The sequence below is a fragment of the Heterocephalus glaber genome, unplaced genomic scaffold, assembly GCF_053883595.1.
Source record: "Heterocephalus glaber isolate CG9 unplaced genomic scaffold, H.glaber_assembly_v1.0 deba00001457, whole genome shotgun sequence".
Taxonomy (NCBI): Eukaryota; Metazoa; Chordata; class Mammalia; order Rodentia; family Bathyergidae; genus Heterocephalus; species Heterocephalus glaber.
This window is the reverse complement of record NW_028258305.1, coordinates 11,515,179-11,587,267: the sequence shown is the minus strand read 5'-3', so window position 1 is coordinate 11,587,267 and position 72,089 is coordinate 11,515,179.

Below are 72,089 nucleotides of genomic sequence, written 5' to 3'. Positions count from 1 at the left end.
AAACAATACTCCATGAGACAGAAACCCCCCAAAAAGCAAGAGTAGTTATCCTCTTTACAGATCAAGTAGATTTCAAACCAATACTGATTAAGAGAGACAAAGAATGACACTACATCCTTGTAAAGGGAACAATCCAAGGGGAAGAGATGACAATCATAAATATATATGCACCAAACACTAGTACTCCCAATATATAAAACAAATGCTAACGGACTTGAAAAATCAAAAGGGTGCTATACAGTAATAGTGGGGGACCTCAATACCCCACTGTCACAAATAGACAGATCAACTAAACAAAAAATAAGCAACAAAATACTAGAATTCAATCAAATTCTTGAACAAATGAACTTAACAGATGTTTACAGAATGTTCCACCCCACAAAATCAGAATACACATTTTTTCAGCAGCACACAGGTCATTCTCCAAAATAGGCCACATACTCATAGAACATGTTTAAGTAAGTGCAAAGGAATTGAAGTTATCCCCTGTATATTATCAGACCATAGTGTGATGAAATTGGAGATCAATAGCAAAACAAACAACAAGAATTTCATAATCACATGGAAATTGAACAACACACTTCTGAATAAACAATGGGTCACAGAGGAAATTAAAGAAGAAATCAGACAGGTCCTTCAATTAAATGACAATGACAATACAACATATTAGAATCTATGGGACACAATGAAAGCAGTTTTACAAGGGAAATTCATAGCAGTGAATACTCAGGAAAATAGAGTAAGCCCAATTAAACGAGCTGATGCTGAATCTCAAGCTTCTAGAAAAAGAAGAGCAGGACAAGCCCCAAGCTCATACAAGGAAGGAAACTATAAAGATCAGAGCAGAAATTAAGGCAATGGAGACTAAGAGAATGATATAAAAAATCAACGAAGCCAAGAGTTGGTTCTTTGAAAGAATAAACAAAATTGACAAACCCTTAGCCAACCTTATCAGAAAAAAGAAAGAAAATGCCCAAATCCATGCAATTAGGAATGAAAAGGATGAAGTTACAATGGACCCAGCAGAAATCCAGAGGATCATCAATACCTACTTCGAGAACCTATATGCTAATAAGATGAAAAACACAGAAGAAATTGACAGATTCCTAGATATGTATGAATTACCAAAGTTGAACGAAGAAGACCTAAAAATTTTAAACAACCTAATATCAATCAGTTAAATTGAAAACAAAATTAAAAACTTAGCAACTAAGAAATGCTCAGGTCCTGATGGCTTCACTGCCAAATTCTACAAGACATTTAGAGAGGAACTACTGCCACTACTGTTTAACTCTTCAATTAAATTGAAAGGGAAATAACACTCCTGAATTCATTTCTGGAATCAAGCATCACCTTGATCCCTAAAGCAGAGAAAGACCCAACCAAAAAAGAGAGCTATAGGCCAATCTCACTAATGAATATAGATGCAAAAATCCTTAATAAGATACTGGCAAATAGAGTGCAGAAGATCATCAAGAAGATCATACACCCTGACCAAGTGAGATTCATCCCAGGGATGCGGGGATGGTTCAACCTATGCAAATCAATAAATGTAACACACTATATCAATAGAGCCAAGGACAAAAACCATATAATAATCTCGATAGATGCAGAAAAAGCATTCAACAAAAACCAACACGCATTTATGATAAAAACCCTACAAAAAATTGGAACACACTTTCTCTACCTCAATCTGATAAAAGCCATCTATGAAAAACAAATAGCCAATACCATACTAAATGGTCAAAAACTGAAATCCTTCACACTAAAATCAGGAACAAGACAGGGATATCCACTATTACCACTCCTGTTCAATATAGTTTTGGAAACATTAGCCATAGCAATTAGACAAGGGAAAGAAATAAAAGGAATAAAGATAGGAAATGAAGAAGTCAAATTGTCATTATTTCCAGATGACATGATACTCTAAATAGAAGACCCCAAGAACTCCACCAAAGAACTCCACTTCTAGACTTAATAAGCAAATTCAGTAAAGTAGCTGGTTACAAGGTCAACACACAAAAATCAATAGCTTTCCTCTACATGAACAACAGACTCACCGAGAGAGAAATAGGAGAAACAATTCCTTTTACAATAGCATCCAAAAACTGAAATACCTAGGAATCATTCTAACAAAAGAAATCAAAGACCTCTTCTCTGAAAACTATAGCACTCTGAAAAGAGAGATTGAAGATGATATTAGAAAATGGAAAGGCATCCTGGGTAGGAAGAATCAACATAGTGAAAATAGTCATACTTCCAAAATTGCTATATAGACTCAATGCAATCCCAATTGAAATCCCAGCAGCATACTTCATGGACCTTGAGAAGACAATCTAAAAATTAATTTGGAACAAGAAGAGACTTAGAATAGCAAAAGCAATTCTAGGTAACAGAGACATGGTAGGGCGTATCACATTCCCCAACTTGAAACTATACTACAGAGCTACTGTGATAAAAACAGCATGGTACTGGCAAAGAAGCAGACCTGAGCAACAGTGGGACAGATTAGAAGATGCAGAAACAATTCTAGACACACTCAACCACCTCATCTTCAACAAAGGAGCCAAACACTCTCACTGGAGGAAAGATAGCCTCTTTAATAAATGGTGCTGGAAAGATTGGGTTTCACCTTGCCAAAGATCAAAATTAGACCTATATCTTTTACCATCCACTAAACTAAAATCTAAATGGATTAAAGATCTAAATAATAAAACAGAAACGCTGAACCGGCTGAAACAGAGGTTAGGTAGAACTTTGAAGACACTGGTGTAGGAAAAGATTTTATGAACAAAACCTCAGTTGCCTGTGAACTAGCACAAACAATCAACAAATGGGATCTCTTCCTATTAAAAAGCTTCTGTACAGCAAGAGAAACCACCAACCATGTGAAGAGACAACCCACAATGTGGGAAAAAAATTTCACCTGCTGTTCTTCAGACAAAGGTCTACTATCTAAAATTTATAAAGAACTTAAAAAGATCAGACCTCCCAAATTCAAAGACCCAATCTAAAAATGGGCATCTGAAATAAACAGACATTTCTCAGACAAAGAAGTAGAAATAGCAAATAAACATACGAAAAATAGGTTCAATATCACTGGTCATTCTAGAGATGCAAATGAAAACAGCACTGAGATTCCACCTCACTCCAGAAAGAATGGCTGCTATCATGAAATCAACCAATAACAAATGCTGGGGGCTGTGCGGAAAGAGGAACTCTGCTCCACTGCTCTTGGGAGTGTAGACTGGTGCAACCACTGTGGAAATCAGTATGGAGTTACCTCAAAGAACTAGGACTAGAAGTCCCATTTGACCCAGCTATTCCCCTGCTGAGTATCTTCCCCAAAGAATTAAAAGAATCATACCACAGTGATATATGTGCACCCATGTTCATAGCAGTACAATTTGTCATGGCCAAAACTTGGAAGCAGCCCAATTGCCCATCAATTGGAGAGTGGATAAAGAAAATGTGGTTTTTTCATAGAATGGAGTACTACTCAGACATAAAAAAGAGAAATTAGAGACATTCATTGCTAAATGGATGCACATTGAGGTGATACTCTTAATTGAAATAAATAGGACACATATGTGTAAATACCAGATAGTTTCTCTGGTGTGAGAAACTGAAAGTGTAAATAAGGACTAAAAGGTATAATAGATAATGTGAAATAGGAAGAAAAGGGGCAAAGGGGAAGGGGAAGTGGAAGGGCCAGGGGAAAGGAAAGAAGGGAATGGAATTAATATGAGAAAATGTAAAAATGGAAACAAAGTCTTCACAAATAGGGAGGGATGGAGGAGTTGAAGAGAGGGCAGGGGAATGGGGAAGAAATAAGAACCAAGAGAGATTATGTAAAGGTAAAAATTTCCAATAAAAAAAATTGTATAGGTGACAGAAAGCTTGGTCACTTTTTTTCCTACATATGAAGAAATCAGTAATTTTAGAAATTAAAAATCATATAAAATGAAGGTATACCTACTATAAAAATATGTTTCTGTGATCTTAAAGAAAATGCAAAATTATCTAGGGCATTAAAGCACTAAGTGATTGGACTGGGACGTACATCAAAAAGACAAAAGATTAAGTTCTTACTTAACCACCAACTGACTCTGTGACCTTTGACAAATTACATAACCTCTCAAAGACTTGCTTTCCTCATTTGTCTAATGAGAATAGTAAAAGTGTCTCAAAAATTCACTGAAAGTAGTCATGGAAGTAATGTATGGTCAGTAGAAAGTGGGGTAAATATTCAGTAAACATCATCATAATTTCCAGATACATCCTAAGTAGAATTTTCCTTTCTAATGTCTCGAAGTCTTCTCATACACCTCTTAAATCAATAAGGCTACAGTTTACTCAACGATATTCCCAAATAAGTTTTCTATAAGCAATTTATCTGTTTTCTAATTTTTAAAAAGAAACAGACTCAAAATTTGTATGATTGATCAAATATTAAATTTCACATACTTGGAAGAGTTTATTGTGCCTTTTAAAATATGCATTTATATACACACATACTCAAGTAGATGTGTAGATATGTACAGAGGCACATATTCATACATGCTGCTTATTTCATTCACTGGATGAACTAAAAAATAAATCAGGATCACAGAATCTCTTCAAAAATTGAATGCAAATTTCAAAAAATGTTGGCAAAAAATAGATGAAAGCTTCAGCTAGAATAAACATATATTGCAATTTTACAAAAAACTTGGCAAGCATCTGTAAAATGTGTGAGAAGGTAAATTCAACCATCTTTTTAGAAAAACAGAGGGGAACAAATGCATATACAGATACAAAGTCTTGGAATCCAGAACTCAGTTTGAAGAGGAGGAAGGGATCACAAATCCCAGAGAAACTTTTACACATATTTTGATGTTTTCCTTTTGTGTACAGTATTGATGAGTGTGTCATGTGCTCATTGAGAAACCAGCCCTCAGTAATTGTCAGGGATCTTCATTCTGAGTGCAGACTCTACTGGAAATTAATTGCTTCGGTGCAATCTGAACCACATCATAAATGTCATGTAGAAGTTGCAGGGAGTGAGGAGGCAGTGACAGCTCAATCCGCACTGTTTCATTTAAAGGTGGGTAAAACACACTGCGACAGAAGTGCTCTTCATCAATAATTTAGTCCGCAGTGTAAAGCCAAGCCATGCCAAAGATGCCAGGGGAGCCGCTGCCTCCCTGGTTTTAATGACACCAGCAGGGAGGGGTTGAGGGGCCAGCTCAAATCAACATTCACTGCACATCTGGGCATGTCGGCAGATGAAGATATCAAGGACTGAGCTGACAGGACAAAGGGTTGAAAAAAAAAGTGTAACCTAGAAAACCTTTACTTTGAATTCTTTGTATAAATTCAAGGGAAATGACAGTTCCTAAGGTCATCTTATATAATAAAACTTCAGTGATCTACAGAATTTTAACCCTTTCCAACATGTAATCAGAGGATGGAAGTTTAGTTTCTAACATTTACTTTGCAACTCTAAAATATTTCCATTTGTCCCCCACCACCACCACAATAAGACTCCTGCAATGAACTAAACTTTAACAGAAGCTGCTTGATTTCATCTCATGAACCTTAATTATGGCTTCTCAGAAGATCCACTGCAGACGGAGGTCAGTTCAAGTTCCTCTTCACCTTGAGGAGTTTAATATCTTGGCTATTTCACAATGTGTTTGCTTAAAATTCAAAATTTAGTTTGGGAGCTCCCATTGTAATATAAAAGAAATAATGTAAAATGGCACAGCCATCTCTTCCTTATTGTACTTTGTCTTAAAAGTACTAAAAATAAAGGTAGAAGATATACATGTTTTCAATACCTAAAAAGTGTTATTTCTAGGATTCTAATACAAAAGTTTAGATAAAATTTGAGAAACTAGAATTATATGAATTATGGGAGTGGCAATTTTGTCCTAATCTTCAGAAGACACCATGCATTCCCAAGTTGTACTATTCTTGGGACCCTAAAGACCAAATTCAATTATCTCATCCTATGTTTTGTATATTTGGAGGACAATCATAGCCTCACCAAGGGCTGATTAGATTCTTACGCTAAGGAGATTCAGTCCTCATTGAAGAAAATATATGGAGCTTCCATTTTTCCCCAATGATTTTAACACTAAAAACTGAAGTTAGTAACATTATTAATGCTAGCCAGAGTGAAAAGTTTAAAATAACTTGGCTACAGTAATGAAGAATAAAAGACAATCAGTGCATGTGATTTATATGGACAAAACACTGAATGAGTATGAAATGAATTTCAAATTTCGTTATGATAATATGTACCCCTTTTTAAGTGACTAGCATACAGATGAGTGGTATCCAAAATCCAGAATGGATGAGAAGGGAGTAGCCATAGCGGTTTCAGAGTGTAAAGGGAAGTTGTGTGGTAAGAAGCTAATAAATTCAAATCCCCAAGAATTTCTAGGCATAACCAGTTCATCTTAAAGCCCAGGTATGTAATACAATTTAAAGTACATTTTAAATGCCTTATATGAATCAATGCATCTAATGACAGTTATAAGATTCAGGAACTGACACAAGAAACTTAAATCATTACTATAGATCACATCTTCTTAGCAGATTCCTCTTGTCTAAATAGCTTGTACCTAGGAAAGGTTATAGATTTCATCATTAATTCTGCCAGGTGTTTTTTTTTTCAATAAATTCAAATAGAGGGCTGTGAAAATATCTCTAGGCTGGACAGGTAAAAGTCCTATAGGATTTAGGGGCCAGAGATTTAGCTCAGTAGTGCCACTGCCTGGCTCACAAGTGCAAGGTCCCACGGTACAAAAAAAAAAAAAAAAAAAAAAAAATCCTATAAGATTTAGATTTGATAGGTTCAGCCAGCACAACTCAACCTAACTCTTGAGATGGGTTTTCCTGAGCAAGAGACAATCCATGTCCCTGTGAAAAGTCTTACCAAAAGAAAAGGTGACTTTGGTATCAAATTCTTATCCAAATTATTTACTAAAGAGTCTAATTATTTGTTAGGTCAATAGTTGTCAAAGTGGAAACTTTATGAAACTACCTATAAAATGTCCTACTTAAAGGCTAATAAAATGGACAGAATTAATCAATAAAAGTCCTTTATTTTGTTAGACTTACTTCACCAGTTTTGACTTCTTCATTGTATTGATATGGTTAAGATATAAAAATGATTTAAATCTATTTCTATTTTTTAAAAAAAAACAAATCTCATTTACCAAGAAGATATGTGAGGGAGACTATTGTATTATTGTATTAGTTGAACCATATGAGGCATGGAAGTGTAGCTCAGTGGTAGAGTTCTTGGCTGACACTTCTGAGGTCCAGAGTTCAATCACCACTACTGCAAAGAAATTTTCTAAAAAGTACAATCCCATGAAATCAGTAATATCAACTGATTGTCTTTTACCTAAAAAAATGCAGTTTCATACAGGCCAATCAAATAATTTTTCACTTTTTAACAGTTGGCTTAAATAAAAACTCTGATGAGTATTTAAATATTTATTAAAACCATCCATTTAACACATTTAAATTTTTGAAGTCCTACTATTATCAATCAATGCTTTTGTCCTAGACAATGCAACTAGTAATAAGAATGTTTGCTTCTTAGGAACAAATTGAAAGAGATTAGCAAATGAGTTTAACGCTAGAATATTTGGAGTTCTATTAGATCAATAAAAAATGGGACAGTACTATCTTTGAAGTCATTACAGTCTACAGAAAAAAAAATTGGGGTGGTAATTTTTCTAATTGTATCTCCTTAGTGTCTATAAAAACAATATTATAAACCCAACTCATGTAGAAAACTGTCACCACTTGCTAGTGGAAAGAGAGATCCCAGGGAGAAGGTATTTCATATGGGTTATATAAACCAAAAATAAAAATGGGAGTTATCATAAATTTCAAATTAATGTCTGCTTTACAAACCAAAGGCTCTCAACTTACTCTCCATAGTCACATGTCTAAGTCCCCTGAACTCCAGATGGAAATGAACGAACATTATAACTATCACAGGATTGTTGTAGCCTTAAATGGGACTGAAAGATAATCATGCTGAAGTGTCAGATCCAAAGCATGGCTGCTTTTAAAAAGCCCATTAAGCAATATTATTTGATTTAAATGGTAGTGCTATCAGAAGGTCTCTGATAATGTAGCTGCCAGTTGTGTTCTCTTGATTGGTAACTTTCTTTGAGGGCTTGGGGAACATGAAATGTTTAAAGTACCTTTTAAGAAAGCTACCAATATCTTTCTGACTTTTGAATATTCTCTTTTTCACTACAGAACTGAGTGAAACCTGTAACAGATTAGAATGAAGTAGATTATACAGATGGCATGCTGTCCAATTATACAGGTGCCACGATTAAAACTAAGGGACACTTGTAGTCAACAGCATAGGGGCTAGTGACAGATAACAGAGAATTCATTTGAAATTTTGCAAATAAAGTAGACTATGAAGCTTTTTTCAGAGGTAGACAAAGTCTCAGAGGTATAGATTTCTAAAAGAGAATTCACACTTACAATAAGAAAGGCACAATCATGGTAACAGCTGGTTATTTTAACAGACCTTGGGTAGGTCCCCCATCTAAATGTTGCCCAAGATACAGGACTGTACCTTACTGATGATGGCAGCAGATATCTGTTTAATTAAATCTTTTATTTACAATATGGTAAAGCCTATCAAAATCCAACAATGCATGGAATTTTGAAGGAAAAATTTTCCAGGCATTTTTAGCCAATGAATTGAAAGCTCCAAAATAATGGTTATTGAAGCAAAAAAGGATGAAGTGAACAACTTCATTCTAAGAAGTCAATTTCCTTCTTCATTTAAGTTCAACTTCCATGTAGAATTATGAAACTCACCTAACAGAAACTTGCCTACCAGGCCTTTTAATGATAAGTAACTGCTTTGGTCCCACCAGGCATCTGCCCTACAAGCAAGCAGGTTCACTTGTCATGAAGTTAAATGTTTCCAACACAAATGTTTCCAACACATCTTGACATTATTCATTGCCATCCTCTTCTATGTCCATAATGTGAAACAGCAATAAATATTCATAGTTACAAGAGAATGGGGGGGGGCGGGATATTTGGAAAGTAAAAGAAAGGTGCAATTCAAAATTAGTAAACATCTAAAGTCTCAGTTACCTTGACTAGTTTGTGAGACTTGGACTTTGAGAGAAAAGAAGAAACCGTGGAGATCTGCAGAAAGGTCAGAGAAGGGCATGATATGGGTAAGGGGTGGAGGGTCTTTGACAGAAGCCAGGGAATCAGTATTTCAAAAAGGCCTTTGGAAAATTCACTTGGGCTTGCACAATATGTTTCTTGAAGGAGTTTGAAGCCTGATATATAAAAAGCTGACTATTTATATATTTGATTCCTTAAAAGCAATTAGGAATACAAAGCAGATGGTCCAGCATTGTAGATTTCCCTTTTCATATTGCTTAAACACTAGAGATCAATAAGTCTAATATAAACAGATGATTTCCATAGCAGGGTTTATAATTAGCTGGCACTGAATGTGTCCAAACTCTAAAATAATTAGCAGAAGCATGTGGCACACCATTAAAACCTTGTGGCTTGTCTGCATTTACATTTATAATTATTAAAGTTAATTATGATGCTTGTGGTGTGGTTCCAAGCTCCTTTAAAACTTAGATTAAATATTTTTTTAAATCCCATAACTTCCTTTCTAACCTTCCTTGAGCCTCTGGAAAACAGTGAAATCAGATCAAATTAGGAATGTACAGCTACAATTTTTTAAAATTTGACCTTATCATAAAACATAGATTCTTAAAGAGTTGGCAGCTTTCTGAACTGATAACATTATAAAATTATTGTATTTTAATTTATTTTCAATGATGTGAATAAGCAGGAATAACAATGTATACAAGTTTTTGGAGTGAAAGCTATCATTCTGAGAACGAGACGAGTGGTAACATACTGCCAAAGTAGTTTTCTCAATTTATTATGTAGTTATAGAGAATTTAAAATAACATACTTATGTAAGGTTCTTCATTCAAGGTCTAAAGATATTCTACATTGTTTTAGGCTGCAGTTAGCATTTCACAAGATGGGTAGCTTTATTTTTAAAGCTAATATCCTGACAGGAGTGTTTCGTAAAGCCCTCCTCTGTTTTAGGAGCCATGGAGAGAATAAGAAATGTAACACAGACCCTGCCTTCCCAGCCAGAACAATGAGAGCCTCTGTCCCACCAACAGTCACACTAACCACAAGAGCACATTTCTGTAAAATCTGCATCAAGAAGTGTGACGACATGTGTTTGTCCTTCTTGTCATTGGATGTCGTCTATCATCACTGCAACAACTGGCCAGCATTGGTAATGTAAATCTCACTAGATCGGGTGGATTTTTGTAACCTGTACCTTATCTAATGTACCAGGCCAAGTTTAAAGGCATAATCCATAACATATTTAGAAGTCATTAAGTAGGAAAAGAAACATTAAGCACCTTATTTTCCACATCTGTTTTCAAATATTTGTTGCTATATTTAAATTATCTATGCTCAATAAAGGTAACAAATGTGTTTTCTTTATAAAATAATCCATTGACTTAACATAGTTTAAAGTGATTTACTAATTTTTTATTTTCTGCTGATTTCTCTTAGCTAGAATTTTACATACAAAAACCTGTCTTCAGTTATTCTTTTTATAGATAATTTCAATCATATTTTACATAAGTTTAAATATAGTAATCTTGCCCTTCTAAAAATTGCAAGACACTTCTATAAAATATCAAACTTCTAGCTTCATATTTTTCCCACAGCAGAGATTATTTTTTACATGGAAATGACCACATTTTCCATCAGAAGAAAAATCTTTTGCTCCATCACTTCTCCTGATGCATCATTTAGAGGTAAAAAATTAAAATATATTTTATTGAAGCTATTAATATTAGAATGAAATGCATTTATGTTAATTTTATTACTAATGAAATATGTAGAAACATAAAGATATTGTCATTTTAATGTACCAGATTAAAAAGGAGATGATGTAATATCAGCAGAGTGATTTTTAAATTACTTATTATTTTAATAAAACTGTTAAATAATTATGTCTAATAAAACCTGATGGTCATTACTGGCTAACAGAGGAATAGAAGATGAAGAAAGAAGATGAAATAAGATGGAAAAAAGTCTCAATACTGGAAAAGAATAAAAAGCAAAAAAAGGTGTACACAGGGTCAAGAAGGTTAAGACCATAGGGAGGGCTGGGGTGCACTTTATAATCCCAGCACTCTGGGAGGCTGAGACAAGAGTAGCACAAATTCAAGCCCAGCCTGGACAATTTACAAAATTAGTGAGACCCTATCTCAAGGTGAAAAATAAAAAGGAGTGAGGAGGGCCGGGGATTTAGCTCAGTGGTTCTGCCACCTGCCTCGCACGCGTAAGGACCTGAGTTTGATCCCCGGTACCAAAAAGATAAAAAGGAGTGAAGAGGTAGTTCAGTGTAAAGGCCCAGAGTTCAACCTCTAGTACCTCCCTCCCCCTCCAAACGACTGCACAATCTACATTTTTTAAACTTCTGCTTCTGAAAAGGGTAATGCATGTGCTCCTTATCCATGTTCACACCTGAATAGTCCTCCAAGGCTCAGGGAAGTAATTTTCTCCAAGAGCAGGTCTTATTTACACAATGGCCCTAATGTCATTATAATAGAATTAATGGATTTATGTACTACTGTTTTTGTTATTGTAGTCTATGCATAGCTATGTATGTATGTGTTTGGTTTATGTGTGTGACATATCTATTTACTTACGCCATGCTTCTTTTACAGTTCTCTCTGAGAGAGAATCAAAGAGAGTATCAACTGTTTGTCATGTATTATTTTCTCACCCCCTCAAAAATCCACAGACCAAACCTTCTTAACTGAGGTAACCCAAAGAGAAAAACAAAATCAATATTATTTAAACATTTATTATTAAAATGAGGGGAACTATTTATAAGATACCATATGATATTAAACATTTCTATTCCCTACAAATATCCTTGTCATCACAACCTCCATTCAATTTAATTATAGAAACATGAATTGTGTCATTCTTCATCAGTATTACCCATACCTCACATTTTCTGGGTATCATGTGTGTTGAAGGCAGTTTATTAGATGCTGAAGTCACTAAGATTAACCTCAAGTGACTCTAATCCCAGTTGGAGAGATGCAAAATGTCACAAGGAAAATACAAGGCAGGGCTTGCTCTGTGAGGAGCATATAGCCCTGTCACCTCACTAAAATAGCAGAACTTGAAATATGTTTTTATAGAAGGATAGGGCATCCAAAAATCCAGTGTTTGGGGATATTGGGACAAAGTTTTCCAGGCCCAAAGCAAAGACACATATTAAGGCATAGAATATTTTCAGAGAACAAAAAAACATAACAAGCCAGAGAAATAGGTAGATATCACCTTGACTGAGATCTCTCTCTGGAGTCTGTATTTCAATCATCAGGCAAGATAAAACTTTGAAACAAATTTTTGGACAGGGCTTGCTTGGGTTCTTTTTCCTCCCAGTCTATATTACCCCTCCTCAAATCAGCACAACTTCAACTTCATTTGGCCCAGGTCACTCTATTCTCAGCCTATAGAAAATTAAATCGAGGTCACATCCTTCCTCCCAACCCAACTGTTTCCATTTCTCAACTCTCCAATTTAAAAAACCCATATTTCTCTCTCAGAAAACCCACATTCTTCTTCCAGACTATTTAAGTCTGCCCCATGTCCATCACACACTTTCTGGACTGCACTTCAGTTTCCTCTAGCTCAGGCCAGACCAGGAGATGTCTGGAATGTGACAAGGTAGGAAGAGCCTGCCAGCTCTATTCTGTTAGCAAATTTATTTTCTTCTCTTAGACGGATGATAAAAATGTCACGGTGTGATGCTGTAGAAGGCCCAGGAGCTCCCACCTACAGCTGTGGGGTTTGTGTGGAGCCTGAAGCCAAGAACACCATAAGGACCACAGACCGCCTCTCTACCATCACTGCCTCTCCGGCATTGCTCATTCTCCTGCTCAATGATGCAATAGGACCCCTCAGGGATTCTGAGTCTGATCATGTTTTCCTTGCTATTTTTTTACTTCCATCTTCCCTTCACTAAAGCAGCCCAAACTGCTGAATTTTTCATGAAGCAGATAATATCACTGTACACAGATAATGGCATTCAAATACATCCATCTGCTTGTTAGCTCTGACTACATTGATTGCAATTCTACTGAAAGAATATTTACCCTCAAAATGATTTTTCTCTGCTTTTGTAGTATTAAAAGTGCACATTTTCAGAAGGGAACTATAGAGGGACCCATATACATCCATAAGCCAAGAAGGAAAAATGAACTGAGAAATTAAGCAGCAGTCCCTGGGGCTCATCCAAAAACAACAGTTTACTTTTCCTCAAAGATGGATTTGAAATCCAGATGAGTATTAGGACTCAGTGATTTTGTTCTTTATCAACTGAAGAATGGAGGGTAGAAAACTGAGTTTCACTGGTGTGAGAGACAGGGCCAGGTAGTTCCCTGGGAGGGTGGAAAACACATAGCATCTTTCCACTCACCGTATCTAGGGTGCCAGGGACAGGGTGGAGCTGGATGAGTGTACAAGACACCTTCCTCCAAACTGTTTTCTGTCTCCATGGGTGTTGGCGTAATAGGAAAGATAGAGAGAAAAATCAGCTGAAGAGAGAAAAGGAGAAGGCAAAGGAAATATGTCCTCCAGATCTAGGCTTTCACAGCCTAGAATTTGGTCTCTGAGTTTAGGATGCACAATGATCAATTTAACTCAAACAAGGAGAATTCACCATTTTCTTTTCACAGCCCATCTCAAAGGCAGTTTATTTCTGTCTACAAGGTATAACATTAAATGTTACTCAAGAGTGTCTAAACACTATCTACCTCAGTTTTCTTAATCATAAAGGATACACTTAATATTTACTTTGCTATTCTAGTTCCTATTCTTATATTCAGAAGTCAAATGGAAAATTAATTCAGCATGTTGGTATATGTGTAACCATTATGTCATAAGATGTTGTTTTCTCCGTACTTTGTCTTTGTCCTATTCAACCACAGTCGTGTCATATTAACTGGTTTGGATTCTTATTTGAATAATTATTGAGACATATTCTAACTGGCATGAGATTTTTAATTGAATGTTCAATTAATTCAATTACCCCTAGCTTCCCTAAATTCTAAACAATTACCCCTAGTATCTTTAATTTCTAGACAAATATTTTTTCATCCAGCATATAAATGAAAAAAAGTTTATTTGAACCAAGATACATCATGTGCAGGTACAAATTCCCAATGATGAATGTCATCATATTGTATACCTAAAATGTACCAATAAAATTAATGAATAAAAAGAAGTTTATTTCACTCCATATCATTTTAAGTTCTCTAAACTAAAACATTATACTTCATCTAAGAATTTTCTAACCAAATGTTCTACCATTCTTTAGTACTTATAAGAATTAGAGATTGAAACTTTGGACATTCAGGAGATGTTTCAAAGACTCGAATTCTTCCATTATAAAAAGGTAGTTTTAGTGAAAAACTTAAAAAGTATTGCTACAATTAACACACCCCCAGACTCATCTTTTGAGAGATACACAGATTAGATATGAGTGAGTATGTATGGTGGTCTTGTGCATATATTCTATGTAGTATTATTTTCAGGGCTCAGGGGATAAATCTGGATAATTTGTTCTTTGTGCTCAGGATCACATGAAGAACATCGTGTGAACCTAACGAAAGAGTTAAGAATAAAATTAAAATGTATAGCTATTACTCTTTATTGATAGGTATTGTTGAATCAGAAGAGATAACTTCTGCTTTGATATTGAATTTCTTTTCTTCTTAAAACATGTTTTATAATTGTACAACAGGTAGGTACAGAAGGGTTGAAGGAAGGGGAGGGGAATGGGGAAGAAAAGAAGATCAAGATGTATTATGCACGGGTACAAATTCCTTACCATGAGTGTGATCACTGTGTATATCAAAAGTGTACCAATAAAATTAATTTTAAAAAACAGGGAGGTACACAAATCACTGCTAATGTTTAATATTATTAATATAAGCAAAAGGTATTGTGTAGCCTTCTACATTTAAAAACACAGGTTGAAACTCCATTTAGAAATCATTCATTGGCCTGAAGTGTCTGTCCCTTTTATTTTTAACCAAACAAAAACTACATAGCACGTAGATATACAGCTCCCATGTGTAGTGTGGACAGTTCCTATTACATTGATGGGAACACTGCAGGCCAATCAAAGAAGGAAGGCCCTGTAATATTGCTTCAAACCTTCTAATTAAATATATCTCTTGACTTGGATCTAGGTCACATAACTACTATACTATGTTTACATGCCAATGCTTTAGCCAGGCCTCTCCACAACAAGGAACACTTTATTCTAACAACTAAATAAACTGTCAAAGCTATATATCAGAGAACAAACATACCACAATAACAATAAAATGGTATTCTTTATTTTAAATATCGGTGAGAAATAATTAACAATAAATGGATACACCTTATTCAAACATTCCTCCAATGGTTATATCACTAAAGACTAAAGGGCCAGAGGGGAAAACAGAAGGAATAGCTGTGTATGTTAGTCTCATCAAATGAGATGAAAAAGAGGCCTGTCTTTTCTACTTTTTTCTATTAAACTAAAGTACATTGTAAGGAATCAATATTAACAGCTAAGGTATAAAGTCTAGGTTTTTCTTTAACCACTCTAGAGTACAAAGCACTATCTACCATTTTCACTTTACCCATATAATAAATATTACCTATTTCTGTCATGGATTGGGATATAAATGTTTGATCTCTAATGCAGATCTATTATCTCCCACAACTGTTTCTGCATTTCTCCTACTCAGATGAGATAATCAATTCATTACAACCTCTAATTCCTCCTTTTAGCACTAATGTCTAGATCAGTTTATTTCCCATAAAATGGAGGATTTTCTGTCTACACAAATCTATCTCAACTACAGTTTTCCTAATAAAATGTAACAATTTTTACACAAATGCAAGTAACTTTGGGTCCATATCCTTTCAGTACATGTGGAATAATTTTTTATAAATCCTGAAAATTCCATAATACCAAAAATAAACGAGTAAAAAGATAGTAACTTACCGTATGCTTCAAACATAATCATGTTAGGACATTAAGTAGAAGAATGTATAGTTCCTACTTTCAGTAATTTTATAATTTAAAATAATAAACAAGAACACATAAAAGTAAATCATAAATGAAATAGGCAACATAATAAATGATTATGTTCCACCTTTTGGGGCTCAGAGGACTGAGAAGGGAATTAGGGAAGAAGTGGTTAGGGAAAGCTGTATAACAAGGGACAATTCAAATGATATACAAATGAGGAATGGTCGGAATGAAGGACCTTAGAAATCACGTGGACCAACTTTCTTCTGCCACAGATGAGAGCAGGAGCAAAGCAATGGTACCTTTCTCAAGCAGAGGAAGGTGATGGAAATGCAAAGAGAATTTAAATTCTAACTATCAAGATGGTATTTTCTCTTTATCCTGTGAGACTACTGTAATTTCCAAAACCTGCCTCATTCAAGAAAATCAGGGTGGTCATTATATCAATAATGTACAGTCTTTGATACGAGTTGGCCAACTTTTATGCAAAGAGCTAGAAATAAATTCTTCAGTCTTTGCAGCCCAGGTGGTCTCTCACAGCTATTGAATTCTCCCTTCCTAGTGTGAAAGCAGCCATATATAATATGTGCATAAATAAACGTAACTGAATTGCAATAAAACTTTATTGGGAAAAACAGGAGGCAAACTGGACTTGGTCCATGACGTATTTGACAGGCCCCTGTTCTGTGAGTATATAAATTTTAAAATAAGACCTATATTCAAATTAAATCCAATCTTAATTACAGTGTTAGAAAATAATACATTTGAACCCAGTTCTATTAGATTGTGGGCTCTTTACCATTCTTGTTTCTCTTAGAAACTAAGGTAAAATCTTATCTGATCTCATAATATTTTTTTCTACTCAAATTAGTATAAGAATTTAAAAGATAAATTAATCATTTTTCTTCTTGAAGATGGTAAGATATCTTTGCTCAAAGCCCAAATTACTCACTTGGTAATAATTGGGTAAGCATTAAATTGGTACTGTAGGAATTAAGCTAATAGAAACAAGATTTTCAGAAAATTAAATTCTGATTCAAATTTTCATACTTTTATTATTTGCTTGCCTTGCATGATCTCCAGTGAAGATTGGTCTTATGTATTATTTTGGCCCTGCATTTTACTGAAATTTGCAATACACATTTCCATGGAAGCCAGAATCTCGCTCAGAGAAGCCGTTTCCCTAAGGGAAGGTACTGCTCTGCCTTTGACCATCAGGAAGGATGCTAAAAGGACCATATCTAAATGACACCTTGCTAAATTTCAGAAATACTTATGCTGCATAAAACTTGGAGTGTCACAATAAGAAAAGAATAGTAATACAAAATCTATGTGCAGATCTTAAATTTGAACTTCTGCCTCCCAACTCGGGATAAATCAAGAACGTTTTCTACTTAGCCATCACTGGTCCCAGAAAGAGGGGCTAATGGAATCCAACCAATGCCAACATTTCTGCTACATGGTTTGTAGTTCTTACTTTGAAATTTGAAGTAAGAAAGATTTTGGGGGACTAATTTTAGTTTAAGTAAATCTTTGGTCACATTTGTTATACAGTTCAAGTTCAACATTAATCACAGACATAGCTTTTCTCACAAAAAATTACACAAATGAGTTTTATAATGTCACAAAATTTTCTTCTGCAACATACAAATATTTTGATAGAAATAAGAGCCCCTAGATGCATGAAAATGTCCTTTGTGCATAGTTAGTACTGACCCAGCATCATTTTCTCAGACTCTTTTTCCTCCTTAGTGCAAAAAAGTAGAACCAAATACACTCCCTTTAAATAGCAATGTATCAAAAGCATTTTCCAAAGTGTTCCAAAGCGGACCTTGGGTGACTGCAGTCCAAATAGCCAAAAGGCAATTTTCTCTTCAAGTGTATAGATAGTCCTGAGAATTAAAGTGAAAAAAAAAAAAAATCCAAGGAAGTACAAGACTCAGAAGTGGGAGAGGAAAAACCTAGTAGGCAGGAACAAAAGAAAGGTACATTTTCCGTGTACTTTACTACGGCAGCTGGGGTGGCACGGCAGCCTGGTTTGGAGAATGCCCAATACAATCTGGGCATGTTCCACATACTATAAAGTCTTTCTTCCTTTTCAAAAGAAATTAAATAATTTTCTAACGTCCTCTGCAGTCCATGCCTTTGGACAACTAAATGAGGATACAGATTCCCCCCAATGTACTTTTGCATATTTGATGCAGTCAAACTGCAAAAATAGCATTAAACAATATTTTTTATTTATTTATTTATTTATTTATTTATTTATTTATTTATTTCGTACCAGGGATCTAACTTTGGGCCTTGCCCTTGCGAGGCAAGAGGCGGAAGCACTGAGCTAAATCGCTGGCCCTAAATAATATTTTTAAAGACCTCAAATCAAGAGAAAAAAGAATTTTGCCAGTGGACATAATATCTAAAATGTTCTGAAAATTAAATCAGGATAAAGAAATGATTACATGGGTACCAGAATGGTATGAATCATAATCCATTGTCCAATGCAGAATGTACAGACTATTTTATTTTTCTTTCCTTTTTTCCCCTGCCCAAGGCAAAGCTGAGTACCACTATCAATGTTCTGCTCTATAGTAAAAAGAAAAAAAAAAAACTCTACTTCTCAACTGGGCAGTGAAACAGGGTGTGCACTCATCTGGAAAATCCTCAGCCCTAGCAAGAGGAATCCTATTGCTATTCAAGCCCTTATGATAATCTAATCTAGACAGATATTTTCTCTTCATGAATGAAAATGGATTTAAATGACTATAAACCTATGTTAAATTAGCACCCTCTTAACTTAATACAAATAGTATCTTGAGCTAACTGAAATTATATGATCCCTAAGAAAGATTACTTCAAGACTTCCTGGTCTTTTTCTACTTAAAAATTTTTTTTATCTCAAGTGATATATAAATATCATTTAGCTTACCTGATGATCAAACTTCAAGCACTCTGACTTACATAAATCACTACTTAAAATATAGAAATAAGCTTTTGTAAAAAAATTGAATGGTACATTGCCATCAAAAACAAGAAAGTCCTGGGCCGGGATTTAGCTCAGTGGTGCTCCCACCTGCCTCGTTAGTGCAAGATACCGAGTTTGATCCCCGGTACTAAAAAAAAGAAAAAGAAAGTCCTTATAACTGTGATCTATTCAGATAGCAGAAAGCACCCCACCCCCACACACCTGGGAGTAAAAATAAAGCCAGAGAGGGAAACTGAAGAATAGCAAGATACAGTGGCACCGCTAGGAGGAAAAGACAGAAAACTATGCAAAGAAGGCACAACTATAAAAGCTAAATACTTTAAAATTATTTGTATAGACATAAACTGACCTTTAAATTTCAATCGAAAGTATTGGTAAAATTTTAAGTGCTAGCATAAGAATACGCATCATAGGAAAGCCACTAAAGAGAGTGAGTCTTAAACTGAGAGAGCATAAGGATCCCAGGAAGGGCACTAACAGCCCCTTGGGCCAACATCAGCTTTCTGACCCAGAGGGTACAGAGTGAGGGGAAACCAAGAATTTGTCCTTCTAGGAAGTTTTCATGCAATACAGATGCTGATTTCCTAGGAAAAATCTCTTTGAGAACCTCTGATTAGAATATAAAACAGATTATTTAACAAAGAATAAAAAAACTAAGAAATAAACAAAGGACACAAAATGAGACAACCTCAGTCAATATTAATTCTCTAAGTGTATCTTTGGATACACAGGTTCACCCTAAGGAGCCCAGTAGTGAGGTGTTAGTCTGTTATTTCAAACCTGGCTTGTATTTTTAGCCCATATAACTAAATTTCCCTAAATAGAACCTGTCTTTCTATGCAAATAGATTCAAATCAGGAATTTACTTGAGGCCTTAAAATGTGTAGTAGGCATTAGCCACTCAACATAAGATATAAGTTGTGGTAGCAACCTTTAGGTGTACTTTGATGAACTGGTTGACACGATTTCCTTAGAAAGAATTTATAAGTCAGGGGTTGGTTGGTTGGTTTGTAGAGTTGTAGTTTGTTTGTTGTTGTTTTGGTTTGGTTTTGGTTTGAGTTGTTTTTCGGTCTGTGTTTAGGTTAATACATTGAAATACATTTAAAATGTACAAAGGGCCTTTTATTTAAAGATATTTTACAGAAAATTTTTTCTAGTGTGAAGGACTACTGCACACAAATTATCTTTTGGATAAGCTGGATTTTCATGCAGCAAAACAAACTTGTCAACACATTAAAGATTTCAGATTTGGAAAATTGCTTTCACCTTTTTATTTTTCTCTTGAGATATTTTGACATTAAGTTAACTTCATAAGTAAAATCTTCGCCTGTGTTACTTTTAATTCTTTTCATCCTTGAGAAAATGAAAGTACCAAGAGATTCTTGTCTTAGAGTGAAGGACTTGTTTGAAACGCCAATACTCTAAGCAATGCCCTAAGTAGATCAAATTTCCAAGCTGTAATTTTAGCAAGCAAATCTGCCTGATTCCCCAAGACAATAAAAAAGGATACTTAATGCAGGAATTTCAACTGTCCAATCCTGAACTTTAAAGTCCTATAGTCTAATTCAATCCATTCCAACAGCTCATGACAAGCAAATAATAGTTTTTAGCAAGAAGAGTCATTCCAAAATTGCAAACTGTATTCATCTATTTCTCTGTTCTGCATGTCTCTATTTACGATATATCCATCCATCTTCAAGTCCGTTTCCACAAAGTCCTCCCCAAATACTTCACTTCCCAATACTCTCCATTGTCTAAATGCCTCCTGCATGGAATTTCTATATGGCTCACTATGGCATGAGATTGTATACCATCTTGTGAAGGGATTTAACAATTTTGTATATCTGTTTTGTCCTTAGCTGTAGAATCAGTTCTTAGACATTAAACATAATAACTTAGCACAGATTTTGACAGGAGTCACACAACACATATTTCTTGGATATTTTATAAACAATATTTAGTATCTACTTTATGTCTAGTTACTAGACTCCAGTCTAGTTGACCTCCAAATGAGCTCCCTGAGTTGTTTACCTCAGAAATTTCAATCTCCTTAAAATTGTTTCTATGACACAACCTATGAGCCAGAGCAGATGAACAAAGTTCTAACATGTGTTTCTTTACTGTTTTGACTGCCTGCCCTTTTCCATGAGATCAGTTTCATCCATGTTCCCACTGAAAATATTTTGTGCTCCATATAAATGAAAATGTCTGTGGTGATACAATGGGCAACAATATGATAAAGTGAAGGTCATATCTCTCCACACATGGACCAGTGCTTCACTTCGATAAAATACCCCAAAAGAGGAAAATAGTTTCCAACTCACCTTTACCCAGAATGATGGTGAAGAGCCTGGGCTTTGGAATTACAGATCTAGATCTGAAGATATGAATTTTGCTAGTGCTTTGACTTAGGGGTAGTTACAATCCATCCTTGGAGGTCACATTTGTGAAAATGTGATAAGGAAGACCATTGCATAGGCTGCTTTAAAAAATTAATTTGAGGCATATCTGCAAACCACTTAGGAATATTTGCTATGGAACAATTATTTAGTAAGTGACAGTAATCATCATTAATTTTTTTTGAAATACTGGGACTTGAGCTCAGGGCCAGTATACTGAGCTACATCCCTGACCCATTTGTTTGTTTATTTATTTATTTATTTATTTATTTAATTTTTTTTTTTTGAGACAGGATCTTGATAAATTGTTAATTTGCCCAAGTTATGCTCAAACTTGCAATCTTCCTGCCTTAGCCTCTCAGAGTGCTGGGAGTACAGATGTGCTACCATTCCTGGCTAATCAATAAAATTTAACTAGATAGCTATAGCTCACAAATATGGAAAATGGAGGCAAAAATAAATATTTTAAGTAGCTAAAGCCAAAGTGTGGCCCGGACACTCATGGCTGCTGTTAATCATAATCCATTGAGTTAATCCAATTTTAAGGATAACCACACATCCTTTTGTTGGTTTGTGAGAGACAAAATAGCCTATGAGAGAGATGGAAAGGGTGTGTTCTCCTACAGATTAGGCTACTGAGTAAACATGGCATCCAGAAATGGTTTAAAGTATATTTGCTACAGGACTCATAGCAACAGCTTTCCTTTTCTTCTGTTTTTCTTTTTAATTCTTTCCTTGCCTGGTTTGCTCTTTCCCCCTCTATCACTGGCCCTAATCAATGCAGCAGGTCAGGTTGAAAGAATGGACAGCCTCCAAGCCACATGCATTTAAAGCACTTTAATGCAAATATTGATCCTAAGGCAGGCTGAACTTTTTTTAATGGGCCTGCTTTTTTCTAGGGCCATGCTGCCCATGACAAAAAACGGATCACCATAGATCAGTGCTCCGCCATCTTCCTTTCCACAGGAATGTGTAAACAAATAAAAAAGGTGGCCCAGGTTCAATGCCAACCTTGTGAGCCTCAAAGTGGGAACCATATTTCCTCTAACTATTCCTCATACTTCCTAGCTGAGCTAGTTTGGTGCATCCAGGGACAGAGACAGATTATCAGGGTCGATGTGGTACCTTATATCACAAGAACAGTTGTGAAACAATGTGCACTATGCTAAGATATTTAATTCCTATGTACCCAAGATTATCAAAGCATTGTATCAGAAAGCCACTGTCCAGACAGATTTAGCAGCAGAGTCCATGTCTGAGCTGAAAACCAAAAGGAGAGATCAAGGGCAGGAAGGAATTCTAAGGGCCACTTTGAAATTCGACACTAAAAAGATCTGATATTCTATCTGTAGGCATTTTCAGGCTGTACTGGAGGGGGGGAAAGGAAAGGAAAGAAAAAGAAAACCTGTTTGTACAAAGAAAGGTTGTTTGGCCTGTTGCCAAGGAGGGAGGCATCACAAACTGGGAGGAGTTTGAAAGTGACACAAACCAACCTGAGCCCAAAGCACAGAGCAGGGAGACAACCCAACTTAAAAGCCCTGCTCAACACCAGTTGCTTCAAAGCAATGTTGTTGCTTTCAGGTGTTTTTTATTCTCCCCACATCCCAAGGATCTGTGGTGCTTGTTGTCCATTAAAACTGAGCCAAATAAAAAGTAGCCACATCCCACCACACTTACAGAGATGGATGGAAATAGGCCATCACGATATTCACCACTCCCTGAAGGAGCTTTGCTGTTTCTTGTCCAGGGCTTCATGGGCCACCGCATCTTTATGCAAAGGGGTAAATGTCACTATGAAGAGGGACAAGGAAGATTTGTACACCAGGTGGACAGAATGTTCGAAGTGGGCTTATCAGACTAAAAGCTGGAGATAACTGGAGGTGGAGGGGAAACTGAGTGGCGAGCAAAGTGGGAGGGCAGCTGGGTGGAATGAAGCCTTTGACCTTGGAAGAGGCTGAGTGCTAGGGTAGAGGGGGAAGCCTGGCGGAGGGAGACTGGAATGAGGAACTCCTTCCTGTAATGTATTCGGGTAAAAGGGGGGCTGTCATCTTGAGCTACAAGTTAGAAAGTTATTACTTTTAATATGCCACTACCTTGGGCCTATACTGTTATGTAAAAGAAAAATAACCTTGTGTGACAGTTTAACATTGATCGATGTGCCTGCCAAATGCAAAGAGATAAATAAGCAGGTGATGAATAAACAGCACTTCAAGTAAAGACATTACGCTGCATGCATAAAACGGCGCCAGGCACCTAGGAGCTGTGGGTGGCCGAAGGTTGGCCATTTCATGCCCACTCAGTAAAGCAGACTTAATCGCTTCCAATATTTTCTGTTAAAAAGCACGCTTAATGAGCCAATTTCACAAGCCCAGAGAAACTGATTATTATCTCTGAGTTCCAACAGAGTTGGTTGTTTTCCAAGAGCCAGGTTTTTTTTTTCCTTGACGGGATAAAAACCTTTTTTAAAAAAGAGAGAGAGAGAGGTGTAGGAGAGAGCAAGAGAGGAAGAGAGGGAGCGAGGCAACCGAGGGCGCAGCCAGCCAGCTCCAAGGAGGCGGCAGCCGCTAGATGGCAGTGTTACTCCGCAGTCTGCTCGGGACCGGCTGGGACCTGGACGGAGGACTGGGCAGAAAGATGGGATGGTAAATAGCGCCGAAAGCAGCTGCCTGAAGAGTTCATACCCTACCCTCCGCCCTCCTCAGGCCCTTTGTCCACAATTTTTCCATCCTCCAGCCCGTACACGGCGAGGAGACAAAAGGGGCAGGCCCCAAACGGCCTCCCGCCCTCTCACACCCCAGGGCTCCGATTATTCTCTGCAGCCTTTTCCCACCAAGTACAGGGTTCCCTTTCTTCCGGGTTAGACCCAGTTCCTGGAGGTTTTCATTTTTCTATTTTTATTTTTCATTCTAAGAGGTTTGCAATCTCTGTACTCCTCACAGGGCTAAGCGTTTGGCTGCTGGAGAAGCTGAAAATCCCAAGAGAATATAGAAATACAGGTTTTCACCATTTACTTTGGGGCCGATTCCTTTTCCCCTGCTTCTTCTATTGCAGTCTTTTTGCATCTTTAGGAAGAAATCTGGAAGAAGAGAATTTACCCCCAAAAGGAAAAGGCTTGGAGCAGCAAGGAGCAGAGAGTACCCCGTGCCCAGGCAATCATCCCTTGCAGGGTACCCTGACGTGTCTTCCGGGGCTCCACGCAGGGTTATTGTCATCAGTGGTTCTTAGTTTCCTTGAGGGGGGGGAGACCCAGCAAGGAGACCTCAGCAGATAAAAAAAAAAAGTTTTAAATGAAATGAACTGTAGTTAGGTTCTAAATTGAGATGCCAGTTAATTATTTATGAATATTCATAGAAAACTTGAACAATTTCCAAACTTGGCCTTTTGTTTCTCGTCAGTTAACCAAATACTGATGTGTATTCTTTTTGCAAGATTAATTTTTCTGGATGTGCAACAGAACCATTAAAAATCAGAATTTTTAAGATGAATTTTGTCTTCTGATGAATCAAAAGGAAATAGACTTGGTAACAGCAAAAATAATTTTCATCTCTTATCTTTTACTTCTAGTCATCTATAAGAGAAGAATGAAATGACACTCGGCAAAGATTGGTCAATTATGGGAAGGAAATTGGAATATTTGAGGAACATTTCAGAAGCAGATAAAATTCAACTTTCTGTCTGTGTATAGGGAGTAGAACAAGGAGGGAAAGAGAATGGGGAGTGGAAGGTGAGCATAGAAATGAAGCCATTAAAAGTGAAAAGAATCTCAGCACTCTGGAAGGCTCAGGCAAGAGGGTCACAAGTTCAAGCCCCAGGTGAGCAACATATGGACTTAGTGAGATCTTGTCTTTAAAAATTTAATTTAAAAAAAATGTTTTAAGAACTGGGGATATAGCTCAGTACAAAGGCCCTGTGTTCAATCCCTAGTGCTGGGGGTGGGGCGGGGGTTCCCCAACTCCCAAGAACTTATTTCAGGTAATTTTAGTGATGGGATTCGAGACAAGCTACCCTTCAGTAGGAAACCCTTGCATCTGAGAAAACAGCAGGAGCAGGAAGGTCGTGCACACCTTTCTCTCACAGTTCTGCTGAGAACCAGGTGACAAGAAGCTCACTGGAAAGGTGGAAGAAAAAAAGCATTCCTATCTCTGGAGAAACAGCCCAAAGTAGGATCTACACAAACAGGCATGCTAGATTCCCCTAGTTTACCACCAAATCAAGAACCTTTTGTCCAATCTTGTCTCTAGAACTGTACATTCTTTATCAAATCTAGGCATGAAAATGCACAAAGTTGTCTGTTTCTTTGGGTCTACATTTCTTTATGAAAGCTCCCATGTCACACCAAAAAATTAAACAAATACATTTTTCTGTTTTTCTCTTATTAACTACCCTATTGTTATAGGAGCCCCATCCACAAACCCAATGTACAAAAAAACAAAACAAAACAAAAAAACCTTCTTTTGCCTAAAATGGCCACTATTCTCATTCAGCCATTCAGAACACAAAGCCCATAGATGTGCCCAAGTTTTTCTTGAATGTTCTCACTGTCACCATTATCACCCAGCAGCCCAGCCCACTTTCCACACATAAGGCTCTTCCTCCCATCTGCAGAGCCTGCTCTCTAACCTGAAGCATTAACAAGCAGCCACACAGGATTTTCAGTGGATTGCAGCACTTTGTTCCTAAACTACAACCAGCTATTCATTAGGGTCGCTCAAAATAAAAATGACAATCAGGAGCACACTTGGATACCTTGATTGGGTCTGCCGTTAAAGACAAAATGCAGCAAAGCAAACTGCAAAGACTAAAAGGAATGTGTGCTAACTCACATCAGAAATCTGTCATTTAAGTGACATAATTACCACTCCCCAAAAGCCATCCCAGTTCCTGCCAGGCACTGTGCTGAGCACTGCAGAGAGAACACAATGGCTTATGGGTTTCTCTCCAGAAGCTCACTAGGTAGTGGAAGTAGTGGTTCCAACACAGCAATAGAAGAGAGAGGCAGATGGTGCCCAGAAACTGGTTCCTTATCCAGACCTGGGAGGTCTTGAAGGCTATTTCCATTGGAAATGAGTTGGGGAAGGGCAACTTATTTTCCTAGGACTACCATAACAACATTACACCCACTGGCTGGCTTAAAATGACAGAAATTATTTATTTCAGTTCTGGAGGTTAGAAGTCTAAAATCCGTATGCTGGCCAAATTGATTCCTTCTATAGGCTCTGAAGGAGAATCCATCCCACGCCTTCCTCTTCCAGCTTCCAGTGATTGCTAACAATCCTTGGGATTCTTGACTTGTAGACCCATGTATTAGTCATTTTCCTGTTGCTGAGACACAATACCCAACACCTGCAGCCTAAAGAAGGAGTGATCTATTTGGGTTTAGAGTTTCAGAGGTCTCAGTCCATGCATGATCAGCTGGCTCCAAGGCAGAATCAGGAAGGCAGAGTCATGGCAGAGGAAAACTGCTCAATCCAAGGCAGCCAGGAAGCAGAAAGAAGGGAGGAGCTGGGGACAAGAACACACCCTTCTATGCCATGCCCCCAGCGACCACCTCCAAGAAGGCCTCACTGCCTAACAACACATTCAGCTGCTGAACTTGTCAGTGGATGAATCCACTAAGGAGTGTGGTGCCCGCATGTTCCAGTTACTTTCCAAACACTTTGGGGAAAACGTTTAGATTTAAGGCATAGCAGCCTATCATTCCAGTCTCTGCATCTGTCCTCACATGGTCTTCTCCTCTGTCTGGGAGACACACGTGTCCTCACATGGTCTGTCTGGGTCTCTGTATGTCCTTTCCTATTCTTAAAAGGAACCAATCATACTGGACTTAAACCCACCCTAACCTAGTATGATTTCATCTTACCTATACATTTGCAATGTGCCCATCAATAGATGAAGAAATTGTGTATACAACACACACACACACACACACACACACACACAGAAATATTATTCACTGTTGTAAAGGAGATGCTGCCATCTCCAACAATATGGATGAGCCTAGAGGACATTGGGGTATATGATCTAATCCATAAATTAGACAAATCTACAGAAGGAGAAATATTGTGCCATTTCAATTGTATGTGGAATATTTAATATCAAACAATAGAAACAAAGAATTTGCCAAGGATTTAGCTCAGTGGTTCTGCCACCTGCCTCGCAAGCGCAAGGACCCAAGTTTGATCCCTGGTACAAAAAAAAGAAAGAAAGAAAGAAAGAAAGAAAGAAAGAAAGAAAGAAAGAAAGAAAGAAAGAAAGAAAGAAAGAAAGAAAGAAAGAAAGAAAGAAAGAAAGGAAGGAAGGAAGGAAGGAAGGAAGGAAGGAAGGAAGGAAGAAAGAAAGAAAGAAAAAAGAAGAGATGGTTACAAGAGGCAAGGCAAGGAAATGGAAAGAAATAGGTCAAAGGATACAAAGTTGCTTTATGTAAGATAAATCAGTCCAGAGATCTAATGTACAGCATGAAGAGCATAGATAAAAATATTATATAGCATACCAAAAGCTTGCTAAGAGAATAGATTTAAGGTGTTTTTACCACTCACACATGGAAAGATTACCATGTCAAGTGATGGATATGTGAATGCATTTGACTATAATGATCATTTTCCTATTATATCAAAATATTATACCTTTAATTTATACAATTTTAAAAAATCCTTTATTTGCTAAATAAGGAAATTTTCTAAGGTTCCTGGTCAACATGAATTTTAGAAGACACTATTAAGCCCAGCTCAAGGACCTTTCAGAGAAGAATGCCAGAGGAAAGAGTACCTTAAGAACTTCAACCACAAGGTAAGATAACAAGGGGAAATAGGGAAGGAAAGAGTGAGAAAAAAAGGTTAAAACAGATAAAAAGGACCTAATTTATGATATTCAGGACTTAAAATTTTGAACTGACAGAGGGTATAAAAAATTAGGTGGTTTAACCAGGTAAACATAAAAAATACCACTACTGTGACAGGAGTATAGATATTTGGAAGGAAGTAAAATCAGAACCAAAGATACCAAGTGGAGTGTGGCCACAGTGATGCAAGATGAGACTCACTGTGTGAAGCTAGTGAAGATGAGAGGAGAAAATGCTGCTGAATCTTTTTAATAACAAATTATAATTGAGAGAATTTTAAGCTTGCAGGAGTAACAAAACATACGCTGCTGAAGAATGAACATGTCAAAAGCCGACAGGTCCCAGACTTGACCTATAATTCTGGCCTAAACAAGGGGGTTGCTCACTGTATTATTAAGCAAGGTTGGACATAGATTTTTTTAAGAAGAAACAGAGTTGAATGCACTGGAAATTGGTTCCCTTTTTTTTTTTTTTTTTTTGGTACAAGAGAGCGAACTCGGGACCTTGCCCTTGCAAGGCAGGTGCCAGAACCACTGAGCTAAATCCCCGGCCCTCACTTTTGTGTGTGTATATGTGGGAGGTGTGGAAAGAAGGAGAAAGGAAAAGACTAAGAATGGCTATATATGTGATAATATATCTATGTGGCTGGGAGAAAAATATAGTTTTGAAGGAAGAACCCTCCAGTTAGGTTGTTCAGAGCTGAAAAGGTGGGATGAAGCACAGAAGATAGGAGAGAGTGGGCAGAAAGAAAGAATAGGTCTCAGTATCAAATGCTGAAGCAAATTCACCATAGGACTGAAAGGTTCAAGGAGGAAGGAATGGAAGAAAGGCAGCTGAGTGAGGCTCCTCCTGATACTTGGCTATAAAGGTCCAAGAAGAAAAAGCAGGTAGGAATAGTGGAAGTATTAGAATAATAAAGATGTTACTGAAAGGTGAAATAACGTTTTTGTTTCTTTGCTAAAACAACACTGATGTAAACATTTTATATGAAGAGTGGCAAAGCCAACATAGAGGAAGAAGACAAAGAAGGAATAATGAAGAGCGTAAGAGAGGGGAAGTCCAGGGCAAGATCCAGGAGCCCACTGAGAAGACACAGGTTATCTATCTTACAGAGTTGCTGGGAGGACAATGTGAGAAAATAATGTGAAATCACTTTGAAAATCAGTTTGCAATGAGGCAGATGCATATATATTACTAAAGTAGTGGTGTTTTCAGCAATGAGGTTTTAAGAATACAGTAGTTTTTGTGTTAAGCTGGCATAACTTGCAGAGCCTAGGGTGGTACTTAAGGAACCTTAACTGTCCCCTGCACAGGTTGGGCGCAGCCATTCTGGGCTTGGCTGGACAAACCCAATGGCACACAGAGAGGTTTTGCTACAGGGAGGGGAGAGAATCTGTAGCTTTAGTGTGCTGCAAAGTTCTTCATTTCTCCACCTTAGAAATTCAGGGCATGTGATGCTAACATTGTATTTTCTAAGCCTAACACACACACTTATGTGCTCACTTTATTTTTATCAGCTATATCAAGGTTTCACAAGCCCATCAGGAGGTACTGCAAGCAGACATTCCCTACCTTTCCTTTGGAGCACGTGAGTGCATTTCTACTGGATCACATCATGGAAAAAACTAACGTGATACTCAGTTACCAATGAGGGGACTTCTTTGCCCTTTTTCCAACATCTCTAAATGATGAAGATACTGCCAGAGAGTGAAACTAGGCTCACTAAAGAGATTATGAAGAGGAAGAAAAAGAGCAGTATTGCCACTCTAGACAGAACACTTCATTAGAAATAATCCTTAATAAATATTGAAACAAAGGTACTTCTTCCTCATTTATCAGCAACCCACTCACCTTCTACTCTGGTGTGTTCAATGACCAGTGTGTTTGCAGTACTTATATCTACTTATGTTCTTCCTTAAGTGGCCAGAAATATGATCCTAGAAAAAGATCTTCAATTGCAGTAAATGGAACCCTGCACATTTAATACATGGCAGGAAAATGAACTGTAATATGAAATCAAACAAAACCAAACATCAATTCAGAAAAAGACTGAAGCACCAAACTAAGCATCGCTTCTATTTTTCCCCAGTGTATGAGAACTATGTTCATAATTAACAGACATATGAGCTGAGTTTGTACCAAAATACCAAGGGAAGGTTGATACAATGCATGTGATTCTCACCAATGTTAAGAACTCTTGCCTATTTCATTAAGGTTCAAAGTATTTTAAACCTTTTCAAAGTAATTTGAATAGATTCCTTACACTCAGTGAAAAGACAAAAAGAAGATATTTCTTAGACCTAAGGTTTACACTAGGGTAGAAATTAAATCACAAAGGTAATAGAATTGCCAAATTTCTCACATAGTGAAAGAAAATGCTTATAATCCAAATAATTATCTGTTAATCTTAGGTGTTCTATACATAAGCATAGAAAAACTCAGTCTCTTATTGATTTTGAAAACTATGAAAATGGACATAAATTAGAATGAGAAAAGGAATTTAAGAGCAGCCATAGAATATATAACTTTCAGAAAACGCAAACCCATATATTTGCTACTTGAGTTTTTCAGATGGAGACTTCTACTTAGAATTTCTAACTATAAGGCATGTAAATCTCTATAATATTAAGAACAGTACTCATGATTTTGTTAAAATGTAAATAGAGCAGGTGCCATTTTTGCCATACTTTTATAGAATTATTAGATGAGGACAAGTAAGTCAGTTGGTCAAAAGATTACTCTTGGAAGTGTGGTGATGCAGGCATGTAAACCCAGCTCTTGAAAGGCTGAGACAGGCGGATTACAAGCTCAAGTCCAGCCCAAGCTACATAGTGATTTTCAGGCCAGCCTGAACTACATAGTAAGACTCTGTCTCAAAAAAACAAAACAAAACATCGCAAAGAAATTACTCTCATACTGGGCCAAAGATTATAAAGCAAGGGGCCAGGGATTTAGCTCAGTGGTTCCACCGCCTGCCTCGCAAGCACAAGGTCCCAAGTTTGATCCCCGGTACCAAAAAAAAAATAGATTATAAAGCAAAATCTACATTAAGGGTCATGATAATTAAGATATCATCTTTGTTTTAATATATTTTGGAAATAAAACTAACATCCTCTTGGGTATGCTATTATATAAATACTCAGGTTCTTTGTCTCAGAAACATTGGTATCAAATGAAAAGATTTCTATGTTTAATTGATTCTAATATACTCCATATGCAATGTGTTCATATTTAAAAGATTAATGTTATTCATATGTGCATGTATGTGTATTACACTGTGTGTCTCCAGGAGGCAGGGAAGAAGGCAGTGTCCCTCTCCCCTCCCCTGGCACAAACAGCTTACTTCTTTACCTATGTTTTCATTTCTTACCACTTTTCATTTCATAAATGAATAAAGACTAGTCCCTCTTGAATGTGTGAAAGAGCCAAATGCACCAATAACTAATCTAGAGTGAACGTAACATATCTACATCTGTAGAAAATGCTTTGAAGTGTATTTTATTTGAAAAGATTAAAAGGTTTAATTCAAAAATGTTCACCAAGTTGACATCCTGGCACAAAATAGGTGCTCAACAAAGGCTTGCAGAGCAAGGAAATAAATGTGCCCACAGGAAAAAATTCATCTCCCTCATTAAAATGCTTATCTAAGTTTGGTTGCATTTCTCTTTCCTGGATGCTCCCTTTATCAACTAACTGTTCTTGTGTAGTTAGTGGATTCCTCTCTACTTTATTGCTAGTTCTTAATCACTGAGTATTCCTTAAAGTAAAAAGAGAACTAAACCAAACCAAACCGACCACCAGGTTTAATAAAAGTGGTGTTAATGTTGGTATCAAAGGCTCTGTGGCTTTTGGTTGGACTAAGGTTACAGAGATAAGTGACCCTGAGCCATTTCAGGCACTACCTCATGTGCTCTACCTCACCAAAAGATGCAGCTGCCAGGGAGATTCAAGGGGAAGGAGTGAGCTGGGGTGTGATGACACAGACCTGTCATCCTAGCACTCTGGAAAGCTGTGACAGGAGGGTCACAAATTTAAGCCCAATTTAGAAACTTAGTGAGACTGTGTTTCAAAGTAAAAGTAAATAAATAGATCTATAAAATAAATAAATAAACCAATAAAAGAGCATGCACTTTATTTACATTTTTAAAACTTACCTCTATAGAATGCCCAAAGTTTCAGTCTTCACTGTTTGTGGATAAATGCTTTCTAAATTATATTTGTTCTTCCCATCATTTTTACTGATGCTATAAATCTGGTAACTAAATATACACATATGTATTGTAGAAATTTTTAAAATATGCCAAAATTATGAAGAAGAAAATTAAAATAACCAATAATTCTCTAATTTAGAAATAATTGCCACTAATTTGACTAATTTAAGATTCTTTATTTCTTCTTTTATTTCTCCTCTATGTACCTGAATGGGATTGCTTTCTATATCCTGCCTTATAACCTTTTTACATTTATCAATGTTTTATGAACATTTTGAATGTCTTAAAACCTCAAACTTTCTAGAAAATATAATGGCTCTATATTACCTCATCTTATGGATAAATCATAAATTGTTTAATCAAAGTCATACTGGGATTGTTTTTAAGCAAGATTAATATAATAAACTCCCAGGTATTTGTGACCAGTTACCAGCCTGTGGACCCTCTAGTTTTGTCTGTACCCTAATTTATTTTCCATACCATTATCAGATTACTTTGAGGCAAATCCACTCATTTTTTTCATCTGTCCATATTTCACAGTGTTCTTAAAAAATAAGAGCTCTTTAACCTAACCACCTTAACATTACACACCACAAAATATCCATCATTTAAAATTCCATTTCCCTTCCCCCTTCCCATTTCCTCTCTTCCCTCCATTTTCTACCTCCTTTCCGCCCTCCACGCCCCAGATTGTTAAAATCCACATCTAAAAATATCCATATATTCCAAGTGTTTAATAGGTTCCTCTTTACCTCTCTTATTTTTCTTTCCTTTGTAATTTATTTATTGGAGGAAAACAGCTCAATGTATCTAAACACTTCTGTATTTTGGATTTTATATCATCACTATTTAATATGCTCCTCTATCAACTGAATTTCCTAGAATTTAGTTCAGATTTAGCTTCACAGGTGATATGATGTACTCCCTCTCTGTGGTACCTAATACTGGATTAACGAGTCTTTCTGATGTTGACACCCACTGATGGTCAAGGCCTAGGTCCATTAATTTATCAGTACTATACAAAGGCAATGTAGCAGTTTTACTGATGTAAATAACAGAACATTAGCTAAAATCTTACAACTAAATATTTATGCACACTTACATGCCTACATTTATTCTTAGGAAAAATTCCTAAATATTAAATTCATGAACCTAAATAAATTTACATTTGCAAATTTACATTATCATACATATTGCCTCACTGTCCTCTGGGGAAGTTATATGAATTTGCATTCCAATGTTGGATATTATTATTGTTTTAATCATTTCTGTTAATTTGTTAGCTACGAATAAGAAATCCATGTGGTTTACTTGTCAATACTTTGCTTACAAAAAGGAATAGATTTTAAAATTTAAATTTTTATTTTTGTTTTTTGGTGAATTGTCAACTATGGTTTTTAACTATTTTTCTGTTGAATATTTATTCTTATTCTTTTTTATGCCCTAGTTTCTTTTATTCCCTAGATTTCTGAGCATGCGATCTCTGATGAGTGATCCCTGCTGTAATATATAATAACAGCACATACCTGTAATATCCAATGATTCTCTATGCTATCCCTATATAGTCTCACACTTTGTCCAAGGTCCTGGTCAAAAATGGCAATACAGAGGCCGGGGATTTAGCTCAGTAGTTCTACCACCTGCCTCACAAGGGCAAGGTCCTGAATTCGACCCCCAGTACCCCCCCCCAAAAAAAGGCAATACAGACATCTGTAAAACATGCTGAAAATTATTGCCATACTAATTTAGGAATAGTAGTTTCACTCCTTACAATGAGGGACTTTCAGTAACTAGCCTGGTCTACCGTTATGCTCAACAAATGATCATCCTAAGTGCGCTTTGCTCTTATAATTTAGAGATTAAGCACATTAATTTTCTAATAGCATTACGCTTAAGGATCATAGAACATTGTACTAAATATTGTGGTCATAAAAATTCTTCATAATGCCATATAAAGATTATAGATTCATCTCTCTCCTGGGTTTGTAAATATTATTTTCCTCTACAAAGAATAAAAAGCAGTAAGTATTTTTATTATGATGTACTTGAAAAGTAATAATTATCATAGTTGAATCACTATAGATATAACATTGACTAGTGCCATTTAAGTTTCCTGTACCTAAACATAGCATGTGCTCTAGAACAAACTTTAATAATGGAATACCCACAGAAAAGTCATACAAAACCACCCCTATTTTCTTAAGTTATTTCCCTGACAATGGGAGTCACATATAATCAAAAGTCTAGAACTGACATATTTGACATTGTCATCTAAACTTAAATATAATTTTTAAAACAATAATATTTATCAGCAGAAGTTGAAATGTTATGTTCATATAGGTGGGGAAAATATAATATTTAGAATTGGATAAAGTAGCTAAAAATTACAATTAGGCTTTGCCAATTAGTAGTCACATTTGTGCATTAGATCACAAAAATAGAATTAAATAGTGCTCAAGTCATTTTGTTACATGGTGGCTTAATGCAGTAGTTTTCTAATTTCTACCACATACAATATATAATGGAAATAATGCTTATATGTATGGAAAAGGAAAGAAAAACTGGTTAGGAGGAAAGAAGATAAAAACTAGAGGGAAAGAAGAGAGGAAATCTTCAGAAAATATTTCTCATTTCAGAGAAAAGTATACTCCAATTATGATTAAATAATCACAAAGCTCATTTCACTGTAACTCCAAACAGGTCCACATCGGAATTTCAAGATAATTATCTGGTAGCACTCAAATATAGCCCAAATACTTCATATCCAAATACTTCCTTAATCATTCACGAATTCACATAACTGAAAATATAAACAGTATTCTAAACTATTTCAGAAAAGAAAGCAAGAGGTTATCACCTACTTCGAAAAGCAGTCTTCTTCAAGGATGGTCATTTTGGTTAACGTTCTGTTAAATGGAGTGAGGCAGGCCTATGTGGGCCTTTATTTGAACCTGGATACTATTTAAACTTTCTAAACTTTGCAAGAGTAGAGGTAGCAACTGAGCCTACCTTATAGGCTGCTATAAAGATGAATAAAGTAATGTTCGCTGATACCTTCATGCAGTGACTGATGTAGATTTGCTCCAGGAACATTAGTCATTGCCATCATCTTGATGATTATCAGCACCATTATATCATCAAAAGTGTCTGAGAATTTGTACACCAAAAGAATTTCCCATAAAAATACTTGACCTATAAAAATATTCTGCTCACCTGGCAAGGGTGTCATATTGCACAACATGTCTATTTTTAAATAAGTCCTTTAAATGGTGGCCAGCAAAATCAGTGACTCTCAATGAAGGGGACAAGTTTTGACTCTTGGGAGACATTTGTAAATGTCTAGAAAAAGTAGCCTCTGGGGACTGAGGAGGTGCTGCCACTACTATCTTGTTGATGGAAGCCAGAGATCCTGTAAAACATTCTGCAGTGCATAATATTAACAGGGCTGGGACTGACAAACCCTGCTATGAAGTCAATATATTCCTAATAAATTCATGTACAAAGGAATATTCAGGACTTCACTGAAACAACTAATTCTGAAAATCTCCTATGTGTTTTCCTAATCTTTATTTAACTTGGATTCAGAGCTACAGCTTCATAAAGCTTAGTTTCATAATCATAGTTGTATTGCTTACTAACATCATTTGCTTAAATGTCTATGAAGTTCTCATTTCTTTCTCGTATAATCTAGTACTTTATTTATGCCTTTTGGGTAAATTCTTAAAAGGCACTAACAATTTCTTACATTTGATATTTTATGTCTAGAATACATATTTTTATCTTAATGATTGTGCTTGGAGAAAAAGCACACTTGTGAATACATGTTAGCCATATGAAAAAGACAACAAGGTTTAGTAATTAAAATGGAAAAGGTAAAGAACTATGCAGTAATTAGAACACTGATTAATCAGGTGATAATTTTATCTTGATTAATCCTGCTGGTTTCTCTTTTTATTGACCTAGGAAAGGTAGGTTTAGACCAATTAAACATTAATTATTCTACTTTTTATACATTCTGGGCAGCTTCCAGGATCCTAAGTCATACTACACTTAAGAAGTACCATTAAAATGCTTTTACTTATTTGAGCAGCTCAACAAAAGATAGAATTAAGTTTGTTCTAAACATACTGGTGCTTTTATCTAAGGCTAAATTATACAGAACTGGTTTACTTCAATATTATCTGGGGAATAGTAAAATCAGAGTGAAATGTGATTTTTAAAAATCCTCAGATAACATTCAGTTAAAAAACAACTAGATATCTCATTTATTTTAGTAAATATAACATGAGAAAAGAGGACTTAAGGAATATAACTACTGTTACATGCAAGTTCTCAATTCATGGAACCTGGAGCCATGCCAGTTAACAGGACAGATAATACAACAATTAATTCTTTCCCAATCAGTTTTCTAGAAGATACAGCAGTAAACAGAGTGCTACTTTTGAAGATTCCTGAATTCCACTAATGAATATGTATCAGCACAGCCCATTTTTAAAGAGACAAGTAGCTCAAGAGGAATTTAAAAGGACAAAGCAGCTGAAAGGAGGAGGGGTCACTTTGGACCTACTCAGAGAAAAATCAACTAAAAACACAGGTAATTGGAAGAAAGGGAGGGACATATATCCTGAGGCCAAAACCAATCTGAAATAAGAGACCAGTAAATAAAACAGAGGCACAGGACTTTGTAAAACAGTGCATCACCCCCACAGGGCTACCAGCAGCATGGCAGCCCTGAGCAAGAATTGCCATACTGGGAAGTTCCCCAGAAATTGGTGGACTAAAAAGGTGTAGGTAAAAAGACCAGCAGATCTTTATTTTAAAAGACTGGAAGGTACTAAATCAAATTTATGAACTCTCTTGCTTTCAATTAAAATGATTACACCCCAAATGACAAGTTTTTATAAAGCTAAGTAGTTAACATACTATTGCAACCTATGCTTTGCTGGATCTTGTCCTCATCTTCTAATGCAAGATCCAGGCTCATCTATCAAGAAGTACACTGAGAGATCAACTTGTGGAAAACTAATTTTCTCCCTTCCTGCTCTCCCCTTTTCCCAGGTATTTGGTTCTATAGTCTCCAACTCCATCTGTACCTCTGAGAAGTCAAATCTTCCAAGCTTTTGGTAGATGAATGTCTTCATCTGAGAAAGAGATGTCAGAGTAAGGCTTCACGAAGTATATGTTAGAAAACCGTGTGTGTGTGTGTGTGTGTGTGTGTGGCTGTTTGTGTAACTCTGTTTCTTTGAGCTTCATAAGGTAAATGAAGATGCTTATAATAAAAAACAGTAATTGCAAAATTCCTAAGATGTATTAAGTATATGTACCAACAACACAGGGAATATAAACATGTAATGTTTATAAACATTATGTGCTTAAACATGTAAAAAATAATGGAAGGTGATTAACAGTGGGTAAATGGGGAAGGAGGGAAGGAAAATAGGATTTTAAAAAGAATAAAGATGTATTATGTATATGTACTAACTCCCCACTGGAAATGTAAACATTATGTACTATAAATACATACTACTAGTAAAAAATTTCCTAAAAGCAACAGTACCTCCTAACAGTATGAGCCATTTATATGAGCCACAAACTTTGATAAAGGTTGATATTTATTGAATTGTGAATTGTCAAACAGTCAAATGAGTTAGAGTCTATATTAGCCTCACTTCATACATACAGATAAATCCACAGAAAGGTAAAAAAGTAGACTGAAGGATTAATCAGAATTCAACTTGGGGAGTCTGACTCCATTGTCCTGGCTCTGATTTTTGGTTGTGTGTGCTCTGGATTTTAACAACAAAACTAAGTTCTTATAAGTACAGTATAAGAAAAAGGACTGACTTATCCATGTTACAAGTAAATGTATATTCAATAGGCATATTATTCTGAATAGTGATTATTTAAACAATGACTAATGTAATTCTAGATAATGCTTGACTAACCATTAAGTGTCTAAAATACAACTAGGTATCTCATGAAATTTCAGAGTCCCTGTTAATGAGAGTGATAAGGACAATTCTTCCCTAATTAAATGCTTAGCCATGAGACAATTTCTTAAATAAATTCTTGTACTTTTTTTTAAATGAAAGGACTATCTATTCAATAAATCTATACAGTCTATTTAACCTATGCCAACCCTCATGCAAGTTGCTACATTTGATATCAATAGTCATGCATTTTACAATGCCTTCCTGAGGCTGAGGTGTAGCAATGAAGGAAATTGTCTTCATAGGGATTACACGCTAACTGCAGGGAATAAAAGCCAAAAGTAATGGCACACTAAAAAAAATTTCTTTGTAAGCTATTTATAGAAGTTAGGGAGTTCATGTTTGACCTGAAATTTTAATTTCAATCTTAATTGAAAATCTTATTATCTATAATAGTTACATCTGGCATGAATATAGTACTTGGGAATTAACTAAATATTTATATTGTCATCACCAATCAAAACCCTATGAGTTACATCAAGTTGTCTATATTTTACAGAGGAGAAAACTATGACTCAAAGAAATTAAGTTACTTGCCTAAGAATATTTAATAAGTAGTAATACTAAGTGTAAAATTTTAAGTTGGTGTGAAAAAACAAAAAAATGCAAACTAAACACACACACACAATTTGTATGATAAAGAACCATACCAACAAAGCTTCTTTATTCCACAAATATGGAATATTTTATTCCACAAATATGGGCCACCTACACCTCACATGTGGACCTTTTTCTCCCTTGATGACTGATAAATGCAGAATACAGAAATACAGAACTGGAACAAATGGAGGCAAAGCATAGTTATAGCATTGCAAATTGAGACAAGATATGAAGCCATGGAGATATCTTGTACATTTAGGGAATTATAACTGTTGAGGGTAACTAAAGGGTAGTGATAGCCAGGAAAATGTGTTAAATGACAGTTAGGATCATATACTGAAGAGTATGTGGCACTGTGCAAGAATATATACTTAATTTCACTGATTATGAAGTAACATTAATGACTTGCTTGATATGATTAATACTGTAGGAGGTTAACATTGTCAGCAACATGAAGAAGGGATTAGCATGGTAAAACTAAGTCAGTGTGGATGAAGGGGAGGTGAGGGAAGACACACATAGCAAGGGGAGACCAAAACAGTAGGTTTGGTCAACATTCTGAGTGCCCTTGACTGCTAGTAATTTAATCTTTATCTTGCAGGCAGGCTTTCTGGCACTTTGATCACATTTGAGTTAGCTGTCCATTTGTATTTCTCTCAACTCATTAGATCATAGGATTGTACATGTACATTTAAAAAATTATATGTATGTCTTAGTTACTTTGTCACTAGGACAGAATAATTGATGCTCACAACTTAAAGGGGGAGAAATTTATTTTAGCTCTCATTTTAGAAGTGTCAATCCTTGCATTGTCAGCAGGTTCTGGGGAGAAGCTGCATGGAAGGGCCTAGATGGAAGAAAGCTGCTCACCTCATGGCAGTCAGGAAGCAGAGAGCATCAGGGGAAGGGCTGGGAGGGCTGGGAAGGGAGATATACCCTTCTGGGTCATGTTCACAGACCCACCTCTTCTGACCAGACCCCACCTTTTTAGGTCTGGTCACTCATAAACCTCCATAATCCAATCTCCTTCCAGAGCCCCAGCTGTGAGGCTGTTGGGGATGTCTAGATATAAGCCATAACAGTGTAGAACTAAATGTGACCAAAACCAACAAAGACACAGAGAAAACATGATACAAGCTTTTCTCTGGGGAAAAAAACCCCTCATGTTCTACAATATCAGACAATTAAAAGTAAAAATTGATTGTAAGGGAGATATTTAAGATTTTAAGAGAAAAGGATGTTGGGCCACTAAAATTAACTCAAAACTTATAGTGGAGTTCATAGTAACAATACAATAATTTTATTTTTAAAATATTTGCACAGATTAAAAGGTATGTTAAATGCCTAACAAAGTAAAGAAATACTATAATAAATGTGGCACTTCACTTTTAAACAATGATAGGTAAAGACACCTCGATGGGAAAGGGTATAAGAAAAGGTTAAGCCTCTAAGTGAAAAAGAACAAAATATACCAGGTGTATATCATTCAATTAGCTCATCCAAGACAGAGCACAGGATTAAACTGAACCAGAGAAAGAATTTGCAGACAACAGGGATTCCTCTGCTTTGTATATCCCACTGTGTTGAGTTTGAGTTCAACTGTTACTTGCTAGTACAATACAAAATATTAATTGCATATGGAACCCATGTGATATCCATCCTAAACAAATTGTTTAAGAGCTTATTAATATTACAGAAGCTCACAAATAGCAGGGTTTATTGTAACTGGAGTTATTGAAAGAATCTTCTAACATTAAATAGATTTTTCTCTTTTTTGAAATAAGCATTCATGGGCCAGAGATTTAGCTCAGTGGTTCCACTACCTGCCTTACAAGCGCAAGGTCCTGAGTTTGATCACCAGTGCCAAAACAAACAAACAAAAAAGAAATAAGTATTCATTGAAAAATATAGTGTGTGAGTGAAAAGAAACAACAAAACAAATAGCTACACAGTGACTATTGACCTTAAAAATAACATTATTGATATTTTTGGAGCCATCTCCCTGATGACATTCATATCAGTACCACACATTCAGGGGTAAAACACTATTCTGAATGTGCTCCACATCATTCCTCTATCTTATCTGTAATAAGTAAGTAATATATTATTTTATTTTGCATGTTGTGTTTTATCTTATAAGTGAAATTATATTGGACATAATCCATCCCTTGGTTCATTCACTCAATATTAAATTTTTAAGATTTATTTGTGATGATGTATGTAGCTGTAACATATCCATCTGCACTGTTCTAAAATACTGCATTTCATGAAAACTGCAAAATCCATTTATCCATTCTGACAATGGATGTTTGAGATATTTCCAATTTTCTTGTTATTATAAGCAATATATGCATATTCTTTTGCAAGTCTCCAGGTACATATGTATAGCACATAGCATTTCTCTTGAATGCATACTACTAGATTATGGGGAATCATATTCCTTTATTACATAATAAAGATTAGTTTCCAAAGAGGTTCTATTTTAATTTTCAAATTCATTGTATGAACCTCCATTCCTCTACATTCCTACCAAAACAAAATATTATAGATGTTTGTTTATTTTTAAGGATTGGGAATTGAACCCAGGGCTTTTGCACTGACCTACAGGGTCTCACTAAGTCACCAAATTGACCAAGTTGTGCTGAAACTTCCAATCCTCCTGCCTCAGCCTTCCAGAGTGCTGGGATTAATAGAGTGTACCATCACACCTGGCTTGTAGACTTTTAACTTCTACCAGTATGCTAACCATAAATGGTGTCTCATTATTTCAATTTGCATTGTCATCATTGCTAATAAAACTTTTTTTAAAAAAACTTTGCTTGCTAGTCATGTATTCCTTCACACGAAGTGCAAAGTTGATTTTTCCTTTGGCATTATTTGTGTTTTACATATAATTTTTCACAATATCATTGAAGAATATCATAGATTCTAATTATTTATCAGTATTTTCATATATTATTAATACATTTTTATTATTTGTGATCTATTTTTTGTTATCCATTATTTGATCCATGTTGTGACAGAGCAACCAGGTAAGATGAGATAGCATTTTCTCTACTGAGAAGGAACTGTCTTGGTGCCTCCCTGTGCAGCTGATACTTTCACTCACTGACCTATAATGCCAATGCTGTCTTAAGGAAACTGTGTTTGTCACTGGGCTCTCTTTCTCCACTGGTCTATTTTTTAAACATTTACATACAAGATTAATCTTTTTTTAACAATTGTTCATCAATTTATTAAAACAGTTGCCTGAGGCATCTGTGATGGTGACTTCAACCTCCAGTCCTGGCTCCATACTGATGGAAGTAATCTGCTTAACAATCTCAGAAGGACTGTGAAAATCAATCAGTCATTTGTGGATTCTCATCTGGAAACGATCCCATGTCTTAGAACCTTCACCACAAGGCTTTTTTTGTTGTTGTTCTTTTTTTTTGTAGTGATTCTCAAGGTCTTAGTAGGCATGTGAACAGGTCCTTTCACTTTGAGATTCTTTTCCTTACACAAGATTAATCTTAATTACGGCCATGTTATAATAAGAATTTATTATAAATTCGAGGTCCTCCAACCTTGTTCTTCCTTGGCTGGATGGAATATCTTGGCTTTTCTTGCCTATTTTTTTTCCATACATATTTTTAAATGATGTTATCCCAGTCCCCACATGTTATGGTTTTTATATGGTTTGTCCCTACCTAAACTCATGTTAAGGAATGATTGCCAATTGTTACTGTCCAGCTCGTGGGTTCTTCTCTCAGTCAAGAAAGAATTACAAGGCAGAGAGTCAGAAGAGAAATGAGCAAAAGCAGAAAGCTTCCAGTACTGGGAGGGGACCTGAGCAGATTGCCACAAGGACTCAATGATCATATCACAGACTACTCTGGACCAAGCTGAGGTCAATCTATGGGGTTACAAGTAGGAAAGTTTATCTAAAAGTGAGCCTATAGGAACTCCAGGTATGTAGCAATCGTACTTTTGCAAGCACCCTTAATTATAACTTTTCTAAAATTATCAGCATAAGCAAAACAAAGATACTCTTCAGAGGGGCATGAATACAGCCTTGGTGGTACTGGCTATCGATCACTTTGTTTTTATCACATCCTGGACAGGAGGATCCCACTAGTTTAGCACTGGGCTGTTGTTCACTGGGCCAAGGGCTGGCCTTGGCCATCGTGTCCCCATCCTGGCTCCTGGCATTGTGTTAGCCCTCAGTCCCAGGCTTCAGCTTATCCTGACCCTCGCTGGGTCATCCTAACTCTTTCTGGGCTTATCTTTTCCCCGGATGCCTGCTAAACTCTCTCTGCCTGGGACAACCCTCTCCTCTCATGGGCCAGCATCACTCTGGAAAATCTTCTTACCCTACCACAGGACCCTACTTACCCTAAACATTTCATAATGCACACCATGTTTTAATGGAACTGACTTTAAATCACCATTGTCTGCCTCTTCTTGGGGAAATAATGCCTAACTAAGCCTTAAGAAAAAAGAAACCTAAGACCAGCCATACAAGTTGAGAGGACTCTCAGTTCATCTCTGCCAGTCCACTGCTGCTTGCCTGTTTTGCCAATATAGAAATGTTGGAAGGTGGAGCTTTCAAGAGGGATTAAGGGCTTTCTCAAGAAACTGTGTTAATTCACATAGGAATGGGTTATTATAAAGCATCTAATTTCATTTGTCCCCTTCTTTCTCCTACACACCGCCCTTACTCACTGTCATGAGCACTTCTGCATGTTAAGCCATCTGCCATGTTATAACACATCACCAGATACCTACTGAGGCCACCAAATGGTGTACTTGCCAGCCTTTGAAAGAATGAGCCACAATAAACTTTTCTTTCTAAATAACTTAGCCTCAAATATTTTGTTTCAACAATAGAGCACAGAATAAGACAACATCCAAACAGGAAAAAAAGGTAAAGCTTTCAAAACTGTACCATTTAATATGATGCTACATTATATTTCTTTTAGACATTGTTTTATTGTAAGGATTATCTTTTCTACCTGTTTGACTAAAAATGCTATGACTATTTTTACTGTTGACTTTCATGAAGTAATTTTTCTGGACCTATAACATGATCCATTGTTTCTAATACTGTGCTATCTTACATTTCTGTAAAAAGAAGCCATTTGCTTTCCACACCATGTTTATATATTATTAGATTCATTTTGCTAACATTTTTAGGCTTTTAAATCTAAGTTCATGATGAAATATTGTCCTTTCTTACATTGTTTGTCTCAAAATATAAATTGGAGAATAGACTTCCTTTTTCTCTTATCTGAACGAATTGCATAAGATTGGAATTTTTACTTGTTTAAAAATTTGGTAAAATATTCCAAAACATTTATGTGGCAACAATGATTCCTGAAGAGAAGATTAACTACTGACTTAACTCTTCAATGATACACAATAACTCAATTAACCCCACACAGGAAAGGATGGTGTAATTTTCCTTCCAGAGCTCTTTAAGGGTTATATCTGTATCTGAGACCATCTGGAAGCACAAGCGGCTGGCATTCAGGTTGTAACTCAAGACTTTGTTCGTAAGTTAAAACTAAAATTCCAGTCATAACCCAAGTTGTTTATATGTCAGGCCAGTCATAACTCGAGGGTTCACTGTAGAATATTTGCATATTCTGTTTTCATTGTGTTTCAATAATTTTTGATAGGAATTTACTATTTCATATGGTCTGATTTGGCAGCATAGAAGTTTTTTTGAAATATCCTCCTGTTTTCTTTCTAAGCCCTGTTGGCTTTTTTGCATTTTCTAATGATTTCTTCTACTATACCCTTTTCCTTCATTTCATTTTTTTTCTTCAGTACTCCTGCTAGAAGTTTTTTTTGCTTGTTTTTTGGTTTTTGTTTTGGTGTTTTCAGAGAACAAATTTTGGTTTTGTTTACTTTTGCTCCTATTTTTTCTTTTAGTGTTTTATTATCTACATCTTATATGTTATTTACTTTTTGCTAATACCTATGGATTTATTCTCAAGTTTTTTCTTATTGCTTTAAGTCATTAAGATTTGATCAAATTCGATAAGTTGTCAATATATCTTGCAGTTACTGGGGATGGTAGTCTCTTTTTTCATCCATAAGAGTTGTTCATGCTATGTTCTTCAATTCTGCCTGACCTGTGCATTGAGAGAGAGATGTTTTCAAGTCTAGTGCACTTGACAATGCTTTTTTGTAGATCTATCAATTTTGACTTTGTGTATTTTAAAGAAATGGTGTTAGGTAAAGTTAGGATGTTTGTATCTTTTTGATTGATTGAACTTTCATCATATATTGTGACTCACTTGATAACAAATGCTTTTTCTTGGTTGTTGTTTTTCTTTTGTTTTGGGTTTTACCTTTAGATTTACTTTCTTTTTCTAATAATACCTATTTGAGATTTCATTCTTTAATGTTTGCATCACATTTTTCTTATTATAACTTAAGTTATTATGTGTTCATTTTAGACTGAAATTTATTTTTTTCATTTAACAATTCATTATATCTTGCAAATAGAGTTTAATCCATTTTGTCTTTTCACTAAGTTTAGGTCATTCATATTGAATATAATTATGTATTTACTCTTTTAGTTGCTACTTTTTATTTAATACATTTTCCATGCTTTGTTTATCTACTTGATTGACTTTAATACTGATTGTTGGTTGGTATTTCCCTTATTACAATTTTCCACCTATTAATTTGAGAGCTATATATACCTTTTATGTTTTAGCAATTGCTTTAGGGTTTTAATAAGAAAAACTAAAAACCTAAAGATAACATTTTTTTTATTCTTTCACAACTTTATAAGAACCATGGAACTTAGGGGGCCGGGGATTTAGCTCAGTGGTTCGGGCGCCTGCCTCGCAGCCCAAGGACCTGAGTTCAATCCCCGGTACCAAAAAAAAAAAAAAAAAGAACCATGGAACTACTTAACTCCAATCACCTTCTCCAAACAAATACTATTTGGGGACAGTATTTTGGTTAATTATTCTCACAAAGAGAACTTGAATTATACAGTCAATATTTGCTTAGATTTTTATACTTCCCAAATGAGATTGCTCTCTCTTCTGAACAATCTATTTTAGAATACCTTTGGTAAAGCATTATTGGTGGTAAATTATCTCTGCTTGTTATGGTTTACATCTAGAAGACCCTCAAATATCTCATGTCTTTAGAGGTAGGGCTTTTGGAAAGTCACTAGATCATGGGAATGCTCACCAGTGGATTGATCCATTCATGAGTTCATGGCTAAAGGGGCTGTAAGGAGGTGGGGCCTGGTTGTAAGAGATGTGTCTAATGGCATGACTTTGCGGGGTATATCTCCCTCCCTGTATTCTCCCTTCTTTGTTTCCACACTGAGATGAAGTGAGTAGCTTTCCTCCACCTTTCCCTTCCTCCACCTTGCCCATGATGCTTCTGTCTTGAAGCCAGCCAATCATGACTGAATCCCCTTTAAGCAAGAGTCAAATTAAAATTCTCCTCCTAAAAAAACAATACTTTATACTGGATGTTAGGTACTTTGTCCCCACAACAGGGAAGTTAATACATTGTTCTTATTTGTCATGAATTTTATTCAGGTTGTTTCACTTTTGGAAGCCAGTTTTTTGGATGTATAATTCTAAACAGACAATTATTTTCTCTATGCAGATTTTGTTTCATGCTTTCTTATACCTTCCATTACTATCATTGCAATCTGAGCTGTAAGTCTATTTCTTTGTAGGCAACCTGTTTTTCTTGCACAGGAGAGTTTTAGATCTTTTCTGTGCTTTAGTCATTCTGAAGGTTCACTCTGAAATTATTGTTTTTGGGACAAGGTCTCTCTGTATAGTTCAGGCTGGCTTTGAATTCACTATGTAGCCCAGGCTGGTCTTAAACTCATGGCAATCCTCTTGTCTTAGCCTCCTGAGTTCTGGGAATACAAGCATGCACCACCACATCTAGCCCTGAAATTTTTAGATTTGAAGTTAATTTTATTTATTCTTTAAGACTTCTGTATCTGAAGTTAAGTGCTTTTTTTTATCAATTCTGGAAATTTCTTGCCTTTACTTTTCTATATACTGTCTCTCTTCCACATTCTATTTTTCTTTTCTGGCAATCTAGGGAGGACTATGTATGTTGTCCAACCAAGAAAGAGAACCATAGGCTAATCTCACTAATGAACATAGAAGCAAAAATTCTCAATAAGATAATGGCAAACAGAATGCAGAAGATCATCAAGAAGATCACGCACCTTAACCAAATGGGATTCATCACAGGGATGCAGCGATGGTTCAACATATGCAAATCAATAAATGTAATACACTAAATGAATAGAGCCAAGGACAAAAAACATATGATCAACTCAATAGATGCAGAAAAAGTGCTCCACAAAACCCAACACCCATTCATGATAAAAAAAAAAAAAAACCTACAGAAAATTGGAATAGATGGTCTGATAAAACCCATCTATGAAAAAGCAACAGCCAGCATCATACTAAGTCGTCAAAAACTGAAATCCTTCATGCTAAAATCAGGAACCAGACAAGAATGTCCACTATCACCACTCCTGTTTAATATAGTTTTGGAAACATTAGCCACAGCAATTGGACAAGAGAAAGAAAAAATAAGAATAAAGATAGGAAATGAAGAAGTCAAATTGTCCTTATTTGCAGATGAAATGATACTGTATGTAGAAGACCCCAAGAACTCCACCAAAAGTCTTCTAGACTTAATAACCAAATTCAATAGAATAGCTGGATACAAGGTCAACACACAAAAATCAATAGCCTTCCTGTACACAAACAACAGACTCATTGAAGAGGAACTGGAAAAACAACTCATTTCACAATAGCATCCAAAAAACCTGAAATATCTAGGAATCAATCTAACAAAAGAAATACGACATCTACTCTGAAAACTACAGCACTCTGAAAAAAAAGGAGATAGAAGAGGATATCAGAAAATGGAAAGACATCCCTTTCCCCTGGGTAGGAAGAACCAATACAGTGAAACTGGCCATACTTTCAAAACTGCTATATAGATTCAATGCCATCCCAATTGAGATTACAACAGCATATTTCATAGAACTAAAGAAAACAATCCAAAAATTCATTTGGAACAAGAAGAGACCTAGAATAGCAAAAGCAATTCTAGGCAACAATGATAAGGTATGGGGTATCATAATCCCCAGCTTGATACTATACTACAAAGCTACTGTGATAAAAACAGCATGATACTGGCAAAGAAACAAACTTGAGGATCAGTGATTAAAAGATGCAGAAACAACTCCAGACATACTCACCCACCTCATCTTTGAAAACGGAGTGAAACACCCTCACTGGAGGAAAGATAGCCTTTTTAATAAATGATGCTGGAAAATTGGGTTTCAACTTGCCGAAGAGTAAAACTAGATCCATATCTCTCACCATGCACTAAACTAAAATTAAAATGGATCAAAGATCTAAATATTAAAACAGAAACACTAAACCAATCGGAAGAGAGGTTAGTTAGAACTCTTGAAGATATTGGCATAGGAAAAGACTTCATGAACAAAGCCTCAGTCACATGTGAACTAGCACAAAGAATCAACAACTGGAAACTCATCTTAATAAAAAGACTCTGCACAGCGAAAGAAACTATGAACTCTGTTTTGTTTAATATGCTAAAATGTGAACCAACTGTCTTTGGACTACTTAAATTGTCCATCATTTTCACCTTGACTTACAATACCAATTCAATAGTTTTACATTTTCAACCTATCTTGATTTTTCTTTTCTGTTGCTTTTTATCAAATGACAGCTTTAATTATTGTACTGTAGGGGAAAAAGTATCTTTTCCATCTGTAGCCTCATAGCTGAGGCTTCTATAACAAAAGAAGCATTAACAAGAGGAAAGTATATAAATGTATTTAATATAAGTTTTACCAGACACAGGAACCATCAGAAATGAAGACAGAAGGAAACAGGTACATTTGTGCATTTTTTATACTTAAGTTTGGCAAAGATTGCATATTCATGAAGTATGACTTCTCAAAGGGATATGACTTAATGGTAATGACAAGGAGGCATTTAGAAAGACTTGATAAGCTTCTTCTCTGAGGCCCTGTGTCTTCTCCTCCTGGAATAGGTACCTCTGGAATGAGGATTTTATGGTGTAGTTCAAGTTCAGAAAATTCTTTTATGAAGGGCAGGAGAAGGTCAGAGAGATCTTCCTGCTTTAGCTGTCTTCTCAAATCATGGTTTGGAGTAGCAGATCCCAAACCCCATCAGTAGTTCATAACTTATAAGTTATGAAAAATTGTATTGGTTACCCACCCTTGTTCACTCTGAAAAATGAGCGTTTGATTTACTAAGTCAAATGAAAAGGGAAAACTATATTTTATTAGATTAGATAAATTATATGAATTAATACATGAAATATAGACATCTCTTTTTATTTGCTAGCACTGTCTCAAGTTTCAGGAAACTCTTTGTCATTTTTATTATATAGTTCCAACATGTTTTTTCCTCCTATCAGAAGTACATCAAGGTATTTTGCATTTCCACCGTATCTTAAATGGGACATTTTGTTACATATTTTATCTGAAGAGTTGAAAGCATAAAAGCAATTCACACAAAGAAATAATTCTAAAACACGTATTTTTAAAATCATTTCTGACACAAAAGTCAGAAGCAATAAACTTTTCAGCTATTGTGATTAAGTAATTCAGAATAGCCCAGGGAAATGATCAAACCAACAAGAGTATGGTGTGACAAATATCTGCATTCAGTAAAAAAGATAAATATAAGTTTCCTTGTAGATTTCCTCCTCTCAAATAAAGAGATAATCTGAACATGAAGTTCAAAGTGTATCTTATCAAAAAAAAAATCATTAGCACATATGTTACAATTACCACAGAAAGATTTAGACTGAAATATTGGAAGCTATCATAATGTTCTGGTATATAAGAATCAGAGTTTAAAAGCATGGGGTATTGAAATAATCCATTTTTTTCTAGATCACTATTAGAAATAAATGCTGGCCAGGGGGTGGAAAGCAGCTAAGGAGAAGGCAGGAATGCCCTCCCTCTGTGTAGTATGAATGGAAGCCCTATCTCCTAAGGGGAGTGCTTAATTCCTTCACCCAATCCTCCATGTAATAGATGTAGGAATTCCTATGATGCAAATCACCATGCAGGATTAGACTGGAACAAGAGCACAATCATTATTGAGGAGTAAGATATAACAATTTTGGGGGCATTTGGTGGTAAGCAAATACTCAAAATTATCTCTAGTTGCTAGAATATTGCCATCCATAGTACATGGTCCCTAGAAAATACAGTGTGGCATTTAAAAAATCAAAAAAAGGTGGGGGAGGGAAAGAGGGAGGGAGACAGGGAGGGAGGAATGAAGGAAAGGAAGGAAAGAATTCATTATAAAGCTATATGCATTAGGTCACTTGTTAAATATATTTACTGATGGCCCAAGAGCAGGTATTTAAAATAATTTTAATCAACCTGAACCAAAATACATACAGCAGGATCCAAAGGAATAAATGAGTCCCAGGTTTGAGTCAGGGTTTAAGTCAGTGTTTAAGCCCACTAGTTCACTCATAACAAGCAAGCAAAAGCACCTAGGTGTTTGTGGAATGTGGAATGTTCATTAACTGAGAAATGATCATTGAACTTTTATTGCAACCTTTTTAAAAAAAAATCTTTGCATAATGAGCTTTTTCATCTTTAATCTTAATAACTGTAGAATACCAAAAATAAGTCAATTATTACTGTAATGAATTTTGTAAAATTGTGATTTTGAATTGTTTTTGATATTAGCTTGTTTTATCATCTAATTTTTTTCTTCCAAATATTAAAAAAGATTACAGGGTCTCAAACTTTGACAGCATTTCTATGAAAAAAGATACTTAATTGTTTGAGTTAATAACATTAACTGAGCACAGAAGTAGAGGGAAATGAGATTGATTTCCACCAAATGCATTAACTGCAAATACCCCTAGTATCTTTATTCACTAATAATAAAGGATTTAAAATCAAGGGTATAAAATTTGTGTTGTGAGAAAATGTAGCAAGAAAAAGTGCCTCCTATTCAACAGAAAACCCTTTCATGAACTGAGTGAATTTCCCACAAAGTTGGATTAACTCATGACTCCAATAGCTAGTACACTTCACTTTGTAGTATCATATTATTTACTTATGAAATCTGACACAACTGACAAGTTTGTATAGTGCTCTGATAGTCTTTAAACACAAAACTCCACAAAATAACTTATAAAGGAATTAGTACATATTAACCAATGTATAAAAAGCACCTCTGATCATTTTTTTAAAATGAAAGTTGACTTGTAAATATGATTCTTCGAGAAAAGAGAGCTATGTTTGTGCAACTCATTAGCATTTAGTTTTGGTTGCTATGTAAGCCCTTGGTTTAAAAAAAAAAAATCTGACTTAACCAAGTGGCTTTTCTGAACTAGTAACAGTGAGAAAAGTCAGAGCCCTCCTATGTATTAAAATGAAACTCTCATATGAAAAAGAACAAGGCAATAGAGATGATGATTCTCATTTACACTAGATTTTTAAAGGATTTAACAAAGTGACTATGCGTCTTTTTAATACCCAGGGAACAAAGCCAAAGATCTGAGAACAGTTAGTGCTATTTAAAAAAAGGTTAAAAAATCACCAATTCCGACAAATGTCAGTAGATACAGGATTAAAGTGACTTCTTTAAAGGACAGCGGTACATTTTTCTCTAAGCTGTCTAATGAGGCAAAGAATAAAAACAGCCATCTTAGAAAATGACAAGGCTGAGTGTACAGTGATCCTTATTTATTGAAGGTATGAGATATTTTGTTGAAAAAACTGGTTCCTGAAATACTACATTACTGCTAATTGTTTTGAAATACATAATCATATTTGTAATTTCTATGATAGTTGATGAATATCAATAAAACTCAGAATCCTCAATTAGAAAAACCTTCTTCAAATATTATATTCCTAGTTCTATGAAACTAAAGGCAAAATTATTTATTAACTTGCCCATACAAGACTCTGGTTTACTTATTTGTTTTTGTTTTCATCTTAGTTACTTTAATTTATGAAGCACTAAAAGAAACAAAGAAATGATGATATCCTTAAAGCCTTCAAAAATAAGATTATAAAAACATAACATGAAAAAAAATATTGCAGTCTCATAACATATGATGATCATAATACATTTGGTAAGATCAAAGTAATTGTACTGGGAAGAAATGTTAAATGGGGATATATGTATACTCACACACTAGTTTGGCTAAAAAGGCTAACAACATTAAGTGTTGGAGATGATGCAGTTTACTTAGAACTATCATACATTGCTGGTGGGTCACTGAATAGTATAATCACTCTACAAAACAGTTTAATAGTACTTTATAAAATTTGAAATATGGATACCATGTAACCCAGCAATTCTATGCCTAGATATTTACCCAAGAGAAAATAAAACTTATTTTCATACAAAAACCCTGCATGTAAATGCTTATAACAGCTTTGTTTATAATATCCAAAAACTGTGAAGTACTAAGAAGGCTGCCAAATGGTAAATAGATAAGCAAATTATGGTATGCCCATATAGTGGAATACTGCTCAGAAAAAAAAAAAACAAGGAAAAATCAACTTACACATGCAACAGCATAAGTTAAATTTTAAAATATTATGATGTTATATATGCTTAACACAAAAGAGCACATGCTGCATGCTTTTTATGAAATTCTCAAAAAGACAAATACCATAGGAAAAGAAAAGAAGAGTGGTTGCAAGGAAAAAGAAAATTAATACATAGGAAACTAACTTCAAAGGAGCAACAGTGACATCTTCAGTGTGACGGAAATGTTTGATAACTTTAATAGTGATTACAGGGTTATCTATATTTGTCAAAACTCACTGGATTGCCGGGGATTTAGCACAGTGGTTCTGCCGCCTGCCTCCCAAGCATACGGACTTGAGTTTGATCCCTGGTACCAAAAAAACTCACTGGATTATGTATTAAATATTGTTAGATTTTATTGTATATAAATAATACTTTGACAAACCTAATTTCTAAAAGGAATATAAAGATAGAAATATTGTGTATAGAATTTCTAATTTGCTTTTGCTTTAAAATAGGATAATTAATGAAACAGAAAAAAACAGTTAACTAACTTGTTAAATAGTATAAAGAAAAATCAATAATATGAAGTTATAAAAAATCTTGTAACTATTCATTGTGGATAAATAAACAACTATGACCTGGTTGTATAATGGAGATATTGTCACTAATAATTGCAAATATATATATATATACACATGTATTGCAAATATATATACATGATCATAGTGCTATATAATGAAAAAAGCAGTTTTACACTCTGCAAGTCATTTTTACTGTTTCTTTACCACAAGAAACAAATTATACACTTCATTATGATGAGATGGCAGAGAAACTTGTTAGAGTCAGAGAAAAAAAAGAAAGGAACTGTCAGATTAGAGAGAGAGAGAAAGAGAGGTAAGAAGTAAAGGAGGAAAAGCTCATGACTTGGATTATCAATCTATATTTTGAGGAGTTTAATGAAAGAGGCACATATGTGTAGAAATTCATTAAAAAGAAAAGTTACCTGAAATTAATTTTAATTAATGTAATGGAAAGAGCAAAAATGAATGGCTACAGTAAAAAATCAGAATAAATATTCTGAAAATAAGCAGCAACTTCTTTTTGTTAAGCAGCAACTTCTTAAGCACAAATCAGTAAGGAAGTAGAGTAATGTGAAACATAAAGTCAGACTAAGCTTCCTCTCAAGTTACTTACTTTGTTAGATACATCAGTTTTCAACATTTATCCTTATCCTTTATTGAATTATTTATTCTTAAGTAAATATATAACAAAGTAAATGTAGTTCTCACAATGTGAAAGTTTAATTATGCTCAAGCAAGTTTTTGTCAACATATGTTGATTATGGAAGTCCATAAAATATACTATGGCAAAGAGTAAGAAATCTTAAAATATTCTCTTTAAATTTAAAAAAGCTGTAATATGGATCAAAAGAGTATTATAGAGGTTGAAAATGAGAAAAAAATAGAAAAAAAACCTTGAATTGATCAGGAAAACTTTGCAATAAAAATAAATACACATGAACACATACACATGAGTATGTGCACCTGTGTACCTGTATGTGTGTGTGTAAAATGTCCTCTCTTCTTCTGTTAGTAAACGTTTTCATCAAAGTTTTGTGAACAGTATATGACCCTAAATGTACAGTCACTAATTTTATACATTTCCTATGTCACTTAATTTATAATGTCTTATAACTTATAAAATTATATTATTACATTACGTTGATAGTCTACAGGAAATTTGTTCCCAATAAATTGATGTCAATATGACCATATGAAGTTTAAAATACAAAAATGATAAAATATTAACCTTGTCACAGTAGCTAACAGGATGGAAAAGATCCATGGATTCTAAATAAAAACAATTAAAGAAGTTAATAATGACAAATTGGAGTTGAAAATTCATCAACAAGGAATAAGGAAAAATATCAAATTTCTTATCTCACCAAATCAGAAATTTTGAACTAAAGAAAGAAAATCCTTAAAAATAAACTATTTGCATAGAAACAAGTTCCAAGAGAATTTCTTCTTTGAAGAAATGGGAAATAAATGTTTTCACCATTCAACTGTGTGTAAGACACATTCTACTCAGTTAAATAGATAAAACATCTAAGTTCTCTCTTAGAATAAAGTCAGTTCTATTTAGATTAAAAGACAACACAATTATAAGGCTGTGGATTTAATAGCTTTTTCTGGAACTAAAGGAAATGTAGAAATTCACTGCAGAAGAATAAGATACTGAATTGAACACATCAATTCTGTGTGGATACATAATGCAAATACAGCTGAATAATAGATATAATTCTATAGAAATTTCTGCACAGCCCAGTGAAAAATTCAATGGTAGACATACAAGTAAACAGTTCTAAGCCCTGAGAAATACCCAATGGTAAAAAGTCACTACTTAATTTCCAAGAAAATGATCATTAGCAGAATGGAACACTCTACTTCGAAGGAGAAAAACTTATGGCTGACACATCAAAGCAGCCCTGTAACCCAAACCACCATCAGATAAGAGCCATTGAGGCAATAAGAGAATCTATTTCTCCATCAGCTCTGCATTCAAGCTCATTATGTTGATCCAGGCAATGAGTTGAGTGAAAAATTATTTGCATCAAAGTCCACTTTGATTTTGACAACTCATGGCTCCTTTTCAATTTTTATCTAACTTTCACCTCTACAGGTAGGATTCCTCCAAACAAGATCTCCAAAATCATTATCTACAGACATCAAGACAACCATCTACTTTCTTTTCTTTTGCAACATTAGCGTATCCATTCCCTTCTCCCACATTTAAGAGTAGATGCTCCTCATAACAAACACCATTCATTTTCACAGACTTGTCCAAGGATTGAGAGTGTTGTTTCATAAGGACGTGTACCTTTCTTCCTCCTTCTTATAGACATCGGAGGGGAAAATAATAGGCTGAAAATAGAAAACGCTTTGCCTTAGGACAATTTCAAATGTAACTTCAACATATATGAATCCCCAACTTCTTCTACTCACATACATTTGTTCTACCTCTACAATCATTAATCTTGCTAATGCAACAGCGGGCATACCCAGCCTTCTTCTTAAAGCAACAAGGAGACTGCCCCTTTTCAAAAATTATTCTGTACTATTCTGTAGCCACAGTAGCATTTTTCACAGTTGGGATTATTCTCCACATTGTTGTATCCAGTCAAAGCCACTCAAGAATTCCTATGGTCCCAGCAGCACTAAAAATACATAACAGCCTCCTTACAATAATGACTGTGAATCACAGCATTCCTCGGCTGACATAAGTAGTTAAAATAGTTGAAAAAAAAGTTAAATAAAACTTTTTTAAAAGTTCAAGTAAAAAAAAAAAATGAAAAGGGGGTTGAAAAGGACTCCCCTACCGTCTAACAATATTAAAGTCTGTCTCAAATTTACAAACGTCCTCAGGAACATCAAATGCCGCAGCTTCAAACACACGCGCCAGCTTCAAGCCCGACAGCTTCAAATGCCGCAGCTTCAAACACGCGCGGCAGCTTCAAACGCGCCAGCTTCAAACAGCCTTGGGGCAGCCATCTTGCACGGCTCCAAGGAGCACAACCTCTGGGCCCTTAGGCGGCCACCCCATCCCAGAGGCCACACAGAGGCTTTGTTGGGGGAAAAATGGGAAGAAGGCGAAAAAAAAAAAAAGGAGAAGAAATATAATTTGCAGACTTTAAATTAGCCCATAGAGGGAGCTCATATAGCCCCATAATTTCACAGTAATTGGAATCTCCTGTAATTTAAAATGTAGTACCATCATTTGTTAGAGAGAGCTTCCAGGGGTCAAAGAGAGCATGTCTTACTTCATACCGATCTCTGCATGCCTATAAAATGCAATTCCATTCAGACCCCCTTGACCGTGTGTTTTGTTAGCTCAACAAAAAGATGATGATTCTTGGCTACATGTTCTCCAAAACCAGCCCAGAAATTAAAGTGACTCGTCCATTTGTGCTGTTAGGGTGAATCCAACGGAATAAAGACCATAATAAGAATAAAGTTCCAACAATTAGAATTGTCATGGCAATAACCTAAATGTCCCCCATTCAAGGCGTTCGTTTTAGAAAGCTCTGTGCTCTCTTTCAACCTTGACTAGAGATACTCTCGTAGCTATCCATTTCCCTCCCTGTATAGAGTCCTTAGACCAGGATGCTGCAATGTGCCTTCAGACAAAAGGACAAAACCGGAAAACGAAATGATATAATGGCAGAGAGCCTTTTCAATAAAACATGAGAGGAGCAAAATTCCAAATTCTGTGGAAAGAAAGGCTGAAGAAAAGGTACATTCAAAAATAAAGGAAACATTCTAAATGTACAGCAGAAACTATTATCTGCTCTCGTGAAACAAATTTTGAAAGGAAACAGTAGTTTATATTTATGTAATTCTTAAATATTTAGAAACTTTAAATTTATGTTAAAGTGAAATAGTTTCTAAAAATGTCTAGCCTTTAAAAAAGTGTTATTTCTAGCTTGCAAATCAAGAATGAGAAGGAAACCTCTCTCTATACAGGGCTTAATCAATAATTTAACCTATGTGGATTTTATTCTATTTGGGATAATCTACTTGGTGCTTAAAAAAACCCCTACCTATTCAAATACATATCAAATTTCATTTAAATTATTAAATGGTATACTTGTATGTTACTGCTGTTTATCTGTAATACATCTGCATGGTTTGGGTCTATTATTACTTTTCTTACCCTCTGTAATTTAAAAATATGTCATAAAATTTTAGAATTTAAGGGCTGTTTTAATATTGTAGGTACTATATCAATAAATGTAAAAGACAACCCACACATATGCATATTTACTTTGTGGGAAATCATTTGCCCCCAAAGATAGCATGTAAAGCTCAATTTCAAGCCCATATTCATCACAAGGAGGCAAAATTCCATATCAGGAACAAAAACAACTGAATTTCATCTGTACTGTCTCCCTATTCAACATTTTCACTGCCTTATATATTTAATGTATTAGAAATCCCTCACTTTTCAGAGGTGTCTGATAGCTTCCTCTTTTCTGTTTCCCATTTCAAACTCAACAAGCAAAAAAAAAGTCAAAAACCTTGTAGATATGACTTCATCCATACAATGCCACACAAGCTCAGACTCTCCTAAGCGTTTAAGACAACATAATTTTGGAGATGCTAACTCAGGTTTGGCAAGCACACAGGCCATCAGAAAAGACATGTTGAACACATTGGTGAAGGGAAACTCAAAAGAGAGGGCTTAATATTTAAGATCTGAAAACCATGTATGGTGGTAGAAACTGTGAAATTATTCCCCACCACAGGGCTATAAAGACTTGTCTGTTGTGAATTTTTAATTTCACAAAACTGATAACTTTAATACTAGTAACTATGCTTAAGGTTATATTATGCAAGTTAATACAGTACTTGATATTTTAAAGTTACTAATAATGATCATGGGAAGCAACAAAGGAAGTAATATTTGTTGCTTCAAAGTATACACGGGCAGTTTCTGCTACTTGGCAAGGAGAAAGTTAGCAATTAAAGGTATTCTCCAGAGCTGGGGAAAATAATGAAAAAGTAGTTTGTTATTTCTAACTTTTTACATTAGAAAAAATTTCAAGAGTTGTATCTTACTCCATTGTAGTCCTGAGTTTCATTGACACATAGTCTAACACTGAATAATGTTGCATGTGAAAAAATAAATGAAAAACATGTTAAAAGACTGCAGTCCCCCTTGTCCACCTCTAAAATTGACAAAGGTTACAATCATATTGCAAAAATGAAATAAGGTAGAGCTTATGTTTCACTCTAAGCTCTCACCAAGTTTGATATCTGAGGACAGAAGATAACAATCTGTGGATAGCTACAGAATTTTCATTTCAGCAGAACAAATAGGATATCCTATTTCTAATTGTTTTAATATCAAGAATAGAAAATAAAGTAAAACTGCAATTATATGAAATGGTTGCACACTTACATGATTTGTTCACTTCTTTTTATTAACTGAAGATTTAGCAGGAACTCTTTCTGATGACTTAATATCCTTGTTGAAAAATCTTTTTAAAACACAATGGTTCCTATTATCTTCCATGTTTCTGAGCATAAGTTAATTGAAGCCCCTCCCCTATCACCTCCCTGGATCATTAATATAATTAGGATTAATCAGAAGCACTCCACATATACATAAATAGAATATTGGGATGAATGTATCTGGTTTCACAAAACTTATTTTTTCATAGGTTTTATGTTCTTACTGCTTACCTTAAGTTCAAAATATTCATGTTATTTGAATTCTGATTTGTTCAAGTGTACACAAAAACACCCTCTGAAAAAGATTTGGAAGGATTACTATGTAATTTTATAAGAATTTTGTCATATGGGCTCTTACATATGGTCTGGTAAGATGCATAATCAGCTTTCTGGTCATCCAATTTCTAGAACAGAGAATCTAAAAGTCAAAATTTTTACAAAGAAACAGAAAATCAATGAAAAAACAGCCATAGTTATCTGTAATTCTGAACTAAGAAAAGCATACCTTTCTATAAAGCAATAATCCAATAACTGAAGATATATGGAAATTAATATGAAGCCATTGGTAAGTTATTGTGAATCCTTTATAGATAATATTCTACAAGAATAAAATTGTAATCATGTAAGTACATTTAAGTGGTATATCAAAAATGATATTTGGTATAAGTTTCTCATTTTAGGACTTGTTGGTAGGCAAATAATAGTGGAAGAATAAATCATTAAAACACATAGATATAGAGGTTTCTTACTCTTCTGTTGGAAAATCCTGAGATAAGTCTATATAAAATACATTAAAGTATAAAAGATGGTAATATTTTGTATAAATGCCAAGATAAAGAACCATGAGTATGCTTCCAACAAAAATGTAAAGTAATTATATATTTAAAACCAAAGCATAGGGGGAAAAGGTTTAAAATATATAAACATCCTTTAATTGGAAGGAAGAGCACAGCATGAATATATAATATTAGGCCATTTTTCTTTCTTCAGAATATTGCTGAATCTTAGCCTTTTAAATCTAGTGTGGCTATGTAATTTAGCCCTCAAAACTGTACCTTCTAAGGGTGGTACTCCTCTTAACTACTCCAGAATGGACCGGGCCCACTGGCTATAATGGTCACCCTAGTTAGACCAGGCTGATTTAAAGTAGCCACTCTGCATGAGGAGGTGTGACTAACACTGGACATCTTTAGAAAATTAGCTGCTTGTGGGGTACTCTCTGGAAAATCAGATCTGGAGCCAATTTAATAAGTGTCAATTATAACAAATTCTGTAAATAATAAGCTGAAGGCTTGAGCTTCTTCAGATCTGTAGGCGCTGCTAGGCTGCATATATGCAAACACTTTCATATCTTTCAGCTCCACTGAAAATAAATCACAAAGTATAAATGAAAAGTTCAACATTTGGGGCATAGTATATGACTTTGTAACTTCTTGCCCATAAAGTGAGCAAAGATTTTACTGGCCTCTAAAGATGCTGTGTGTGTGTGTGTGTGTGTGTGTGTGTGTGTGTATTTTTCTCCAACTGATGGAAATGTGTTTTGTTACAAGTTCCTCATGAGTTGAGGCATGCTTTTTTGGCTTAACCATTTCAGAACATCTGTGAGATTCAACTACAAAATGGAAATTGCATAACAAACTATGCATTAAGAGAGCTACAATTTTGTTTCCCTTTGTCAAGAGAAAATAAATTTTCCATCAGCCACAATGAGAGCTAGAGGGACTGATTACTCAAAATACAGTAGCACCTACATTTCTCCAAATATTCCCCAAGACATAGCATTTGCGCTGAGTGTTCAATAATTTCCTCAAGCTGTACACCTGAAAAATATATGTCTCAAGTCTGGTGTTCATAATCTAGTAGACAACCACATGTGTTCACAGCCCATATCTTTGAAACAATTATTCTCTTGGGTATGCAAATATACTGGGCTTGCAACATGTTTATTCAAAAGAGTGGGCAAGAATGTTTCTTATGTGAGCATCTGCAGGTTTCTACTGGAAATCTGTGTAGAACAATACATTTCCCTATGATTTTTTTTAAATGACAGTTATACATATTTTAAGATTTTACCAAGTTAAGAAACTCAACTTGATAATTTTCCATCAAGAAATACATGTGAAAGAAATAATATTAATGTACATATATTAGTACTTATGTTTACCTGGTTTATTGCTTAGATCTCTGCTTGTGCTAAACACATAAAAATATCCAACCATTTCTCACTCACCAGCCCTTTCACATACCCTGATAACAAGCTATCCCACTGCTAATTCTGGTGTCAGCCTCACAACTATTTAGTTATTTTCTTTTATCTTTTTTCATTATCAACATACTGATGATGCATAGATATATATAAACTTTAAAAGTTTTAAAATTCAAAATGTCCACCATCATAGTCCAATATATTAATGTGCACAAATTGGAAACTGATAAAGTACACAAAAAATAAATACATGCAATGTTTGAAAAACGCAATATTAAATTCCAAATGCATGTATGTTCAAACAATAACGCTCATTGATTTGCTACAATAGATATACATATGACAAAAAAGATATAATCAACATAGTACTGAACAAAGAATGAAAGAATCATTTGTCTCAAACACTTCTTATAAGATATTTTTGATCATGTATTACTACATAAAGAAAATGTCAATAAATTCCCAAAACTGCATTTCCTAAGGTCACATTTTCTTTTCCAAATACAGTTAAATAAAAAAATTATATTTCTGATAATGATAAATTATTTTATTTAGATCAAATCTACCAACCATAAAAATTAAAATTCTAGATAAAATATTTTAAAATCATTTAAGGGCTAACAAATGGCAAGAAACTATAGGCATAAAAAGTGTGAGTAGGAGAAACACACTGAGATGTAAATTATACACATGAGGACTGAGATAGTTTGAATTTGTTCTCTCCAAAATTGTTGTAGAAACTTAATCCCCATTGTGATGGTATTAGGAGATGAGGCCTTTGGGGAAAGTGATTAAGACATGTGAGCTCTGCCCTCATGAATGGATTAGTGCTTTAGAAAAGGACTGGAGGCAGTAGGTTCAGCCCTTCTAGTCTTCCTGTCTTGCAGCGTGAAGACAATGTTCTGCCCCTTCAGAGAATGTATGAATGCGTCACCATCTTGGAAGCAGAGAGCAGTCCTTCCCATACACCAAACCCTCCACCACCTCAACCTTACAATTTTCAGCTTCCAGAACTGTAAGACAAATTTGGGCCTTTATAAACTATCAAGCTTGTCATTTTTTTATCATCAGCATAAAAGAACTAAAACAAGCACCAGTGTGCTTTTATCCAATGTATGCCAAATTTGCCAAAAGTATGGCATGGGCAGAAGAGGAAAGAAGAAAAAAACCTAGAATCTCCCCACAGTAGGAAACCTGAAAGGAGACTCTACCCACACTAGTTTGGGACACAAAAGTAATCCACAAATAATTCCTGCTAGGTAACAGAAGAAAGATTGAGGGAAAAGACGGAGAAGTTGAAAACTATTCTTTAAGTAGATGTGGTCTCTGCCTGGCCTTGTAGTACAACTGCTTTCTAGAGGTTTCTCTGAAGTTCTATGTTGGGTTAATATTAACATCTATCAAACAAAGAAGTTAAATTGTCACTATTTGCAGATGATATGATACTCTATATAGAAGACCCCAAGAACTCCACCGAAAGTCTTCTAGACTTAATAACCAAATTCAGTAAAGTAGCTGCATACAAAGTCAACACTCAAAAAATCAATAGCTTTCCTGTACACGAACAACAGACTCATTGAGAGAGAAATGGGGCAAACAACTCCTTTCACAATAACATCCAAAAAATTGAAATACATAGGAATCAATCTAACAAAAGAAATCAAAGACCTCAACTCTGAAAACTACAGCACTCTGAAAAAAGAGATTGAAGATGATATCAGAAAATGGAAAGACAGGGAAAAACATGGAAGAATAAACGTAGTGAAAATGGCCATACTTCCAAAACTGCTATATAGATTCAATGCCATCCCAATTGAGATTACAACAGCATATTTCATAGAACTAAAGAAAACAATCCAAAAATTCATTTGAAACAAGAAGAGACCTAAAACAGCAAATTAATTAATACTAGAATCAAAATTTTGCTGGAATCTTCTGTTTGCAAGCCAAATTGTTCTTGAAGAGAACCATTCGTGAACCAAGGTATTACTGTATATGCATAGGTACATGAATATACATTATCCACATATGTATATACATTAATCAGTATAGTGCTAGCTAACTCATGAATCGAATGTGAAGCCAAATAGAAATCAGGAAATGTTTTTAACCTAATAATAATGGAATCACAATACATCAAAAGGAGGAATCATCTGATATCATTGTTTGGAGAAAATATTTATAACTTCAATGGAAAAAGTAGAAGGAAGCCTGAAATTAAGCATACTTTTCAAGATATTTTAAAATAGAAAATTGAACATAAAAATGTACGTAAAAACATAGGATGAAATAATTCATAAGAATAGAATTTAGCAAACTAGAAAATGATACAACAGAGGAGATGAACAAAGCCAACATCTAATTCTTAGAATAATTTAAAATTGGTAACCCCTAGCAAGACTGATTTTTCTCAATCAGTCGTCAAAAGGATATGAACAGTCAATATGAACAATGAATATATGAACATTATAAGTAATTCTACAGAATTCAGAAAGATACTAAAAGGTGGTATTTGAACAACTCCATGCCAAGGATTGGTAAACTATGGGCCTGCTAGCCAAATCTAGTTTACTGTCTGTTTTTGTACATCCATAACAAGGTGTTTGCATATTTTTAACTGCTTGAGGAAAAATGAGATTAATGTATCATGATATGTGAAAATTGTTTAAAATTCCAATGCTAGTGTTTACAAAAAAAGTTTTGTTAAAACTCAGGCACACCTTTAGTCATTTGCCTTTGGTGGTATTCATTTGGAGGCATTGTGGCTGGGATATGGAATAGTTATTACAACACACAAAGCCTAAACTATTTTACAGTCTGACTTTTTATGGAAAAATTTGTTATGTTACTGTTATATGGGTTGTTTTCCTTGGTACTGGAAATTGAAGCCAGGGGTCTACCACTTAGCTGTATCCATGGCCCTTTTTGTTTTTTATTTTGAGACAGGGTCTCACTAAGTTGCTCAGGTTGGACTCAACCTTGCACTTCTTCTGCCTCGGCCTCCCAAGTACCAGGAAATACAGGTATGTACCACTCCACCCAGCCCTTTATAGAAAAAGTCTACAGACATTTGCAAATAAATTTCACTATTTAAATGACAAAGTTAATCTAAATATTATGAATATTGGGAATGCTTAAAGGAAAAATTTCCTAGAAAAACAAAACTTACCAATATAACACAGAGAGAAATCAAATACCAAATCCACTCCATTACAGAAAATACATCAAGCGAAGAGAGAAGGACAAGTCTCCGAAGTATTTAGTAAAAATTTTAAGACAATAATAAGTCAAGGACATTGTCAGAAAGGAAAATTGCATATCAATCTCACTCATGAACAGAGACAGAATAAATAGAAACTAAATATAACAAAATCAATTTAGTAATATGTAAAAAAGATAATGTATTACAACAAAGTCAGATTTATTCCAGGTTAAAATGTTTGTAATGTTCAAAAAATAATCCACATAATTTTTATGATCACTTTATTAATAGTTATAGAGAAAATTTGGGGGAAAATTAAATCACAATGATATGATTGTAAATATAGACCATTCAGAAGAATTCACATATAATGTACACAATAAATGAATATAGCAAGTTTCATAAACCTGTGGTCAATATTTTAAAAATCAATTGTACTCCTATATAAAGGTAAAAAATTAGAAAATAAAGTTTTAAAGTATTCCCCACAATAGTATAAAAATCTCAAGTACCTGGAATTAAACTAATGAACACTTTATAAATCCTTTACACAGAAAAATAATAAATGATATTAAGAAATTGGAGTATTCAAATATATGGAGGAATATACGTTCATAGGTGAAATTCAATATTTTTAGAAAGTTGATTTTCAAGCTAATATATAGGTTCAAAATAATCCAAATGAACTACTCCATAGCATTTTTGTCAAAGTCGATAAGGCAATTCCAAAATATATGTTGAAAATTGAAGAATAAACAAAATTCTCCTATACATACATTATTAGAAATAGATAGTAAATGATGTTATGGCTTTGACATAAGAAAAAATAAATAGACCAATGAAATGTAATAGAGTCCAGAAACACACTTCATATGTGGATGCTTGATTTATGAGAAGGATGTTACTGTAGGTCAAGGAGCAGGCCTCGCCCAAAAATGATTCTGACTCAATGGATATCCACATGCAATCAAACAGATGAACTTTCTTTTCCATAAATGAGAGATTAAAGATTGAACAAACTTCATATGAAACAATAACAAAAAATGTAGTTTAAAATGCTTTCAATTTTCTTAAAAGTACCAAAAAGCTCATAAAATAATAAGGAATTTTCAGAATGCACTTAAAAGATGTTAGAAAGCAGAGAGGGATAGTACTACATCGTAGGTAAATACCACATTTTCTTTATCCATTCAACTGTTAATGAACAAATAGGCTGCTTCCAAGTAGGAAAATGGATGCACCTTGAGACATAATGTTAAGTGAAATAAATCTGATACATAAGCTGTCCCGGCCCGCGGGTAAGTCAACGGAGACCCTAGAGGGGGAGCAAGGATGAGAGGGGACAGGGGACACGAGAGATGGAGACAAGACAGGTTTCTGATCAAGTCTCGTTTATTGCAGAAGCTGTTACAACATATATACCGTAGGGCTAGAGGGGAGGAGCAAGAGGAGGGTACTGGGGCTACTTCCTTGTTGCCGGGTAGATTTGCAGCAGGCCCGGATATGTCCGTAAAAGGCACTCAAGAGTTCTAGCGGGGGGGCAAGGCCCCCCACAGGTCCTCCCTTTAAAATTATAATTTTAGAAAGGCGTCAGGAGAGCCAAGCCTGCGGGGGCTGAGCCTGTCTTGGGTCAGAGCAACACACGTGTCTGCACCGTGCACCTTACCCGTCATCGGTTAACCAGAGAATCAAGGCTCTGGCACCTGTCTTAGGCGGCACACGAGGGCTCTCTCATTGCATGGCACGCTTGCTCAGTTGCCCGTCATTGGCTTGCCAGCCCACTCACCAGGTGGGGCGAGAACACTTCGCCACGGCAAGGACCTAATCGATGGTCCGACATTCGTCCTGGTCAGCCATTGTCAATCTATTATAGTAGACCTGTATGGGCGCTGTTTTTATTGCCTCTATCTGGGCTCTAAGAAAGGCCATGATTTTGTTATAAAGTACGGGCCCTAAAGAAATGAGCAAGAGTAGACCCAATAAGGGTCCCAGCAAAGGGAGGAGATAAGGGAGGAAACCATTGAGGCCAGTCCAGAGGGGATTTTGAGTGAATTTTTGTCGTCATCTGTTTAAATCTTCCTGAAGTTCGCGAATTTTTCCCCTGACGATCCCAGATTTGTTGGCATAAAAACAGCAATGTTCATTTAAGGCTAGACTGTGAATAAGAGAGTTAAGCTACCCTGATTAAGCTTTTGAAGATAACCAATGTGGACATGCTACAATAACATATTCAGAACTTAACCAATATGAACGTTTTGTAACAACATATTTAGTGCTTAAATATCAAGGACAACCAATATGATCAATTTATAACATATTTAGATAATATTCATTGTGATATGTCTCCCATAAGATTATATAATATAAAATTTACTAGGGGGTCCCTTTAATGAATTAAGACCAGAATAATCATTTTCTGGGTGGCCACTTCTATATTCATCAAAGGGAGTTCCCATCTATAATCGTTTTGACAAACAATTAAGAATATATATCTTTTTATTTTATAACTGTTAATTGTAATTTGATTGTTGCGTGTGGGTAACAATGCACGTCACTTTCATAAAATAAATTTCAGTGGTACTTTGATCAATTAACAACCTGGGAAGAAAAGCATGTCTTTAGTTTAATAATATTATCTATAAGTCAATTTAACAATAGGCGAATATCCTTTGAAGAGGAAGGAACATATTGAGCTCAACTGTACAAACACAAACAACAGACAATAGACAAACATATAAGACAGTGTATAAAATTAGGGTGCACCCAAATATAACTAGCCAAATTGAATTATACTATACTCTTGATGATTATTAGATTGTAATTGTAGGCGCCATTGTTAACTGGTTAAGATTGGACAACGTCAGGTCATCGGCATCATCAGCACACCTATCAACTTGTTTTACTAGGCGTTCTGGGAGCCACCTGGCTGACTTCATTTCCTTGGAGTAAATACACACCGATCCTCGGCCCCAGATAAGTACAGGATCCGGCCCGTGCCATGAGTGGTCCAGGGGGTCTTTCCACATCACCGAGGCAAATTGTCGTTGCGTCTCTGGTTGCCAGAAATGATTGGCTGCAGATAAACCTTTGGCATCCAAATTTAAGAAGTTAAGAATAAATAGTGCATGTGATATCAGATTTCTAGGAGACCCCTTAGTAGGATACCATTCCCCCTTTTTTATTTTGTCTAAAGTAATTTTAAGTGTGAGATTAGCCCTTTCTATAATGTCTTGTCCCTGTGGATTATATGGGATTCCCGTTATATGTGTTATTGTAAATTGTTTGTAAAATTTGGAGAAGCCAGAGCTGATATAGCCAGGACCATTATCTGTTTTAATTTGTTGTAGGCAGCCAAGCACTGAGAAGGCAGTGAGGAGATGAGCAATGACGTGTTTAGTAGCTTCTCCAGACTGCAGGGTGGCAAATATGAATCCACTATATGTATTAATGTTGACATGTATATATTTAAGATTTCCAAATTTAGGGTAATGTGTGATGTCCATTTGCCATAGGGCATTTGGAATCAAGCCACGAGGATTAACTCCCAGATGAGGTGTAGGAAGGTGCAGAGTGTACGTAGGGCAGGCCTTAACAATTTGTCTAGCTTGTTCTCTAGTAAGCTTATACATAAGGCGAAGCGTGTGAGCATTAAGATGATGGAATTGGTGTGCCTTCTGTGTTTGGTCAATCGGACTGGGGGCATCAGTATTTATTGAATAGGCAAAAGCCTGAGGTCTTGTGGCTAGGTCTGTTAAGCGGTTGCCCTCTGCAAGTGGGCCGGGTAGGTTAGAGTGGGCGCGAAGGTGCCCAATGAAAAAGGATTTGGATCGTTTTCTGATTAGATCTTGTAATTGGAGGAAAAGACCACCAGTCTGAGAGGCAAGTTTGATCAGTCCACATGTTTCTAATAAGGGAACAGATTGGGCAATGTAAGCACTGTCAGTAAAGAGATTAAAAGCTCGGGCAGGAAATGTGGTAAAGACCGCTATGACTGCCTGGAGCTCGGTTAACTGGGCCGAAGAGTGGGCGGTTTGGAACTGGACAATGTTATCATCCCACACATAGGCAGCCATTCCGGTGGAAGAACCGTCTGTAAAAACGGGTAGAGCCTCTGGCAGGGGAAAGCAAGAAGTGATCTTCGGGAAAATGAAGTCATATCTGTTGGCAAAGTCAATAAGTTTGTTGGGAGGATAGTGGTTGTCCAATAACCCTGAATAAGAAGCAAGAGCAATTGGCCAGGAATCGGTGGTTTGTATAAGCCAATCGACCTGGTCCTTAGGGTAGGGTTGGATAATGACATCAGGTTCTTTTCCAAAGTACATCTTTCCATGGTCTCTGCCCAAGATAACTAGGTCTGCAACTGCAACATAATAGGGGTAAAAGACCCGTTTAGGGGAAACTGGGAGATGAACCCACAAAAGGGGAGCGGTTTGCCAAAAGACAGCAGTGGGAGAGAGGGAGGTTTTGCAGATGATATACTGTAAAGGAGAGTTATAATCCATAAAAGTAATTGTTTGATTTTGAATGGCTTGTTCTACTGTACTGATGGCTTTGCGCCCCTTGGCAGTGAGCTGTCGAGGTGAAGTAGGGTGGTTATCACCTTGTAGGGTATCATAGAGAGGCTTCAGGTCATGTTTAGTGAGCTTTAAATAGGGCATAAGCCAATTAATGTCTCCTAGCAATTTTTGGAAGTCATTTAAAGTCTTAAGACCGTCCAGCCGCAAGGTAAGCTTTTGGGAGGAAATGTGACGTCCCTTCATCTGAAATCCGAGGTAGTTATAAGGGTCTTTTAGTTGAACCTTATCAGGGGCAATCTGGAGGCCATGAGATTCAAGTGCCCGTCGAAGGTCAGCATAACAAGCTAAAACCTCACTTTCTAATTGCCCCGCTACAAGGATATCATCCATGTAATGGATAATATACATTTGAGGCCAATTGTCTTGGGTGGATTGGAGTGCCGCGGCTACAAATGACTGGCACAGGGTGGGACTATTGGCCATGTCTTGGGGCAGAACCAGCCACTGAAAGCGCTGCATTGGGGTACAGAAATTGGTCGCTGGAAGGCTAAATGCGAAGCGTTTTTAATCAGCAGGATGTAAGGGAATGGTGAAAAAGCAATCCTTTAAATCAATAATAATCTTGTAATACCCAAGGGGAATGGCTGCCGGCGAAGGGAGACCAGGTTGTAAAGCTCCCATGAGTACCATGGTTTTATTAACTGCTCTAAGATCTTGTAAGAGTCTTTATTTTTCCGACCGTTTTTTAATGACAAAAATGGGAGTATTCCAAGGGGAGTGGCTAGGAATAATATGGCCAGCATGAAGCTGTTCCTGCACCAACTGTTGAGCTGCTGACAATTTCTCTTTAGAGAGGGGCCACTGATCGACCCACACTGGATCATCTGAGAGCCAGGTAATCTTTTCAGCATGGGCCGCAGGAGTGTCAATGGCCCCTATGGAAAATGGCCTAGCCCTGCCCGAGGGGGCCGAGGGACAGGCTCAATGGGATGAGTAAGGTTTGTAGGGTGTTTCCCCAGTCCCGTTCCTGGAATGTACCCATTTTTAAACATCTGCATAGTGACAATTTCATTGGGGCTGGAAATAATTATCCCCATTTGTGATAGTAAGTCTCTTCCCCATAGATTAATAGGTAACCCTGAAATGATATAAGGTTGAATGGTGCCCTGATTACCATCTTGGTCTCTCCAGGTCAGATCTTTGGCACTTTGTTTAGGATTTTCACTCTGACCTATACCCCCGAGATGGGTGAGGGTGTCTTTTAATGGCCATGCCTGAGGCCAATCCTCTTCCTTTATGATAGTTACATCGGCACCAGTGTCAACCAGCCCAGAAAATTGTCTCCCATCTAACCACAAGGTCATGAGAGGCTTTTGTGCTGAAAGTATCTCTGACCAGTAAACATCAGATGAGCCAAATCCCTGGCTGCCTCGGGCGTTGTTTAGAGCCTTATTAGAGGTAGAGAGAAGGGGAAGGAGTAGCAATTGAGCAAATCTTTGGCCTGATTGAATGGTATTAATAACTTTGGGAGAAGAAACCGTAACTTTAATTTCCCCAGAGTAGTCATTATCTATCACTTCTGGGTAAACCAACAGCCCATTTATGGTACTACTGTTTCGGCCTATTACGAGGCCAAAAGTCTTTCTAGGTAAGGGTCCAAAGACTCCTGTGGCGAGGGCCTGGACTCCCATTTTTGGGGTCAATACTGTGTGGGTGGTGGCACTGAGGTCCAATCCGGCACTTCCTTTTGTGGCTCTGATGAGGTCTGAAATGGATTGCTGTTTATTGGAGCAAAATTGAGCGCCCCGTAAATTTGTTTGGAGTTGGGGGCCCGGGGCTGGCCCCCTTTCCCGTTTCCTGAATTCGAATCCTTAAGAGGGGGAAGGGGTCGGCCCTGGGCATCAGTTTTGGATCGGCACTCACTCGCCCAATGCCTCCCCCGATTACATCGGGGGCAGGGCCCGGGGGGTGGAGCATTGGGGCCCTGCATTTTAGTGGTCGGGCATTTTTTAGCAAAATGGCCGGTGGCCCCACACCGGAAACACTTATTGCCGACGTGGCGTTGCAAAAATTGTTTGACTGTGAAGACTTGCATGGCGGCCGCCATGGCAAGGCCCTGTTGGTTGGCGGCCCCAATCTTAGAACAAAGGCGAATGTAGCCGGAAAGGTCAGTTTTCTTTTTATAGGGGCGGATAGCGGCCTGACAGGCGGCATTGGCGTTCTCAAAAGCAAGCTGTTTAACAAAATCTGTCCCTGTCTCCGCGCTCTCAAAAATCCGGCCTGCCGCCGTGAGAAGGCGGTGGACAAAGTCCGCAAATGGCTCGTCTGGGCCCTGCCGAATGTTAGTGAGGGAGGCACTCACGTCTCCTTTGGAGGGGAGCTTTTTCCAGGCCCTAGTGGCGGCGGTCTGAATCTGGGCATATAACCCCGCATCAAATTGTATTTGTTGGTCGTTGGCGGCGTAGGCCCCCTCCCCAAGGAGCATGTCAAGCACCCATCCATTCCCCGCCTGAGCATTGCGCCTAGCAGTTTCTCGGCAATTTTTAACATATTTAGATTTCCATAATAAATAATCACCTCCTGTAAGGGTGGCGCGGGCCAGAGTCTGCCAATCAATTGGGGTGAGCCAATTTTCTGCCACCGATTCTAAAATAGCCATGGTGTAAGGTGCAGTGGCCCCATATTGAGCTGCAGCCGTTTTAAATTTTTTAATGACCTTAAAATCAAAACCACTGTGGTGTCTTCACGCCTGTCTCTGTGCGTCAGTAGTTTTAGTTACGGGAAAGGCTTCCGCATTTTTAAGTTTCAGGGATACTCCCGACCCGGATGGCACCCTAGGGGCCGCCCCTCTAACGGGGGGTCGTGGTTTAAGTTTGTCTTCTCTACGGACATTTTTATGGGCTTTGCCTGTTCTTAAGCCTTCAAGCTGGGTAATAAGTTCTTGGTGTTCCTTTTCTAACCTTATCTGTTCTTTTAGAAATTCTATTTTGTCCCGGAGTTCCTTTTGGGGATCAACAACAGGACATGCCAGAGTGGGAGTGTCGGGGCCTGAAGAGATATAAGGAGGGGGATATCCGGAGTCGCCCCACAATGCTCCCCCCGCGGGCTCCTCCGACCCGGAGCCCTCTTGGGGCGGATCTGGGGGCGGAGGCGGGCCACGATAGGCTTGAAGGGAGGGATATAGGGGCGGAACCTTCCGCGAGGGTGGGGCTGTCCTAGAGGCGGTGGCGGAAAGCAAGGAAGCAGGGGTTCGGCGAGGCCCTGCCCTACAGGGCTTGGCAGGGTTCGTGGCCGTTTGGGGTTGGTCCGAAGGGACGTCATGTCCGTCGGGGGCGGGATCGTCGTCACTGTCAAAGGACATCAAGTCCTCTTCTTTGTCTGACAAAGAAGTCGTGG